The sequence below is a fragment of the Capsicum annuum genome, chromosome 6 (genome assembly GCF_002878395.1).
Source record: "Capsicum annuum cultivar UCD-10X-F1 chromosome 6, UCD10Xv1.1, whole genome shotgun sequence".
NCBI lineage: Eukaryota > Viridiplantae > Streptophyta > Magnoliopsida > Solanales > Solanaceae > Capsicum > Capsicum annuum.
Window position 1 is genome coordinate 100872111 of NC_061116.1, and position 72089 is coordinate 100944199.

The 72089-nt window shown below is 36.8% G+C and overlaps 1 protein-coding gene across 2 annotated transcripts; it reads left to right on the plus strand.

Moving 5' to 3' along the window:
• Positions 1–11727: 11727 nt before the first annotated feature.
• LOC107873236 (protein HESO1) lies at positions 11728–37353 on the plus strand. Of its 2 annotated transcripts, XM_016719993.2 has the most exons (9): positions 11728–11992; positions 14783–14996; positions 15814–15978; positions 17577–17752; positions 17832–17927; positions 18869–18938; positions 35974–36104; positions 36267–36377; positions 36587–37353. In XM_016719993.2, the coding sequence occupies exons 2-9, from the start codon at positions 14858–14860 to the stop codon at positions 37004–37006; spliced, it is 1308 nt and encodes a 435-aa protein (XP_016575479.1). In that variant the 5' UTR covers positions 11728–11992; positions 14783–14857; the 3' UTR covers positions 37007–37353. The 2 variants fall into 2 exon arrangements, with proteins under 2 accessions (XP_016575479.1, XP_047270782.1); XM_047414826.1 differs by lacking the exon at positions 15814–15978 and having other exon boundaries at positions 11740–11992.
• The last annotated feature ends 34736 nt before the right edge of the window (positions 37354–72089 follow it).

Consider the following 72089-nt stretch of genomic DNA (forward strand, 5'->3'; position numbering starts at 1 on the left):
AATATAATATAGGTAAATGGTAATTAAATAAAAAACAGATGTAAATAACGTGCAAAGAAGAAAACGAGAATTAAAGAGTAATAGTGAACCATACCTTAGTATCAAAAGAGGATCAAAACAATAAAATAAATTTAGGGCTGAAGGAGAGATGAGATAATTCTAATTTCTAGATGTACTACCCTCAATATTAAATGACTAAACAAAGTGTATTTATTCAAATTTATATTTTCAAAGCATAATTAATAAGGCTAATTTGGTAAAATAAACCCCTAATTAATATTTTTTAATGGGTGTGCCAAGTCAGTATAGGCCAACTAATATAAAACGGCGAAAGTATTAGGGATTTCAATATTTATTAATAATTTGAGGGGCACGAGGAAGAAAATAGGTGACATTAAAAAGATAAGACAAGACTACTCAATGAGATTTTTGAGTTATCCAAAAAATATTTTTTACCACCTTTAGTAGTACTATTTTATCTACTTGGATAGAAGCTTGCTTTAGAATTAAAAGAAAAAAAGATTTTCAAATAGATATATCGTCTGTTGTAACAGATATAAATATCTGTTTGAAAAATCCCAACAACTCAGTTATCTGTGACAACAAATGCAAATATTCATTTGATAACTAAATCATATATGTCATCTGTTACAAGATATATCAATATTTGTTTAAAAATTTCCAACAGCTCAGTCATCTGTCATAACAGATGTAAATGTCTATTTGATAATTAAATTAGGCATGTCATCAGTTGCAATACATATGATTATCTGTTTGAAAATATCCAATAGCTCAGTCGTTTATTGCAATAGATTTCATTGCAATTGATTTAGGTGGAACTAGAGATGAATGAATGAGCTCATAGGGTTAACAATAACTTCAATTGAGTCATTGAATTTGCATGGTATAGGTATTATGTTTATCCCGACCCAAGTCATCGATCGATCACTCAGAGTTAAAATGAGGTCTCATTAACTTAATGTTAAGATTAATAGTACCTAAATTGATTTAGGTGGAACTAGGGATGAATGAATAAGCTCACAGGATCAACAACAACTTTAATTGAGTCGGTGCATTTGCATGGTATTCATATTGTGTTCATCTGGATCCGAGTTGTCGATCGATCACTATGAGTTAAAGTGAGTTCTCATTAACTTAATGTTAAGATTCATAGTACCTAAATTGATTTAGGTAGAACTAGGGATGAATGAATAAGCTTACAGGGTTAACAACAACTTCAATTGAGTCGTTGCACTTGGATGGTGTTGGTATTGCATTCATCCCGACTCGAGTCGTCGATCAATTACTTGGAGTTAAAATGAGTTCTAATTAACTTAATGTTAAGATTAATACTACCTAAATTGATTTAGGTGGAATTAGAGATGAATGAATGAGCTCACAGGGTCAACAACAACTTTAATTGAGTCATTACATTTGCATGGTGTTGGTATTGAATTCATCTCGACCCGAGTCGTCGATCGATCACTCTGAGTTGAAATGAGTTCTCATTAACTTAATATTTTAAAAACTATATATTTTGAAATTTTAAAAATTAATTAAGATCAATTTGGACCAAATTAACAATTTCAAAACCTGTCATTCTTTTCCAAAATTACAAATCAACCCATACAAATCATCCATTTGCGGGAAAAACTTTTCCTCATTTTAAATCTCAAGTTCTCACTCCTCTCTCTCTCAATAATACAGATAGCAACTGCTCAACATATTGTTCAACCCTTCAAAATAGATCGATTTTCTTCTCATTTTCGACCACATAGTTGTTATTTTTGACTTCATTCTCACTTGTATCAATTGTTTTCTCCGTTTTCGCAGGTAATAAAGTTTGAGAAAAGTTCTACATTTGTTCTTTATTCTAAAAATTAGCTTTTTTAGTTAATGATGAAAAAAGACTTTTAGTTGTATTATCTTCGAGAATGGGTTAGCAATTTTATGTTTTGATGCTAAAAAAATAGGAAGCATCCGAGAAAACCCTAGTTTTTGTCTCAGTATTTCGTTGACTGTCGTGGTATTGTTGGATGGTGTTTGCGGTATTGGTGGTGGTTGTTGGTGGTGGTGTCGGTATTTGTGTTTTTGGTGGTGGTGTCGATGGTTTTGGTGTTGGTATTGGTGAAATAAGTGGTGGTCTTGGTGGCATTGGTGGTGGAATTGATTATGGTGGTGATGGTCCATCTGTTGCAATGGGTGGAAGATCTGTTGGGAGATATTAAATAGGCCTTCAAACAGATTCCCCATCTGTTCCAATTGATGGGTTCTCCGTTGGAGTATTTTTTTTGTAATGTGGCGTAGAATAATTTATTGAAATTTATCTTATCTTTTTTAAAAAAATTATGCAGACATCAAATGCAATGTATTTTTTTCTATTGTTTGTAGTTAAAAGATGTCTCACAAAAGAAGAAAAATTAAAAATGGAGAAAGTGGATCAACTTCTGATCACCAAACAAAAAAGGCTAGAGTACAGATAGATTCGGAGGAACTTCCAGAACAATCTCAGTCAGGGCAAAATCAAGCTGAGGAAAGTGATAACTCCTTTTCACCAATGGGGCATGAAATAATATCAAAATCCCAGCATGATTCTATCAAAATCATTGGTATTGACAAGTTTCGGGTTGCAATGCCGATGAATAGCCCTAATGCAGTATTTGGTAATCTTGTACTTAAATGTCAGTTGGGGAAACCTTTTGACGAACTTAGAAGTATTATGAAGAATGAAAACATAGATAAACTTTTTAAGAAGAGTTGTTTTTCATACTTTCTCGAGCTGTCTGAGGACCGCACTCTCCGTTTCTCAATGAGCATGGTATATGGCCTTCTCAAGCGCATGATCAAGTATGCGGGGGATAATAAAGATTCGAAGGAGGGCAGAAAAAAGATGGATAAAGTCTGGATCAACTACTGTGGCATGCCGGTTTGTTTTGGATTGAAAGAGTTTCCCATAGTGACAGGCTTGAGATGCGATCTTCCAGAAGAACCTCTCATCAAAGAAACACCCCACAAAGTCCAACAAACACAAGGTAAAAAAAGGGGGTTGTTGGGCATTGTTGGACCTAGCTACAGAGGGGAGGATTTGATGGCGGATCTCGAGAATAAAAATATACCAAAGCACTACAGGGAGAAATTATGCTTAGTTAGGTTTGTCCATTCCGTTCTATTGGCAAAAGATGTCAGAAAAGTCATAGAACATGATTTATTGGTGCTTGCTGATGATTTTGAAAAATTCAATGATTATCTCTGGGGATATGACAACTACTACTTGACTGTTGAATATTTACTGACAAAGCTATCCCCAAAGACGGTCATATTATACGGCTTTTCCTAGGCTTTCATGGTAAAATTGATCACTATTTTTATTTCATGGTAAAATTGATCACTATTTTTACTCATCCATTAATTTATATTGAATATAGTTATTATGACTTTTTTGTCTTGCTTCCGGTTTACATTTTGTAAGCTTGGGCATGTGAAGTCATTCCTCTCCTCCGAAAGCAGTTCAAGGATTACCTAGATGAGGTTTATTATCCAAGGATCCTTAGGTGGTTGGCTGCATGAAAGAGCAACAAAAAATATATTAAGGAGGCTGATCTCTTTAACCCTCTGGATGATGCAATACGTCTTTTTTCAACTAAAATAATTTGCCTCAAAGAAAAATATTGAAACAGATGTTCTATCTGTTACGGCAGATGGATCGTCTGTTGCAACAGATAACTCATCAACTGCAACTGGTGCAACAGATAGGTAATCTGTTATGATAGACGATCCATATTTCCCAATAGATAGAACATCTATTGCTCTAGTTCTCTGAACCCGACTCAACAGATTACCCATCTAATAAATTATGCAACAGATGTGTAATCTGATGCAATATATTATCAATCTGTTGCGACTTACAGATTATCTATTACGGCAGCTAGATCGTCTGTTGCATAAGTTGGCTGTGTTAATATCTATGTAACCCAACTGACTGTAAATTATTATTATATAATTTAAATGTCTCTTGTCTTTTTTATAGGTTGTGCATCCTTGGATTGTGCCTAAAGTTGATGAGCTGGGGTAACTTTTTTTCTTTCTGTGGATCTTGTTGATACAAAAAAAGACCCAATAGTGGAGTTAATAAAGAAGAAATTTTCTGGAGCAATGTCCATAAGAAGAGCAGTTAGGCAAGGTCAGCCTAATGTTAAAGCTCTTAACGACCGACCTCAAACTGCAACAGATCCGGGTGCTTCTTCTGGAGGTGTTGCTGGTGGAGTTGTTTATGATGGTGGCAGCCACCCTGATGCTTCTGCTGTTGCCAGTCATAAGTATGAGAATGTTGGTGCTCAGTAAAAAATAAATACTTTTGAAAACACCCCTTGTATAGGTCCCTCTCACCCCTACATCGGTCCCTCCCACCCTTATAGTGGTCCCTCTCACCCCTCTTCACCCGCATGTTTTCATTGCAAAGGTAAAGTATGCAAGGACAGAGAGGATAAACTTCTTAAAAAGGTAGAAGTTATTGCTGAAGTTGCTGAGGAGTTAAAATCCAGGAGGGGTGTCATACCATTCAACGAGGTGAGGGAGCCACGCACTCTTACAGTGACGGTTAGGAGGAAGAAAAGAAAAATTAGACAAATTCTCTCTATTCTGAAAATAGCAAAAATTGCAACTCCTTACGCTCCAAGAGTTGTTAAATTTTAGGGGCCGCTGAAGAAGGGGGACATATTCGCGGCACTTGGCAAGGAGAAAAAAAGGATCTGTAAGAAATCATGAATGGCTAGACGAAGGTTAAAAAAGAATACACTATGCATTCATTTGCCGCCAAAGACTTCACGAATATGACAAATATGCGTGAGTGGTACGAAGATAATGTAAGTTTACTTTTAATAACCTAGCCTTACAATCTAATCCATGAAGAAAAATCTATGCAGTCGATGTGTAATCTGTTGCAATAGTTTGGTATTCTGTTGCAACATAATACACATCTGTTGTATAAGTTGCGTTGGTTGGGTAATCTGTGAACTGATTCAGAGAACTCTGTGCATTAGATTCTTTCCACTGTGTTTTTATTCTTTACAATTACTAGCCTATTTAAAAATTATCTTCTTATACCACAGTATGTTGATGAAATTCTTTGCCTCATAAGGGGCAGACAATTAGCGTACCCGAATAGTTATGATGCTATCAATAGAATAATGAACCTCAACTTCTATAATAATTTTAAGGATAGGTACGCTGTTCTTCATAAGCTAGCTGATTACGGTGGCCCAAAATTTGATAAGTTAGTTTCTACGTTCCAGTGGGGTTAAAAATGATTAAATATGTTAGAGGGAAGAAACCATATCCATACGGCAAGAGCTGGACCAAGGCAAAGAGAATCCTTGCAGTCATGAACGTGGAAGTCAAATATTTTCTCACTGTTGAGATACTACTCTACGAGGTAATGATTAAGGTTTATGACTGCAACTTACCTGTCTTCAGCGAGGACATATTTTTAGCCCACATACAGCCACTCTTAAAGTTGTTGCCTAAGTTATTGACGCAGAGTAAGCTGATGGATCATTTATCGGCTAAAGTCTTGACGAAGGAATCATGAGATTTTGAAGGTCGAAATAAGGACATCCAGCTTCTAAAAAATAAAACCGGTGCAGCGTGTGGGTCGTACTCGCTTGCATACATAGAGTGTTTGCTGACCGGCACAGAAATGATCGGTATGTGCGACACCATTGTGGGAAAGATGCAATGGGTCTGGGCTTATGGGTACTAACTAAATAGTTGGAGCCCGTGTATAAAGAAGAATACATACAAAGACGGAGACAAACAGGATAACAATTTTTTATTTCAAGTCACTTCAGTTTACATGTAGTGGCAATAATTTTTATACTGGACAAGTTGAATTTATATAATGCAACAGATAGTATATCTGTTGTAACAGATTTAATACCTGTTGTAACAGATATAATACCTGTTGTGACAAATTGATTATATGTTGGAATAAGTTGGTTATCTATTGCATTAATAGATATTTTTGAGTCTGTCTGTCGCAACAGATATCCAATTTGTTGCAACATATAATCTATCTGTTGTAACTGATAGGTAATCTGTTGAAAAAAAATAAAGAAAGTAGGAAGACCTATTATATAATTTCCAGCAGATGACTTACGTGTTGCATCTCATATTGCAACATATGTCTAAATCTATTTAATAAGATATATCATCTGTTATAGCAGATGTATTATCTGTTGCGATATTTGAATCTAGTATTCCATTTCAATTAATATGTTCAAAACTAAGGATTAAATTATATACGTAGACAAAATAAAATAAGTTGAAGCCTTCGAAAATTACATGAAATAACTCAACAAATAAATAAAATGTAAAAAAATCATTATGGGTACAAATGATCTACTCTACAAATAAATAAACAAGTTAAACCAAGGAGGATAGGTTATTACATTGACGGACTCAAGCTATAAAGATCTACTCAATATGGACAAGTTGTTCTTCATCCGGTGTTGCAGAATTCGGCTTTGGTCGTCGTGGATCTTTAATTTTGCTTGCATACGACTTCTGAGCTTTCGCTTCTCCGTATTTCCATAAAAGAGCAGCATATCTTTTGTGGAGTAATCCGGCATCAAGTCCATCATTTGGTACTTATAATCCATCGCTCAAACACTCAGCGTACGTAGTAACAAAAAGATCGTAATCCCTATATTTTAAAAAAACAGATAATCCATATCTTGCCATTCATGCAAGTGTTGTGAAATTTATGAAATAAAACTAAATCATGACACTTAAACTTACAGGCTACCAATGGTTTGTTGAGCAATTCCTTCAACATATTATACATCAACTGGATTACACATTTTATCCCGGTATGCTTCAATCGTCGACCAATCAGTATGAACCTTTTGGTCTAAAAAGCCACTCATATCAAGGTAAGTAGGCAATATTTTGGCCAGTTTTTGTATCTCAGGCAACGGCTCGGAACGTCTCCTTCGCAACATTGAGTCATAAACTTGGATGCGCCTCTCTTTTAGAACGAAGACAGCTAACACCCAATGGAATTCATCACCACAATTGATTGGAATGTACACTTCGTCGATCAAATGCCAAGGTAAGCCAGCCGAAATGCTAAAACCTTTGATGATGTCGATTAAGCATTCCTTATTTTGGGAAACTTCTGGCTGTTGTTGACAATACCTATCGTAAGTATTATTGATGTAAACTTTGACCAAACAATTGTCTATCGTGTATCTATATTGTTCTTGTGTTTGCAACTTGGCCTTCTTTGGGAGGTAGTAAAGAATGACATCGATGTGTTGCACATATTATCAAACATTTCGAATTACGTGACAAAAAATTAATACACAGATGCAATTAAATAAAATATTAATTAATAGTAATATGTATGACATTTAAACCTCATCATTCCAGCAAGTTTGGGGCTGTGACATCAAATAGAACTAATTTTTCATTTCAAAATGTGCAACAACAAAGTCAAACATATCAAAACCAAGACTCAATTCGTTTACTTTGTAGCGTTCGTTATTTTATTTTCTACATGATGATTTATATGTGTTAATGTCACATTCTTACAACAAGAATCGTATAAATCAATATCTTTAAAAATTGATTTATGTACCTGCCAACGTAATGCTTTAACAGCCCATCGGCAATCCATTCTGAATAGTCGTTGATCAACTGTGTTAGTTTTTTTGGAGCCTCGTCCGAGATGTTGAACCCTTTAAACAGGTAGTTCTTCCTTTCTCCCAAACTGATAGGCTGCACTTTTTCTTCTTCTTTGGAAACAGTTGATGGATTATCAACTGTGATATTATGCTCTTCAGCAGTGGCTTCTACTATGACATCCACCTGGAAAGCTAGAAATTGTCAATGCTAATTACAGATATACAATAGATTGTCCATCTGTTGCAATAAATTAGCCTTATGTTGCAACAGATGGATCATCTGTTGGGACGAATTCGAACAGGTAAATCAGAGCAGTACGATAATTTCGAATAAATGACCCATCTATTGCAACATAAATAACGCATCTGATGCAACAGGTTAGACAACAGTTGCTACAGATGTATATATCTATTTGATAATTTATAGCAGATATATCAGCTGTTGAAACAGATATGTGCTTGTTTGTTAGAACATATAATGTATATTCACCCTCTTCAGCTCATAATGCTCTCTTGTGGCTCTTGCACACTGAACAACGGTGCAAGATAAAGATAGAGGCATTGGAATTTTTCTTTTTTCGATGCTTGATGATGCCTTGGAAGTATCTTTCCTTCTCCTCTTAGCCTCCTTGATCTCTAGTAGAGTATATGGATATGAAATTCTTTTTGATGGAATGACACCCCTCTTAGATGCTATTTTATTTACAGAAGCAGTTAGTGCATTAATAACATTAATCACTCCATATTGTTTCGCCTTGCAGTCTTGACATTTGCATACAGAACATTCGCTAGATGTGGCAAAATCTGGAGAAAAATCTATACAACCAGTATGATCATAATCATAATGGCTTTTTATTTCAAAAACTGTAAGAGGGGCATCATTAGCCCCAACAGCAGCACCACTACCACTGTCATCATCAACAACAATAAGCCCACCCTTCAAAATTATTTTTCTTATGATGGCTGTTGCTCCAAACAATTCCATTTTTATTCCATCAACGACTTTAGGATCCGATAAAGTTTGCACAGACCATAAAGTAAGAAAAAATGGCATCCTCAACTCTCGGTTGGTCGGAATAAGCCATAGATGGACAATCTAAAATAAATCAGTACATATATTAGAATGATGATAAAATCATTTAAAATAATCATTAATTAAAATAAAAACTTGATTAGAATTGGACTTATTGCTTCCTTCGGGGGTTGAAAGGATCAAGAAATTTTGCATTTTTATCTATTTTGGCCAACAACCATCTCAGGATTCTTGGATAGAAAACTTCTTCCCGGTAGTTCACTTGTTGTTTCAAATAAGGAATGGCTTCAAATGCCCAAGCCTATAACATAACGCCAATAAATCAAAAGCATTGTTGAATAAAAAATGATGAATCATATCATAATAAAATAAATATTTACCATGAAGGCCCATGGAAAGCCATATAAATTGATTGTCTTTGGCGTTAACGTAGTCAACAAATACTGAACAGTCATTTTGAAGCTTTCATAACCCCAAGGATAGCTGTTAAATGTCTCAAGATCCTCGGAGAAAATTATTAAACCATGACTTATGCTGTTGTTAGTGTCTCTCACCCAAAGAATATTATGTACAAACCAAACCAAGCACAATGATTGCTTATTCTTCTTTGAGTCCTTTACCTTTCAATGCTTCAATCAATTTTTTATTTTCGAAGCTTGGACCAACAATGGACACCAGGTCCTCACGATCACTCGACTGGCCTTTGTCTTTTTTAGGTGTGTGAGGTGATTTTTTTGGGTCAGAATAGATATAACTTGAGAAGGAGAAGGAGGATAACATTTTAGTCTGGTAACTATGACAAATTCCTTCCAACCAAAACAAACAGGCATGCCACAATAATTTATCCACACCTCATCCATCTTGTCTTTGTTTTCATACATAAATCTAAGCTTGAGAAGAACGTATACCATTTTCATTTGGAAACGAGCATTGTTGTCCTCCGGCAAATCAAGATATTGCCCAAAGCAGCTTTTTCTGAAATAAGCATCTAATTTTTATTCTCGAAGTATTTTTCTGAAGGCGTCGAAAGATTTTCCCATGGCTGACTTAACCACGAAATCACTCATTAAATCTATGGAACCATCGCACTACATTCTCACAGGATAACGATCAATGCTGAAGGTTTTGAACAACTCTTCGGTGGAAGGGCTATTAATATTTTGATCATCTCTTTTGAGACATTCCTCCTCCTCGTGTTCATTATCTTCTGCTCCTGATTGAGATAACGCTTATAAAGCAAGCTTATAGAGTGATGGATGTAGCCGAGCTGCTGCACTTTTTCCTTTACTTGGACTTGATTTGGTTTTTTATCTTTTGGGAGCCATATTATCTTAAATTAATAGGAATATAAAATAAATTATAATTGACTAATGCATCATTAAAAAGGACAATAGTAAATACATGCACAATGGTAAAATAATAGTTCCAATAGACCACATATCTGTTGTACCAAGTATGTTATCTATTGCCCATTGCAACGGATGAGTAAACCATTGGAAACAATAAAAACAGATCACTAATCTGTAGCACCAAGTATTTTATCTGGTGCAATATATAACCGACCCATTGCAATGGATGAGTAAACCATTGGAAACCATAAAAATAGATCACTAATCTGTTGCACCAGGTAGTTTATCTGTTGCAACATATAATCAATCTGTTGCAAGGATGAGTAATCCATTGAAAATAGTAAAAATAGATCATTAATCTGTTGCACCAGGTAGTTTATCTGTTTCAACATATAACCAACTTGTTGCAAGGATGAGTAATCTATTGGAAATCATAAAAACAGATCACTAATCTATTGCACCAGGTAGTTTATCTGTTGCAATATATAACCAACTTGTTGCAACAGATGAGTAATCTGTTGAAAATCATAAAATAGATCAGTAATTTGTTGCACCAAGTAGTTTATCTGTTGCAACATATAACCATCCTGTTGCAATGAATGAGTAATCCTTTGGAAACCATAAAAACAGATCACTAATTTGTTGCACCAGGTAGTTTATCTGTTGTAATATATAACCAACCTGTTGCAACAGATGAGTAATCCGTTGGAAACCATAAAAATAGATCACTAATCAGTTGCACCTGGTATGTTATCCATTGCAACATATAACTGACCTGTTACAACGGATGAGTAAACCGTTAGAGACAATAAAAACAGATCACTGAACTGTTGAAATATATCACTCATCTGTTGCAAAATGAGTTATCTGTTGAATCAATATTATTTAGATTTTTTCTAAACAGAAGAGTCGTCTGTCGTAACAGATGAGTGATCTGTCAGATTGTTCATCTGTTGCATAAGATTTTAATCTGTTGCATTAGATGTTTTCTTTTGTTGCATCAGATGTCTTCATCTGTCGCATCGGATGTTAAATATGTTGCAACACCATTTTTACCAAGACAAACAATAAATCAACTCAGCAACACCAACACATCACACACACACATACACTAAGAACATCAACTGTGAACAAAAATCACCAACAAATTTGAATTAATAGTACGACAACAACAAGAAGAAATGCCAGTAATTAGGGTTTTATTTAGTCTACATTTCAATACTAGAAGAATAGTTGGCTCAAGTTCCTCTGTTTCTTCATAATTTTTTACCTGTGAAAAAGAAAATGGACGACGAAGAACTCGAAGTTGTTATCGCCGGAGAAGTCTTCACATCGATTGACAATTGAAAATCGAAATGAAACTCGCCCGATTATTTTTCGCTGGAGGTTAAAGTCGCCGGGATTAAAGGGAGAATTTTACAGTACTGTTGATTAGGAGAGAGTTGAGAGAAGTTATCGAGAGAGGAGAGAGACTGATTGATTTGGATTGAAGAGGAGTGTGAGTTGATTTATATTTTTAAAAAGATTAAAATGTTTTAAAAATATTAATCACATTCATAATCAACTTAATTAAATTTCTTAATAATATTTGACCAAATTGATTAATATCACCAATCCTTCCTCCGACACTTAAAACCATCTTTTCTTCAATTTTATCCGACACTTAAAACCATCTTTTCTTCAATTTTCTCGTTCAAAGTCGTCGGTCGTCAATTAAATTCCACTATCTGTGCCCCGAATGGAATAAACAACAGACACGCCTTCGCCCACCCCTCCCCCAATTAGGCATACTAAAATCTTGTCTGCAGGAGACAGATGTTACCAAATCCTGGAGAAAACCCTTGCCTATAAGCAATAAGCAAAGCGCCCTCCTCAGTCATAGTCGCCATATCTTGAATGATGTTAATGTCCCCTTCAATGGTATTTAGGTCAGTGCTAAAATTATTATCTTTTTCAACTTTAATAGCTCTTCGTTGACCCATCTTCTCTTTGTTTTCTAAGATATTGTTGATTAGGGTCAAGTTTCAGTGTGAACTTTTGGGTGCTACTTACTTATTACCGTTGATGATTCTGAGGAATGTTGTTGTTATCCGATTGAGCTTGTATATTGGCTACATATGTCTGTAATTGGTTGCCATTGGGCCTTGGCGTGAGATCTTTACTGTTGATTCGTCATCTTTTCCTTTTGCTAAAAGATTATGTCGTATCACCATTTTCTATGTCATACTCCTAGCCTGATAATTCTTCAATAATCATAAATACTCTTCTTAAATATCAAAGAAAGGTTAACATTTCACACCAAGTTTGTAGGATGAAAAGATTTTAGGGCTTCTTAGTTACTCATGACCCTTCGGTATAATTTTGGTGCATGGGGAGTGTTCTATAGCTTAATGCTTTGTCAGCTCAAACTTTTTTCTGAAAGATTTGGATTCAAAATGCTAAAAGGTTAATGCCGAACTAGCTTGTTGAAAAATTCATTCTTTGTAAACCCATTTGGTCCAGGATATCGGTTCAGGCTAGCGTTTTGACTGAGTGGTTTTATTTTTTCCCCAAGCAGGTTTAGGGTAGCTGTATATAAGGTACACCTAGTAGTTTCTTGATGATGTAAAATTAAGTGTTGAAGCTTTCCAAACATACTAATTCAGGTACTTGATTTGTTTATTTGATGTGGTCTCCATAAGGCATCACATATGGTCTCTATGGGATTGGGAATCTCATGATGGGAGTCAAGGTTGAATCTTGGATATAGATCTTGACAATGTGGTTTATGAATAAAGATTGTCCCTCGCCCCCTTCATGAGTTAGTGGTTCAAATTTAAGCAGGTAAAACAAACAAAAACTTGGTGTTTGTGTCGGCATGACTGCAAACATCCTGGAAGAAACAAGTCAATTGAATGGTCAAAATATCGATTGCTTCTAGCCTTCTACTGTAGCCTTCTTTAGCCGCCTCGACACCTTCATATCAAGAACCCCTGTTCCAAAAGTAGGTGGAGACTTGGAGGGTCAGAACCCCAACAAGAAACCTTTCACCTTGCTTAACTTTTTTTTCTGTCAATTGTCCAATAAGAAGAAAATATGGGATTTGAATCTAAAAGCATCTGATCCAAACCCTAGGCGTGTGGTAACCTGTGAGAAAGCTTCAGTCTGCAGGCAAACTTATTTGATACCGGTGAAGCAGAATGGGATAATATATTAATTCATCCTATTGCATATTTATGGACGTTGAAATAATTTGTCCAGTTACTTGAATATGAACTTAAGTTATTGTTTAGTTGATTATAGGAGTTGTTTGTACAATCATACACTTCAGTTCTCCTACTGGGGTTTCTGCCTTAAAGACATTATTACTTATTGTTATTCCCTTTTTAATTTTCTTTTTATACCCTCGAATGGCCCTATTCACTCATATTGGTGATCAAGACTGAATGCAAAAGCCTAGTTCCAACAAAGTATTATTACTTTTAAAGGATTTATAAAAAATGTGAGTGCTTTTTTTAATTGTGGTAGTGGGTTCTCTTGTCATGTTAGTTCTTTAGTAAGACATATAGAATTGGATTGGGTGGTATAGAGATCTAGAATGAAGTTATAGAGAAATGTGATAAACATTTGGCAAGGTGGAATTCTCTATACCTATCTTTAGGTGGTAGAGTGACCGTCATCAGCTCTGTTCTGGATGCCCTTTCCTCTTATATGATGTATGTCTTTCATAGATTGAGAAGAGATTTTCTCTGGCAAGGAAATGAGGAGAATAGAAGCATTAATGATTCATAGATTGAGAATATGTTTTCTCCAGCGAGGGAATAAGGAGAATAGAAGCATTGATCTAATTAAGAGCCTATTTGGATTGGCTTTTGACTTTTGACTTATAAACCAAAAGCCATAAGTTAGAAATTCTATCTTATGGCTTTTGGCTTATTTTTATCAGTTTGACTTACACTAAGTATACATCAGTGGTCTGTGACTTGGCTCTTGAATTACTCTTCTTTTTTGTTGATATGTTTCTTAATGTACTCTTTGGCAGTCCAGTTGATTTATATTAACATTTATTTTACTTTAGAACTCTGTAATTTGGGGATGCTAGTATTTCTGTGATCATTTTATCCTTTGGTTGATGATGCAATATATATGTGGTGGCTGCTGGTAAGAGTTCCTTCTTGTTGTCAATCTTTGTTGCTTTGATATATTTAGATCCAATGAACATAGCAGGTAACATGTCACTGGGCCAAATATAACTTTTTCCCCTTGCTGGGATTCAAGAATTTGTGTATCTGACTTGTCTTTATGGTTAAGCAGCTTCAATTTTATTTTGTGGTGCTGTTGTTGTAAAGATAATTCAAATCTTAGTATGAAAGGAACCCACAAGGGTGGCCGAGTTGGTTGAGCAGGTGATCTCCCAAATAGGGGTCTCAGGTTCGAAACCTCCCACATGCTTTTTCAGTTTAGCTCATCGCCCATGGGGCTTGCCTAGTGTGGTTTACCTCTCGTGTGTGTTGTTTGCGGGCTATTATACTGGAGCGGGGGTTTCCTTGTGCGAACCAAAAGGGTAGCGGCTGTGGGTTATCTTGTCAACCAAAAGAAAAACTAACTTTAGTTGGAAAGGAATCTGAACTTCTCTCGACTCACCTATTAGCATACTCACAAAGATTCAATTTTGTCATCTTTTCTTGAGTAGTTGCATTAATTGTTTTAAACCTTGTTCATATCCATTTTTTCTGCAGGTAGTCAATTCTTTTCATAGAGAGTTTGATATATCTTTTTCTATAAGCTAGAATCAGTGGTATCTGGTGCTCAAAATGAATGGCTACAGCTTGTTTGAGCATACTCTTCAGAATATACTTCGCTCTGTCAATCCCTTGGAGGAGGATTGGTCTATGCGATTTCAACTCATTCACGAACTTCGAGCTGTGGTTGAAAGCATAGAAATCCTGAGAGGTAATTTATAGTTTTGATGCTTCTTTATACTTCCCGATTCAGTGGAACTTGGTGTTTAGGGTACTTATTTGTCACTTGTTGAGATGGGCTTCTTGATTTTCCAATCAATTAAATATGGTGTACAATATGTGGGTTGGCATGTAGAGGTGTTTCTATGTACTGAAACTCAATAGACGGTGAGCTTATTGATTTTCCAATCAACTAAAATATGGTGTACAATATTGTGGGTAGACATGTAGAGGTGTTTCTATGTACTGAAACTCAATGGACGGTATTTTCCTTGTAATAATCGCTCATCCCCACACTTTTTTTGATTTTGGAATAGAAATAGTTCTTCCTGGACTGTATTTCGACCTTTTATGACTACTGTTCATTTTGAGCGTACAACGGTTTATTCCTATCCTTATGAATCGGACTTACTATCACAATGATTGTATTAGGACTCTTTACTTTGTTGGATCGATAAGAATTCCTTACAACCAAGAGGGGGTGAATTTGGATATATTATTGTAATGGTTTGCTTGATCTATAAATCTTTTGAATCATAACTCGAATGGTTTGATGGATTGGAATGAACTTTAAAGAATGCAGTTCAAGTTAATGATAATTTCAATAGGATGAACAACTCTATTTAGTATTTTGAATTTCTGCTTACCTGTAAATTAGATGCTAATTTAGTGAAGCTCTGAGTTCCTTTTGTAGAATTACCTTTCTTTGGATCATCCTGATATGCTAAAGGTATTAAGGTAAAGACTTGGATACTGTTTCGGTTAACGAGTGCAAAGCTTACTATTTTCAGCTTCCACTCTTTAACCAGGGGCAACTGTAGAGCCATTTGGATCTTTTGTATCAAATCTTTTTACAAGATGGGGAGATCTTGATATTTCTATAGAGTTGCCCAATGGGTCATATATCTCATCTGCTGGGAAGAAGTACAAACTAAGTCTACTAGGGGATGTACTAAAAGCTCTGAGAGCTAAAGGTATGATCTCATGATTAATGCCCTTTGATTTGCTTAAGCATATTATTTCTTTATTGCTAACATCTTTACTGTGAAAATTCTCCATTTGTAACAAGGATGTATAGTCAAACAGCTTGGAATTTTTTTGCTGAAAATTAAATATGATCATATCATTTAGTGGCCTGGAAATATTTAAGGGTTGCTGAAATAGAAGATAAATAATAGGAAGTTCTGTTTTTTGTAGGAGAAAGTGCTTAGAACTGTTAAATAAAGGAAAGCTGCGGCAGTGTCATTGAAAGTGAGCTGAAAGAATGATAACTAATGATTCTGAGGTCTTCTATTCAGATATCAATTTTAGTCATTTAGCAGCTCCTGAAGGAAAATTCGAAAACTGGACATCAATTTGTGGCCCTCTTTTCTCAAAATGAGTACCGACTGAAAATCAAATAGCTTTGTTAGATGTTTTAAATATCTTTTCCAGGCCAGGTGTTACTCTGTAAATAGAATTATTTTCGTTGGGGTTGAGGAGGGTATAGATGTTCTTACGTTGTCATAGTAGGACCAACCTTGTTAACAACAAGAGAAACACTAAGTTACTATGCAGGATTGAAGATCAGTAGGTATCATCCATTTTCCTTCATATGATTGTCAGAGATTCATTATGGTGCTTGAGATAAAATCTTTGCTCTGTTTTCCTTTTTAGATCATGGTGTCTTATGTTCTCAAATTAAGTTTTAGATCTATTTCGAAGTACCTCACTATTTTTCTAGTTTAAGATGAGATATCATTATGTCATGGATTGCGTTCTGTTAAAAGTCCCACATTGGAAAAGGGTGGGTAGTTGTTCTTCTTATATGGACTCGGGCAATCCTCCCCTCACAAGCTATTTTTTGGGGTTGAGTTAGTCCCAAGATCCATTTTTTACATGATGTCAGGGTCAGGCGTATCTCAATTCTTTGTTCACCGATGTTGGGCCCCATATTATATTGTCCACGCTCCAGTTAACTAGGTCTAGGTGTGCCAGGGCCCGGGGGTGGGGTGTGTGTTTAGAGTCCCACATCATAAAAGGGATGGTTTGTTGGTCTCCTTATATGGACTTGGGCCATCCTCCCCTCACAAGCTAGCTTGGGTTGAGTTAGGCCCAAGATCCATTCTTTACACGTTCGAATATTCATCAATTCAACATTATTTCCAGTTTAACATGAGTTATCATTATGTCATGGAATGCGTTTGAATATTCATCAATTCAGCATTAACAGCCTTAGTAGTAGGGTTCTGAAAAAGATGTAGCGTTTTGTGCCAAAAGTTACCTTATATAAAAAAGGGATTATATTGGAGATGCACTCATCAAAACAAAGAAGCAGCAGCAACACCATAAACATAAGGGATTGTGGAAAGGATGTTTGCTCAGACTAGAAACACCAAACACGATTTGTTATATCCAACCGCGATGATAATTGTCTCAGCCGAACCTAATTCTTTTTGTCCTTCGTGAATGTCATTTCATTTTATGGCTGCTGCTGCTGGCATTGTTGAAGAAAACCCAAAATCTTCACTCTTGTTTGTTTCTTGATTTCAAGAGTATGTTGGTCTCATTCATTGCTAGCACTACTTCACAGGTGGATGCCGAAAGCTGCAATTTATTACCAATGCAAGAGTTCCAATCTTGAAGTTTCAGGGAAATTACAATATTTCTTGTGATATATCAATCAATAATTTGAGCGGCCAAATGAAGTCCAAAATATTATACTGGATCAACATGATTGATGGACGATTTCGTGATATGGTCTTACTGGTATGTGTTCATAACGGAGACAATTAGGCTACCTTTGAATAATGTGACGCAGTTTGATGATTTTCGCCTCTGTGTGCAGGTGAAAGAATGGGCGAAGGCACATAATGTCAATGATTCGAAGACTGGAACTTTAAACTCGTATTCTCTCAGCTTGTTAGTTGTCTTCCACTTTCAGGTATCTTTCTGTTGCATTAGTTTTAGCAAGGTGGTTTTTAGTCTAGCATCCCCAAAGTATTGAAGAGTATGTATACTAGTGTTATAGGAGTTTTTGTTGTAGGGTAATAAAACTCTGGATTTCACAGTACAAACTTGCATTTCATCTAAGGCAAATACATGATATGTTGATCCATTTTTACCAAGAGAATAGAAGGAAAAAGGTGAAAAAAGAGTAGTTCTTTTAATATAGTTTTATTATTATTAGCTTCATCATTTTTGTAATTAAAAAAATTAAGGAGGCATTTTTTTTTTCGTAACCGTGGTCTCTGGGCCAACTTTTGCGCATCTCGACTTAATCCACGTGATGCCCACCACCTCTCACCAGCAGGCAGCAACAAATATCAGGTAACTCTGTCCACCAAGGCTAGGACAGATGGGAAGAATCACCTAGTGTTCTTTTTTTTGTTCTCAACCCACTTCATTGGCCACTAGACCATTCCCTTGGGTGCTTAAGGAAACATTAGGAAGAAGAGTTTTTTTTGGGCAACTAGGAAGAACAGTTATTACAAAAAGAAGTGGAAGTATCAGGAAAAAGAGAACAGAAAAGAAGTGGACTTCCAATGAGAAGTAGGGACTGAGGAGATACCTGTTGGTGATGGGTGATTTTCAGGGAAAACTGTTAAGAATAGTCGTCAACTCCATCAAATGATCAGCTCAAAAGTACATGAATATTAAATAAAGAAAGATAGGTGTGGAAAAAAGAAAAGAAAGGGTAAATGATGTTTTCTGGATCTCTAGTTTTCAACCATGGTCGAACCAACTTATCTAGAATTGATTCTTTACAATGTTGTTGGTCATGTTCCCTTTTTATAACTCTTGCACTTCTATTAATATTTCTCTCATCTCATTTTAAAATAATGGTTTCCCTTGTGGTTTTAGCTAGCCTACTGATTTTTGCAGACATGTGTACCTGCAATTTTACCACCTCTCAAAGAAATATATCCAGGAAATATGGTTGATGATCTTACAGGTACTTAAATCATTGTTTGCTACTGATGTTTGTATATGCTGTTCCATCTTTTCGTGTCAGATTTACTGTTATGTTGTTGGGGAGTGAGCTCTTCACATCTGATAACTATATAGTGGTTCTCTGTCGTGAAGATCAGAAACTAAAAATGGAAGATATTCCGGAGGTAATTATTAGAAGTTTGGGGTATGGAGATGGGTGAGAAATAATATGGTTCCACTTAGGAGGAGAGTTGGAAGGGTTGTGGTGTTGTTTGAGAGGTAGTTGAAACTCCGACACATGAGAAGGAGGGGAAGTTCCCCAGTGCCTCAGAATTGTTAAAATCATGGAATACAAATTAAATGGGACTTTGTGGAAATTTATGAGCCAGTTGGATTGTGTCAAAAACCACGTTAAGGAAGAGATCTCTTAGCTGATGTTGTTATGGGAGGTACAATTGATGTTAAGAGTGTATTTCAATTCGGTAAGATTATCGGAGGAAGATGTGGGAGGAATTCCCTAATTTTTTTGGCAAGCATGTGAAAGAGGAAACAAAGCAAAAAGTGAAACAGGTCCACAAGGAAGTGCATTAGGCTGCCTAGAAAATCCTGAATGTTGTTAGATCTATTTGTGGACCTTAATTTGAGGTCTCTACAATTGAGCTATCAAAGGTAAGCTAGAAGCAAGTGAAGAATATTTAAACAAAGATCAAAGAAGTAGTTGTGCAAAAAAAAAACAAAGATCAAAGTATTAAAAAAGAGAATGCCTCGTGTACTTGTATCGGTTTTAATAAAGCTGCGATAACTATTACTAATTTGTGTTATGGTACTGGTTATGCTCAATCTAACTCCAATGATGTATCCAGAATGGTATAGGCTCAAGCACACAAGTATGAACACATTATTCAGTTTAGCTTCTCCTTTCCATCTTGATGTATAGAAAGTTCCCATTGAGCAATCCATCTAGATGATAAGATCTGCTATCTGAAGGCCTTGGTAGAAACTGTTAAATGAAAGGAGTGTAGGAATACAAGAGATAAAATAAGTGGAAAAGTATTTCCAGCCATTACAGACTCTTTACTTGTGCAAATATTTCTGCCATGCTCAGGTCCGTATGAGCTCGTCCGCACACCTGTACCTCCTGCCATCCTTATCCCCTTTGTCTTTTCTTCCATATCATCAGTGGTACTAATATCTTTAACAATCCTTTACCGAGAGTTCCTTCCTGAAGAAACCAACTTTTTAATAAGGCTTCTTCATGTATGATCAGTACATTTCTTTTCTACATGTGTCCATTCCTTATTGAGCCATGTGGCCCGTACAAGTTTTCCCCAATATAGATGTCCCTCTGTCTTCTGGGCATCAGTCATGACCGGGAGGTTGAAAGATAAAACAAAATTGCAGTCCGTTCATTGCATCTCCCCCTCTCGATCACAAGAGAAAAAGGTAGTCCCAATTAGGTAACTTCCCTAGCCATGTTTTAGGATCATTTGGGGCGCTCGGAGTTGGAAACCCCTCGATTATAAATATGGATTCTTTCATGCCATTCCAGTTTTCTATTCGCTCTTTTAACTTCCTCCGCTTGACAACTATAACTAAAACGATCCTTCCTTTCTAGCCCAATAATTCATTCCATCTCTGAGATGTCTTCATCATCCTCAAGTCTTGCTGGAGCGTCTTTTTTCATGGGTGGTTCAAAAGGGAAAGCGAAAGTGAGGAGCGCCTCCCTTGAACCTTGTATTGATGCGATCATACCCAAGATGCGTCGTTTTGATGACGATTTCAAACTAATGTCGTGCAACCATTCTGGAACTAGGGGTAGGGCTATTAGATAGGTTTCTTCCATGATAAAGGACATAGATATCCCTACTGTCCGGTCGGATTGCGATTGACATGCTGGCAAATTCTGAGTGTTGGCCCTAGTGGTTCTGAGAGCATTACTTTTCTTAAGCCCAACTACTCCTCTGTTCATACCTATCCATTCAATATTGGTTTCGACAAACCTATTGACGAGGCCATCATCTCCTTTAGCACGACCTTTAAATTGTGTTTTGGCAAAAATTGACTCGGAGTTTGGGAGGTGGTGGCATGTCTTTGAGCTTTAGCCTCGGGTTGTTAGCCCTTCATTTTGACCCATCTTCTACTTTTTTATTCCCCTCAATTTTGTTGGGGGGGGGGGGGGATTTAGTGCCCAGAGAACCACTCCTCAAGAGTATAGATGACGTCTAAACCAATCGACTCATCATTATGGGCAACTAAAACCTTTCCGGTCAGCCTCCCTTGAAATTTTGGAATACGTTCCGTGAGTTTTTGCATTCTTGCTTATTTTCATCTTCTCTAATTTCCGCTTTTAGTCCATTATTCCATCATTGTTTGTGTATTCTTCTGCTCCCCATTCGGCGTCACAACCCGTGTACTCCAGCTCTCGAGTGGATGCAAAATATCTGCGAATGGTCGACAAGATTTTAAGCTTCACCACAGCTTGTGATCAACTGTGGACTCAAATAGCCGGATAACAAGGGTGGAAAGCCAAGAACCATGGTATGTTATTATCCCTTATTTCCTCTTGTTTTTCTGTTTGCAGGTATGGTGGAGGCTCTAATCGTTTTACCTCTCGCGACAGTTGTCGTCTAAGTTGTGCAAACTCTACTTTAGATGTCGCATCCGTGTCGGATTCTCCAAAAAGTATACTACATTTGGAGAACCCGACACACTCATTGATAATTTTGAAGAGTCCAAGCAATATAGGACTTGCCACTACTCTCGCACGATTCACGAAGTCATTGATCACATCTTTCTTGAACAACCTTTTATTATTTGTAATGCCGGCATTGATTCTTCTCCAAGGTTCGAGTATTAGTTTCTTAAGAAAGACTTTCAGACCGTCCTCAAAGGTGTACAAGGTGGTTGCATTGTTTAGAGATTTTGACAGGGGAGACTCGGAAGATGAGCCTCTTGCAGAAAGGTTGAGAAGCTAACGTCCTTGCGTGTATTGCAGGTGAGACTGTTTTTTTTTCAAGTTGGATAACGTCGTTTGGACCAGCTATCGTATTCGAACGCCCTTCGTTCCTGTAGGGCGAGCTCTCATGCCACCATTAAACAACCACGTCCTTCCACTTTCTTTTTTTCCTGGAGTCTTAATTGAAAGTGACAATCCAGCAGCTCTGTAGCTTTATCTGGTAGATTAAAGGTCGGGGCCTCTTTCTCGGTGTAAGTAGACTGCGGTCCTTACAAGGAAAGCTTCCCCTAGAAATGTTCTTTCTCTCTTTGAAGGTTCCATGAGCGTCTTTGCTCATGGCTCCTATGACCTCATGTTTAGAGTCCCTCAACTTTGTTGATTCTTATCCCATGTCTAAGACATGCGCAACCCATTGCGGATGCGGCTTGTGACAATTTCGATTCCCGATGAGGTCAATTTTTTGTCGAGGCCGATAAGGGTGGACAGTTATGTGGAGCATGTGGTTTCATCCAAAGATCACCGTAGGATGAATAAGGTATCTACCACATGCCTTTTGAATGATAGTGCTCATGTTGCTGGCCTTTTGAATGATAGTGCTCATGTTGCTGCTAAGGTATACGTTTGTTCTTTTCTATCTTTGTTCCATCTTAAACTTATTTTTGCTCCTGACTTAGCATCTCGTTCTTTTCTTTCAAAGCTAGTGTACTAGTCGTAGAACGCTTACAATGATCGCTGAGTGAGAAAGAGGCGATGTAGCGGAAATGTTTAATCACCGAGCCAAAACAATCGCCATCCGTCGGGACTTTGGCTTTTCATGCTTTCGAGATCGATGTCTTGAAATCTTAGCTTACTATGACTCTACTGGAAGGGATGATTACGACAAACAGGCTTACTACCTGAGTTTAAAGGTGTCTCTGCTTACAAAAGGAAAATCTTGAGCAAGTCAAGATTATTAAAGACCTTGTGAAAAAGGGAATCTATTCTCAAAGAGAGGATTTGGACTTTGGAGAGGGAACTTTTTGAGAAACCTAAAGTTGTTTCACCCTCAGGGGCCGAGCATCTCATCGAATAAAGGTTCGTCGCCTTAAATCTAAAGGTAATGCTTAGATAAGGCAAATTAAGTTTCGAACTAGTTGGTTTGATCTTGAGCGAATTCAAGATGCTCAATTGATGTGACTTTAAACTTTAGAGGCCGGGAAATATGGGCCTCTCAATGTAAGCAAAGCAGTTACTGCCACCTATTCTCTGATTGATTGGATTGACTCATCATTCTTAGAGCCAGAAGACTATGCTTCCGCTTTTGTCGAAGAGTTCTCTTCGTCCTTGTCCTCGAGCGATGGCTCCAACGGTATCTTCGAGAGTTAACTGTTTGCTCAAACCTTAGCTTCCTTTTTCATGTTCTTGGCAAAAGGCATAAAATGCTTTTGTAATTTTCAATATACTTTTCAGCATATTTCTTTCGAGAACATGCCTATGTAATTTTGAGTGTTCATTACTTTGTTACTTTGTATCAATATGTACGTTTTCTTAAGAACACGCCTTATATGCTCGGAGAGATTTAAAATGATGGAGTTAGGGGTCGTTTGGTAGAATGTATAAAAATAATGCTGAATAAGGTGTATTAATAATGCTTGCATTATTAATGCAAGTGTTGGTAATGCTTGTATTGGTTATGCAGACATTATTTTTATACAATGTTTGGCTTGATGTATTAAAGATAAAATAATAATTTTTATAAAAAAATATTTATTTACCAAAATACCCTTTCTTGTACACTCCTTATCAAGGGTAGAAGGAAATTCAACCAACATTAACAAGTAGCACCAAGAATACCCCGAAGGAGATGCTGCCATTTTTTTCAGGTTTAAATTTTTTTTCTTTTGATCTGGAAATGGACAACTCTTTCTTTGTCTGTCCGGTGTACACTATGTCGTAGAGAAGCAAAGAATGGAGGAATATGATATGGCCATGGGAAAATACATACAACAAGAGAGTTTTTTTAAAATGGTGGAAAGAAATTGCGGACTGAGATAATGGTGGCGATTGTTTAGTGTCAACCAAGGAGATGATTGTGTGATCTTTAAGGATAAAACAAACAATATATTTAGCAATCAGTAAAAGTAAATTCTGGAGATGTGTCTATCTCATCTCTCTTCATCTTCAATGGGCAGTGGTCAATCTGATGCTCCACTTTGATGTAGTCTCGTCTGGCATATATTGCTCTGAAACTGGAAAAGGAAGTGGAAAATATTTTGATGGGTAATAGTGTCATTTAACAAGTTAATACATGTGCTTAGAGTCCTTGTATTATTAATACATAGAAAATGGTGTGTATTACTAACACACACCTCAATACATAGTAGAGTGTATAACTAATGCAAGTATTAGTTATACATAAGCTGAAAAATGTACCAAACAAGGTACTAACAATACACATTAATTTATGCATGCATTAGTTTTTCCAATACACTCTACCAAACAACTCCTTAGTTTTTTTTCTTCTCCCCCCCCCCCCCCCCCAACCCCCCCAATTTTTTTTGGTGGGGAAGAATTGAATGGTCTTGTTCAATTAATGAACAGTTGCGTGGGAGGCCAATGAGCCATCTTAGGTGCCTCGTTTCTCGTGAACCATTATTTCACTTCAACATTAATTTTTTGGCCACGTGGTCTATATTCTCACTATAGGCGCTTTATTCTAGGTGATTATTGTTGCTCGGCCAATAAAAGGTGACTTGTACTTCCATTTTTTTCTTATATGCAACAATCTCTCTGTCACAATTTCTTGCAAAGGATTGAGTCATAGGACGATTAATAGGAAAATCTAAATCAATTGCCTTTGACTTTCCCTTGCTTTTGTTAGCATTCCTAGAACGACCTGTTTTGTATAACGATATTCGATATATAAATTCAGCTCGTTAAAAGGGAGGCTGAAACCTGAGTTCAGTGGTTGAAATTCTGCGCAAGTTTTATTCCATAAATCTCTGTTTAAATAGGAGTCTTTATTACAACAAATAAGAAGTCTAATCCTTATGAAACTAGGAAACACAAAACCCTATTCTAGACTAATAACGACAACTAGAATGAATCCTATTTTAGAATAGTAAACAAAGCTACTAATAATAAAATTAATCTCTTAATTTAACTTTCCTTCCTGCGGGCATATGTCTTGCCCATATACGCATCCACAACATTACCCTTCTCATGTTGAAAGAGCTTGTCCTCAAGCTCGAACGATGGATAAACCTGCCGAAAAAAGTCTACATCGTCTCACGTGGCTTCTTCTGTTGGCACACCGGGCCATTGTATAAGAATCTCCTTCGTACCATGATTGATACGAGCTCTAATGACTGCAACAGGCAGAGGAACTACTCGACCATCCTCCCGCCGTGGTGGCTCTGTAATAGGTGGATGGTGCTCACCTTTGAATGCCTTTAAAAGGGAAACATAAAAACGTTCTGAATTCGATTGTCACATGGCAAATCTAGTATATGCAACTGCCTAATTCAACGTAAGATCGGAAATGGACTATAAAATTTGGGGGACTACTTATTGTAAATACTCAATCGAGTGTAGCGCTGTCTGTAGGGATGTAAACGAAGCCAAACAAGTGTCCCTGGAGCAAATTCCGCATAACGATGACCATTATCATAGTATTCCTTCATTTGTTGTTGGGTTGCTTGTAACTAGTTCCGGATATCACCCAAAACGTTATCACGATCCAACAATGCACTCTCAACAACTACCCGACTTGTCCTTCGTACATATGAAAGCAAACGGGGGGGTCACGACTATAAACAACCCTGAAGGGTATGTTCTGTAATGCCGAATGAAAAGATGTGTTGTAACAAAATTTTGCCAATGGAACCAAGTCAACCACTTTCGAAGATAATCACCAACAAAGCAACGAAGATATATCCCCACAGTAGAGTTAACAACCTCCTTCTGCCATCTGATGTGGATGGTAAGCTAAGGAGAATTGTAATTAAGGACCATTCAAGCAAAAAAGTTCCTTCCAAAAAGTGCTAGTAAAAACATCTCTGTCACAAGTAATAGTTTTTGGTATCCCATGTAAGCGAACAATTTTCTCAAAGAATACCTTAGCCCGTGGAGTCGTGTATGAATGAGCCAATGGCATGAAATGAGCATATTTTGAGAACCGATCCACTACTACAAACAAGACCGACTTTCCCCAAGACTTGGGTAAGCCATCTATAAAATCCATTGAGATGTCTGCCTAAATCTGAGTCTGTAGCCGGAGAAGTTGTAACAATCTTGCGGGACTTAAATGTTCTGATTTATTGTGTTGATACACCGGGCAGGCAGCAACATATGTGGCAATGTCAGTTTTCATACCTTTCCAATAAAAATCCCACGAATTCGATGCAAGGTTTTGTGTATCCCTTCATGTGCACTACCATGATAGGCAGATAGCATAGTAGGTAGCAAAGGGGAATTTTTTAAAAGGTTTGACGCGACCTTTGAACAAAAGTAACCTGATAGAAACTAGGATGCAGAAGAGAACGAAATATTACTGGTTAAAGAAAGTGCAAGAATCTTAAACACTATATTAACCAATAACCAAGTCCGTATGGAGTGGACAAATTTCCAAATATAAAGACAATGATAATATTTTTCTTCTATTCTTAAAACTCTTACCAGATTTTCCTATTTAAACTAAGATAAGCGGTTACTGCTATAGATAACTACTACAGCTAACTATTAACAACTTCTAATTGATAACTACTAACAACTACTAATAGATAACTACTAACAACTACTTATAAATAACTACTAACAAGTATTAATAGATAACTGCTTCTATCCTATTTGAAACAAAGGAACTAAGGCCTCATTTGTTAGCACTTAATCGAGATTTGAATCTGAATGATTCAGACTTCGCTTTTGATTTTCATTAAGATTTTGGCTCTTAATAGGTCTGAATAAGTCTTAATCATTTAGATTTGGAACTAAGTCTTAATCATTAAGAGGTATTCTTGTGTTGGATAATATTTACCACCACTTTATCTATAATCATCAGTCACCACCTCTCTATCCATAATCATCAGTCACCATCACTAACCACCTTTGCCACCACCACCATTGCCAACCACCACCTAGCCACCAACTACCAGTATCACCAACCACCTCTACCATCACAACCACCATTCACAGTCATAATTGCTACTAACCACTATTTTCAGTAGCTATCGTGTCTACCACTTCCATTATTTTAATTATATCCACCGTTATAACCACCACCAATGCCAACACTGACGCCAACACTTCCAACACCAATACCATCATCAATCATTATCGGCCAATCACAACTACTAACCAACTCATCTGTCATAACTAGCGCCACCGCTACCTACCACTAACACATTATCAACATCTATACATTCTTCGGCCACCACCACTGCCATTGTCACCGGTGCCGCCACCTCTCCACCGCTTCAACCACCGTCATCGCTACAGTATATCTCTATTAATAATCATCTCCACCATCACAACTAACATCTCCAACTGCCACCAACATATCGTCAACCATCATGCATTCATTTGTTAAGCTATCACAATCAACACCTCCAACTACCAACATCAACCAACTTCACATCACTACCTCCACCACTACCAATTGCCACCATCATAATAGTCACTACAATACCAAAAATCTCTAACATCACAACTATCACTACCAATATTACTAATCACTAACATCAATCATTACCACCACAACTACCATTACAAATCATCTCCATTATCACTAACAAATTTAAATATTTTTTTCAATCAAATAAAAATTTTATTGTATTAAATCAAATATTTTTCTATTGTATAATTATTTTTAATTTGAATTATATTTTTTATTATATATGTAAATAAATAAATTTTGCATATTCAGATATTGAAAAACAAATAGTCTTAACCATTCAGTTTTCAGATCTGAAGACAACATCTTAATTATTCAGATATGCATTTAGATTCAGACATCTGAATCTTAATAAAAACAAATGCACCCTATGTTACATTATCTTCACATGCTAAAGCAGCAGTCTTATCCGTGCATTTCCCTTGAAAAATCGCCTTGTCCTCAAGGCGAAAAGGAGACTGTGCGTTCTCTTGCATTAACTCCAAAGATACAAACGTTCCAGGTTTGCAGCGATGACCTGGGGCAAACTTGTCTCCATAACGATAGCATAGGCCTCTTCCTCGGCAAATTTGCTGTTCAAAATTTAGAGGATGAATGTTTGGAAGCGATGATTGTGGAAAGGAGCGCACTGGTTGACGGGATGACTGAAAATTAAAGGATTCTTGAACCGTTAGAGGGGAAGTTCTAATTGATGAAGGCTGTGATATAGAAGGCCAATCGGTTACCTTACTGGACCACTTTGGTCCATGTTTTCCTTCATATTCTAAAACCAGACTCATTGCCTTATACACAGATCGAGGCTTGTGAATCCTAATGTCCATGCGATCTTTGAGCCCACCAAGGTTAACTCCAATCAAACAGTGTTCTGGCCAGTTTTGCACACGGGCTGCCCATTTTGCAAATTTTTGCCTATACTCAAAACACTGATCTAGTCTATTGGATTCTACACAGGTGTGCATCTGAATTTTGAAACTCAGCGGGTCTGTAATTTTCTTGCATAACTTTAATCAACTCATCTCAGCAATAGATGGTTCTCTCACTGTTGATCCAAGCAAAAAGATCTAGTGCATTTCTTTCCAAAGACATTGAAGCCACATCAACCTTACAATCATCAGGTGTTTGATAATTTTGAAAATATTTCTTTGCTTTCCAAATCCAACCTCTAGGATCTCCCCCATCATACTTTGGAAATTCCATCTTTGTGTGAGGACGCCGATAAGTTTCTTGATGCTTCCAAGTGCTATTAACCTCAGCTTCTTCCAGTAAAACTTTAGATTTTCCTTGTTGATTCTGACTGTTTTGTGCTTTTAATGCAGCCACATCAGCAGCCAAAGCATCCATGGCTTCCAATTTTGTTGCTATGGTAGTCAGTTGTTGGCTGATCTGATCAGGAGTCGACATGATAGGTTCGCTATGGGAAGCATTAACTCGTGTGTTAACCATGACAGATCTTACTTCTCTGATACCAATGATAGAAACTAGGATGCAGAAGAGAAGGAAATATTGCTGGTTAAAGAAAGTGCAAAAATCTTAAACACTATATTAACCAATAACCAAGTCCGTATGGCGTGGACAAATCTCCAAATATAAATACAATGATAATATTTTTCTTCTATTCTTAAAACTATACCAGATTTTCCTATTTAAACTAAGATAAGCAGTTATTGCTGTAGATAACTGATAACTATTAACAACTACTAATAGATAACTACTAACAACTACTAATAGATAACTGCTTCTATCCTACTGCTTCTACCCTATCTGAAACTAAGGAACTAAGTTACATTATCTTCACATACTAAAGCAGCAGTATTATCATAACCCATCCTGGACTTTTCAGTCCGAACTCAATCTTCCAGTAATGTGCCACAAGGGTAGCTAATAACATTCAAAGAAAGGTCTTCAGATGTAGTTCTAGATAAAGCATCCACAACTTTATTGAGATAACCAGCCCGGTAGACCACTGTGAAGTCGTAACCCATGAGTTTGCCACTAATTTTGTTGAGGGGGCGCAGTAAGCCGTTGTTTTAGCAAGTATTTCAGGCTGTACATGTTCTGTTTGGATAAGAAAGGGGTGCCCCTACAAGTATGGCCGTCAATGCTGGACTGCTTTTGCACGGCCAATCAACTCCCTTTCATATGCAACTAATTTTTGGTGACGAGCTGCCAATTGTCGGCTGAAAAATGCTATTAGCTGACCGCCCTGTTACAACTCCTACACCACCTCCTGAAGCATCACATTCTACAATGAAATTCATACTAAAGTCGGGCAACCTTAGTACTAGAGCAGAGGATAGTGCTTGCTGAAGCTTCTAGAATGCAGCCAGGTCCAGTCGTCCACTAGAAGGAGTTTTTCTTGAGTAGACTAGTCAAGGGTGTTGCCAATTGTCCATAAATTTGCGGTGGTAACCTACCAATCCCAAGAATCCACGAAGAGAGTTAATTGATCGAGGTTGAGATTAGTCTAAAATTGCATGTACTTTGCTCCTATCTACCTCCACACCTGTAGCTGAAATAATATGCCCCAAATAAGCTACTTGAGTTGTACCAATGCAACATTTAGATCGTTTCAAATAGCCTATGCGCACGCAATAACAGAATCACCTTTCTCATGTGAACCAAATATTCCTCCCAATCATTACTATAAATTAAGATATCATCGAAGAAAACCAACACAAATTAGTGCATGTATTCATGAAAGATCTCATTCATTAAAGCATGAAAAGTGGATGGGGCATTAGTGAGCCCAAACAGCATGACAAGGAACTCAAAGTATGATTAGTCTGAAAGGCTGTCTTTTCCATATCTGTAGGAGATATGTGGACTTAATAGTGTCCAAACTTCAAATCCAATTTAGTAAAGTACTTGGCCCCGTGTAACTCGTCCACAACTATAAATTAAGATATCATCGAAGAAAACCAACACAAATTAGTGCATGTATTCATGAAAGATCTCATTCATTAAAGCATGAAAAGTGGATGGGGCATTAGTGAGCCCAAACAGCATGACAAGGAACTCAAAGTATGATTAGTCTGAAAGGCTGTCTTTTCCATATCTGTAGGAGATATGTGGACTTAATAGTGTCCAAACTTCAAATCCAATTTAGTAAAGTACTTGGCCCCGTGTAACTCGTCCACAACTGGAATTGGGAACTTGTCTTTTACTGTTTTAGCATTCAATTCACGATAATCAATACAAAGGCGCCAAAATCCATCTTGCTTGAATACCAATAACATATGTGAAGAAAAATGGTACTTGCTTGGTCGTATAAATCCTTGCTGCAACACTTGGTTACATTGCTTCTCAATCTCATTTTTTTGTTGATAAAGGGTATCGATAAGGACGAACAACTACACGTGTTGTCCTGGGTAGCAAATTGAGGCGGTGGTCACATTGTTGCAATGGTGGTAAACTCGCATATGTTCTTGGAACAAGTCATCAAACTCGGTCGAAAGGTATTCCAATCATTGCTCATCTGTAGTTGCCTTTCCTAACAGATGCAAAACCTTATCACAATGTTGTTGTTCCCCGTGAAGCAAAATTGATTTACCTTTCAGTGAAAAACTTATAGTAAGTTCTACAAAATCCCAAAATATAGGACAGAAGTTCTCCAATCACTTTACTCCCAAAACAATATCAAACTCGTCCAATGTGATAACATAAAAATCTGCAATAAAGCAATGGTCACCAATGAAAATTAATCCCTTGGTGCAGACCCCAGACCCCAAGCAGGCTTTCTCGCCATTAGCAATGGAGATTTTGATATGCAAGGGAGAAAACATGAAGGAGTAATTGACTAGCAGCAGTAGAACTTATAAAGTTATGAGTAGTTCCAGAATCAATAAGGCTGAGCACATGTTGTCCGTTAATGATTGCAAGCAATTGCATAGTCTGTGCATGCCTTTGACCTGTAATAGCATGTAAAGAAATTTCCGGGCAGTCCTCCAGAACATTTGGTATCGTGTCATCAATTGAATCATCCAATTCCAGCCAGAAAAATCCAGAAAAGTCATTTGCACTTGTGAGTGTCTGAATATTGTTCGTCACAATTATAGCATAATCCCTTAACTTTTCTCTCCACCATTTCTGTCTGAGTGAATCGCTTGACAAAAGGGGTTTGGTTGCTTGTATGGGTACTAGTCGAGGTAGATGAACCAACTAAACTAGTAGCAGACTTTGCTGAGTTTACCACGCTACGGTGCTGCCAAAACTTGTTCGGGACTGCTGCCATGCCACTTTGCAAATATTACTTTCTGCAATTGTTGTTTCTATTATAATGCTTGGGCTAAACTCATAGCTGCTGATAAGTTAGGTTTTTTGAGAAGTTGCACGTTCATTCTGGTTGAATCATCCAACCATGCCATAAATATTCCATGTGCAAGTGTTCTGGAATAAGCTCATTAGCTTTAGCCAACTTTTCTTGAAATTGATGTTGATAAGCTTCAACTGTACTAGTTTGCCGAAGTGTGGCTAATTCGCCCACCGGATTGCTACTTTCAAGAGGTCCAAATCGGTGGAAACAATGTTTTTGAAATTCTTCGCAAGTCATTAGGCCCTTCGCTTGTTTAAGTTGATAATACCATAATTATGCTTCTCCCAACATGTAAAACCCAACCACTCCAACCTTTTCTGCTTCAAATGTGTTGATTTTCAAAACATTGTTCTCATCGATGTGCCCAAATTAATGGGTCATCGTTACCGTCATAAGTAAGGAAATCCATCCTTTTATACTTTGGTATTGTTAAATGGGAATTACCACTTGTTTAATGATTTTGGTCGCCCATGCTTGGAATAGGCAGACTATTGTCTTTAGTAGCATAATTTGTTGACTTCCCCGCCATCGGGACGCTACTCGACTCAGTTCCATGAGTTGATGGTTTTGTGGATCCAATTCCCATGCTTGAAAATTGTTCTTGGATGACTTAGAATAATTCTTTCACCGAGATGTTGTTCCATAGCTGCAATTTTTGAGTCCATTAGTGTTTCTGTAATCTCATGTTCTTCTTGGAATTTGAAATTGATCTCATCGTCCATTTTGGAAGCTCTAGTATCAAATTGTTACGATTTTTTGCAAAAGATCGAGTCACAGGACGATTAACAGAAAAATCTAAATCAATGCTTTTGACTTTCCCTTGCTTTTGTTAGAATTCCTAGAACAAACTATTTTGTATATAACAATATTCGACATATAAATTTAGCTCGTTAAAAAGGAGACTGAGACCTTAGTGTTCAGTGAGAGAACTCCAATATCTTGATTCTGGTTGAAATTCTGCGTAAGTTTTATTCCATAAATCTCTCTTTAGATAGGAGTCTTTATTAAAACAAATAGGAAGCCTAATCCTTATGAAACTAGGAAACACAAAACTCTATTCTAGACTAATAATGACAGCTAGCATGAATCCTATTTTAGAATAATAAATAAAACTACTAATAGTAAAATTAATCTCTTAATTTAACTGTCCTTCATGTGGGCATATATCTTGCCCACAAACGCATTCTCAACACTCTCCCTTCTTTTATTTCTTTATTGCCTTGTACCGTGCTTCTTAGAGTGAAGAGAGAAAGCATTCTTTTTCATTGCAGACCTTTTTTCCTAAAGCGATGTCTAAAACTTGTGCTTTTTTTCTGTTCCAACTTCTGCCTCATCATCGTCTCGTTGGCTGTTCAATCTTTTGACTAGTTGTCAACCTCCACGCCATCTTTCGTTGTCAGCGCTCTCGTCTCGCTTCACACGAAGGTGGGGGTATGGGGCGTGGGGTCTGTGCGGTTCCTCTTCTGTGTGTTCACGTCCGGCAGTCCACGTTGGTGGGTTATTCTTCCTTGTTTCGTAGGGCTTGGTTTCAGGGCAATGTTCTTGCTACTTCCTAGTTGTATTGTGACCGTCCGTCCTTTCTATGACTTGTTCATCGTCGTTTGCCATTTTTTGTGACGTGCGAAGCAAAAATATTCAAGTTAATAAGAGAAGAGAGTTAAACCAACACAGTTGCTCTGGCCCCTGCTGGGCGCCAGATTGTTTACACAAAAAATGCTAAAAGGGCAGCTCGGTGCACTGAAGCTGCTGCTATGCGTAGGGTCCGGGGACCATAAGGGTGTATTGTACGCAACCTTATCTTGCATTTCTGCCAGAGGCTGTTTCCAAGGCTTGAACCCGTGACCTCATGGTCGCATGGCAACAACTTTACCCGTTACTCCAAGGCTCCCCTTCACACAAAAAAAAATGCTATAGTTAAATTTATATGAGTTAATAGTACACGTCTTTTTAGATACGTTTACCAGCGTTTGAGTATTTATTACTTGTTAAAATGATGCGAATATAATGAAAGAAAGCTAATAAACATGTAAAAGGATAAAAATCGAAGTGCTGAGTATGTTTGCAAGCGCATCTGGTAGCTCTGGTATTGGCTCTCTGACGGTATCCTCTTGTAAGTAAGTATAAGACAAACGCTTAGATTAGAGCAAAGGAACTTGGAGACCAAGAAAATAGTATATTGTTGTAATATTATTGATGAGACTCAAAGTCCGCGCACTTGTACCTGCTGACATCTTTGTCCCCTTTGTCTTTTCTTTCATGTCATCAGTGGTATGAATATCTTCAACAATCTTTTACCTAGAGTGCCTCCCCGAGGGGACAAATCTTTCTAATGGGGCTTCTTCGAGTACGATCAGTACATTCGATTGTAAATTTTATATGTGTCTGTTCCTTGTTGCGCCATGTAGTCCCTACAAGTTTTCCCCAATACAAGTGGGTTAGAGTCACACATAAGTGGGTTAGTCTCACAGTGGTTGGGGAATGGCTGGGGAATGATTGATGGTTTGCTTTTATTAACTCGGACAATCCTCACCTCATGAGCTACCTTTGGGGCTGAGTTAGACCCAAGTGTTATACTGCTGTTTTATTTTGTGTCTTAGTTTGACTACGCACTAAGGTTAAGAAAGTATGGAAATACTTTTGAATCTTGTAGTCTTAGTCTAAAAATGTGTGTTGTGTAAGAACATGTCCTTTCAATCTTGTGATCTTAAACATGCCATGTGGGATGTTGGAATCAAGGAGTTACTAATATTAAAAGTAATATTCATTTATAAATAGACTAAAAAAGAAAAATATGACATATAAATTGAAACAAAAGGGGCAATATATAAGGGAAAGTAACATTTTAAATTGTTTCCTATCAAATACCTTGTTATAAAATGAAAGCAGAGGGAGTATGATAAGAATCGGGTTGCGTTAATAAACAAGAAAATAATGCGGAAGCGAAAATACTAAGATTAAAGGCAAGAAATTAAAGATAGGCAAAATTGGAGTATAAAATCCTCAATTTCGAGGTTAAGTATTAAAAACTCTAATTGATCTTAGTATTCAAAATTAGCGGATTGAGACTAATTAGGATACTAATAGAGCCAATTCAAGAACTTAGATCAAAAGTGATCTAGACCCCTATTTCAAAGAAACTAAAGACAATAATTAGTATTAGACTAATCACCTTCTTTAATTAACTTTAATAGAAACCAAAGATATCAAATTAAGAATTAATCTTACCTCCTAAAGTATCGTTCTTATAGGGTTGCAAGATAAATCCCAAGTAGCCACACACAAAGGTGTAAATAAGAGAAACTCTCAATTAATAATAATATTGTCCCCCTTTAAAAAAACAAAATCCATCCCTATATATATATAGGGAAAAAACCTATCCCAAATAGCATGAGATTCGAATTCTACTTTTATGGAAATAAATAAATCTAGAAAACTTTAAACTAGGAAACTTTAAAACTAGGAAACTTTAAACTAGGAAAATAATATCAAAAATAAATCCCTAACAAAATAAGGGAAAGTTCACAAATTCAATCAAAACTCATATGGCCCAAAACTCGGGCTCGTTCTTAGTTTTTTTCTTCAATCATAAGTTCTTCTTGATTCACATTGAAGCCCGTCAATTTTAATGCAAGTGGGCTAGACTGGATGCTATTAGAGTAGCTCTTTGAGGTACTCGAGTTGCTTGTTTCTTGCTTTGATGATTTTGTGCTCCATAGATTTATTTAAGCAGATTTTTTGTGGGTTTCAAGCACTGGGAGCTGTAGGACTCACCTCAAAAGTTGACCCAAACTATGATTGCGTAAGGTTACATGCCGTGTCTTTTCAATCTTGCGGTGTTAAACATAATGAAGGGGAGTCTTGGAGTCACCGGTAAAGTTGGTGCTGTGTGACCAGAAGGTCATGAGTTCAAGCCTTGAAAATAGTCTGAGGGGAAACTGTTCTCGCCCTAAATTCATTTGTGAATACAAGTACCAGACTAAACTGGACAAGTAGGAAGTCCAAACACAAATTATTTGGTTTATACAGAAGGACTGCTATGACCGACTCATCCGTCTTACTACATACACTACCTTTACCTGTTTTAGACTCGTATAACTCTGCCTAATTCTCAACCGTTCTATCTGATATTGCTTTTTCAGGTGTTAGGGCTAGTGCAGAGAAATTCATTGAAGAAACATGTGCTATGAATATAAATCGACTTATGTCAAATAAATCTCGAGCAATTAATAAGAGTTCTCTGTCTGAGCTTTTCATCTCGTTCATCGTAAAGGTAGTAATTGGGTTCTAGGCCTCTTTTGTCTGTTGTGTTTGTCATATGATATTGAACCTATAGTGTGTTTTGATCTTTTCTTTCTATGAATATTTATCACAATCTTGAAAATGATTTATTTCTATAACATTGTTACGAGAAAATTTTCATTCTTTTGTGTAGTTCTGCGACATCAGTTCAAGAGCTTCTGCTCAGGCAATTAGCCCATTTACTGGCCAGTGGGAAGATATTGCGAGCAACCTGAGATGGCTGCCTAAAACATATACAATATTTGTAAAACCTCTCTCTCTCTCTCTCTCTCTCTCTCTCTCTCTCTAAAGCGCTCACACATCCCAAGCACCCGCACCCTTATCCCCATCATGTACCCACCTTAAGAAGCAAACGAAAAGGATAAACCAATAGAGGCATTAAAAAGGCTGTGCAGGTCTACACCTTTTTATTATTATTATTTTTGATTTTGACATTCAAGTTACTATGTCCAGGTTGAGGATCCCTTTGAGCAGCCAATTAATTCAGCAAGGGGTGTAAGCAGTAAACAACTAACAAGAATAGAAGATGCATTCAGGAGGACCCACTTTGTGCTTATTTCGTCAAATCAAAACGAGAATGAAGTTATTTCTACTCTTGTTAGGCCGTATGTCTCCAAGTTTGTGACAAGAACCCCTGGAAACCAAAATAACTACAGTAGAAATGGCCTTCGGCCACAATTGCAGACGCAGCGAGCTATGAAGCCACCATTGCAAGCACAACATCAGCTTCAGGTACAGAGAGCCATATATTCTCATCAGCTTCAGGACAAAAAGATGAACAGGAATCAGAATTCGACGGCGCAGGGACCCGCACAAGCTATTCGTGTTCAAACACAGGCAGTATGGAGGCCAAAATCTGACAGAGGGGTGTGAATTTGGACTCGTGCTTCTGAAACTAGGCATCCATTCAAGTACTTTTACTTCTTTTTTTGTTTTTGGTCATGGGGGAGGGTAATGAAAACTTGTGTCCAGAGAGACGAGTCTATTTGCCATTTTCAGAAAAAAGATAGTTGTCCCTCAAGGACATCTGATAAAATTCGAACGATACAGAAAAGAAAACACTTGATGGATGCCGATGCAATGCATCATTTCCGATAGTTTCACTTAGAAGCACCTTCCCCCTGGCATGCTTGATATTATTATGGTGGTAGTCTGTTATACAATGATAAAATAGTTAAATGTTTCATCAAATAAGATCAAAGCCACCATGGATTATAGCAGGGCATTGCTTCGCAACTAGATTTAATTTGTTTCGACTTAAGCCTTGGGTTGAATGTCGACGCAGAAGGGCTCAAAGTTATGACGTGTGGTTTGTGAAGTATACCACTAAAAATTCTACTCGCTTATGATAAAAACTTACACGCGCAACGTCTTCTCTTGATGTTCTATATAACTAGTTTAATTGCACGTGCCTTGCATTTGTAACCCTTGATTATTTAAAATTAGATGATTTTGTTTGTTACGAAGATTTTTAATGAAACACAAACTAATCACTTCTCAAAGATTCTTTACACTAATATATAATAATTTAAGCATAACATATATTTCATTGTAAGCACATATATTTTATCACCAGAAGTTTCAAGCGGTTAATGAATTTCCTTGCTTTAAAGGTCAAGAGAAACGAGAAAATTGAAGGAAAGGTGTCATTTAAGTCTTGAATGAAGCATTAGTAGCATTGACCAACTTAAAGGGTTAAAACATAATTAAAAAACTTGATTAATTTCATCGTGGACTTGATTAATATTTTTAAAACTTTTTAATCTTTTAAAAAATACAAATCAATCCACACCCCTCTCCTCTCCAAATCATCACCCGTCTCTCTCCTTTCTCTCTCTCTCCTAACCAACAATTCTGTAAATTTTTTTCCCAATCCCGCCGACTTCAACCTCTGGCGAAAAATAGTTGGGCGAGTTTCTTTTCGACTTTCAACCGTCAATCGACATGACAACAGTGTTCTCCGGCGACAACAACTTCAAGTTCTTCGTCGTCCCATTTCTTCTTTCACAGGTAAAAAATTATGTCTTTTTAGTTATGAAGAAAAAGAGGAACTTGAGCCAATTTCTCTTCTTGTATTGGTTAACAATTTCAATATTTTTTGCTTAAATTTGAAATGTGGACTGAAGAAAATCCTTATTTATGGCATTTCTTCTAAACTCTTTTCAGTGTGAAATATAATTTTTTGTTGTTATTGTAGTTTTTGTTGTCGAACTGTTGACTCGATTTGTTGGTGTCTGTTGAGTTTTTTGAAGTTTAATTTTCGTTGTTTGTGTTTGTACAAATGCAAAACAACAATGATGGTGATTTTTGGTCACCTTTGATATTCTTACTGTGTGTGTTGTGTTGGTGTTGCTGGGTTGATTTGTTGGTAAAAATGGTGTATTTGATATTAAATGGTGATAATGCTATTTTTTTCCTGCAACAAATGAATTATCTGATGCAACAGATAAACTATTTGATGCAACAGATGAACAATCTAACAAATCATTCATCTGTTGCAACAGACGACTCTTCTGTTTGGAAGAAACCTAAATAATATTGACAGTTGATAATAGTTCCAACAGATAACTCATTTGGCAACAGATGAGTGATCTATTTTTACTATTTTCAACGGATTACTCATCCGTTGCAACAGGTTAGTTATATGTTGCAACAGATAACCTACCTGGTGCAACAGAGGAGTGATCTGTTTCAACAGATGAATGGTTTTTTTAATTGTTTCCAACGGATTACTCATCCATTACAACAGGTAAAATACCTGGTGCAACAGACCAGTCATCTGTTTCATCAGATGAGTGATCTGTTTTTATTGTTGCAACAAATTACTCATCCATTGTAACAGGTTAGTTATATGTTGCACCAGGTAACAGATAACCTACCTGGTGCAATAGATGTGTGATCTATTATAACTGTTATTTTACTGTTGTACATGTGAGATATACTATTATCCTTTTTAATGATGCATTAATTAATTATAATATATTTTATGTTCCTGTTATTTTTAGATTATATGACTCCCAAAAGAAAAGAAATCGAATCAAGTCCAAGTAAAGGAACAAGTGAAACAACTAGGCAATATCCACCACTCTATGAGCTTGCTTTACAAGAGTTATCTTAATCAGAAGCAGAAGGTAATGAACATGGGGAGGAGGAATGTTTCAAAGGAGATTATCCAAATGCTAATAGCCCTCCCACCGAAGAGTTGGTCAAAACCTTCAGCATTGATTGTTATCCTGTGAGACTACAGTGCGATGGTGCCATAGATTTAACGGGTGATTTCGTGGTTAAGTCATCTATGAGAAATCTTTTGACACCTTCAGAAAAATACTTCGAGAACAAAATTTGGAAGCTTATTTCAGGGACAACTACTTTGGGCAATATCTTGATTTACCGGAAAACAATAATGCTCGTTTCCTAATGAAAATGATATATGATCTTCTCAAGCGTAGGTTTATGTATGAAAATAAAGATAAGATGGATGAGGTGTGGATAAATTACTATGATATGCCTGTTTGTTTTGGTTAGAGGGAGTTTGCCATAGTTACTGAATAATGTTATCCTCCTTCTCCTTCTCAAGTTATATCTATTCTAACCCAAAAAGCTCCCCGCACACCCAAAAAAGGCAAAGGCAAGTCGAGTGATCGTGATGACCCGGTGTCCTTTGTTGGTCCAAGCTTTAAAAATATAAATTTGATAGAAGCGTTGAAAGGTAAAAGACTTTCAAAGAAGCACAAACAATCATTGTGCTTGATTTGGTTTGTACATAATATTCTTTGGGCGAGAGACATTAACAACAACATACCACTTGGTTTCATAAAGCTCTCTGAGGATCTTGAGGCATTAAACAACTATCGTTGGGGTTATGAAAGCTTCAAAATGACTGTCAAATATTTGTTGACTCCGTTAACGCCAAAAACAGTCAACTTATATGACTTTCCATGGGCTTTCATGGTAAAGATTTCTTTTATTATGACATAATTTATTTTTTTATTCAATAATGCTTTTAATTTATTGGCATTATTTTATAGGTTTGGGCATTTGAAACCATTCCTTATTTGAGACAACAAGTGAACTACCAGGAAGAAGTTTCCTGTCCAAGAATCCTGAGATGGTTGTAGGCCAAAACTGATAAAAATATAAAATTTCTTGATCTCTTCTACCCCCGAAGGAAGCAGTAAGTCTAATTCTAATTAAGTTTTTATTTTAATTAATGATTTTTTAAAATGATTTCTTCATCATTCTAATATATGTGCTGATTTATTTTAGATTGTCCATCTGTGGTTTGTTCCGACAATCGAGAGTTAAAGATGCCATTTTTTCTTACTTTACGGTCTGTTCAAACTTTATCGAATCCTAAGGTCATTGATAGAATAAAGAATGAATTGTTTGGAGCAACTACCATCATAAGAAAAATAATTTTGGAGGGTGGGCTTGTTGTTGATGATGGTAGTAGTAATGGTGCTGTTGTTGGGACTAATGATGCTTCTCTTAAAGTTTTTGAAACAACAAACCATTATAATTATGATCATAATGATTATACAGATTTTCCACTTCTAGCGAATGTTCGGCATGCAAATGTCAAGACTGCAAGGCAAAACACAATGGAGCGATTAATGCTATTAATGCATTAACTGCTTCTGTAAAAGAAATAACATCTAAGAGGGGTGCTATTCCATCAAAGAGAATTTCATATTCATACACTCCACTAGAGATCAAAGTGGCTAAGAGGAGAAAGAGAAATTTCCAAGGCACCATTATACATCGAAAAAGCAAAATAAAATCATGGAGGTTTAACACATATAAATCATGTAAAAAATAAAATGATGAACACTACAAAGTGAACAAATCGAGTCTTGGTTTTGATATGTTCGACTTTGTTGTTGCACATCTTGGAATGGAGGATTGTTTCTATTTGATGTCACAACCCCAAACTTACTGGAATGATGAGGTTTAAATGCCATGCATATTAATATTAATTAATAATTTATTTAATTGCATCTGTGTATTAATTTTATTGTCACGTAATCTGAAATATTTGATAATATGTGCAACACATTGATGCCATTTTTTACTACCTTCGAAAGAAGGTCAAGTTGCAAACACAACAATAATACAGATACACGACAGACATTGTTTGTATAAATTTTACATCAATAATGCCTATGAAAGTTTTTGTCAACAATAGCCGGAAGTTTCCCGAAATGAGAAATACTTAATCAATACCATCAAAGGTTTTAGCATTCCAACTGGCTTACCTTGGCATTTGATCGACGAAGTGTACATCCCAATCAATTTTGGTGATGAATTCCATTGGGTGTTGGCTTTCATCGTTCTAAAAGAGAGGCACATCCGAGTTTATGACTTGATGTTGCGAAGGAGACGTTCTCGGCCATCGTCTGATATATAAAAGCTGGCCAAAATATTGCCTATTTACCTTGACATAAGTGGATTTTTGGACTGAAAGGTTCGTACTGATTGGTCGACGATTGAAGTAGACCGGGATAAAATAGGTAATCCATTTGATGTAGAATATATTGAAGGAATTTCTCAACAACCCATTGGTAGCCCGTAAGTATCATGATTTAGTTTAATTTCATAAATTTTACAATGCTTACATGAATTGCAAGAAATGGATTACCCGTTTTTTTAAAATGTAGGGATTGCGGTCTTTTTGTTGCCGCTTATGCCGAGTATTTGAGCGATGGATTAGAAGTACCAAATGATGGACTTGATGCAGGATTGCTCCACAAGAGATATGCTGCTCTTTTATGAAAATACGGAGAAGCGAAAGTGTAGAAAATCGTATGCAAGTGACATTAAAGATCTACGACGATCAAAGTGAATTCCATAGCACCGGATGAAGAACAACTTGTCCATGTTGAGTAGATATTTATAGATTGATTCTGTCATAGTAATTACCTCTCTTTGGGAATTGTTGGCACCAAAGGTTAAATTATTGATTTGTTTGTAGAGTAGATCATTTGTACCCATAATAATTTTTTTTACATTTCATTTATTTATTGAGTTATTTCATGTAATTTTTAAAGTCTGTGATTTATTTTATGTGTTCTATGAATATAATTTATTCCTTAGTTTTGAACTTATTAATTGAAATGAAATACTAGATTCAAATATCGCAATAGATAATTCATCTGTTGCAACAAATGACATATCTATTGGAAATTATCAAGCAGATTTAGACATATATTACAACATAGAGGTCATCTGTTGGAAATTATCAAACAGGTCTTCCTACTGTTTTGATTTGTTCCAATAGATTACCTATCAGTTGCAACAGATAGACTATATATTACAATAGATTGTATATCTGTTACGACAGATAGACTAAGAAACATCTGCATAATGTAAAAAATGACCAACTCATTGCAATAGATAATTAATCTGTCACAACAGATATACTATCTGTTAATACAGATAGATAATCTGTTGTACTATAAAAATTCAACTTTCGTCAAACTTAAAAAATTGCTACTACATGTAAAGTGAAGTGATTTGAAATAAAAATTTGTTATGGTGTTTGTCTTTGTACATCTTCTTTATACATAGGTCCAAGCATCTAGTTAGTACTCCATAAGCCTAGACGTCTTGCATCTTTTCCACAACAACGTCGTACAGACCAACCATTTCTCTGTCGGTCAGTAAACATTCGATGTATGCAAGTGCGTACTGCCCTCACACGACACCGATTTTATTTTTTTGAAGGTCCATGTCCTTGTTTCGACCTTCAAAATCCCATGCTTTCTTCTTTAACACTTTTGCTAGCAAATGATCCATCAATTTACTCTGCCTCAACAAGATGGGGAGTAACTCTAACAATGGCTACATAGAGGTAAAAAAAACTGTAGTCGTCGAAGATATGGAAGTTGCAGTCATAAACCTTAATCTTACCCTTCTCGAGAAGTATCTCAACAGTGAGAAAATATTTGACTTCCACGTTCATGACTGTGAGAATTTACTTTGCCTTGGTCCATCTCTTGCCATGTGGGTATGGCCTCTTCCCTCTAACATAGTTAATCATATCTTTATCTCATTAGAACCTAGAAACTAATGAATCAAATCCCGGGCCATCGGGAGTTGATGCTAGCTTACTGAGGTCATTGTACCTATTCTTGAAATTATTGTAGAAGTTGAGGTCCATTATCCTATAGGTAACATCATAAGCATCCGCGTACGCTAATTGCCTGCCTCTCATGAGGCAGAAAATTCCACCAATATACTGTGATATAAGAAGAAATTTTTTTAATAGGTTAGTAGTTGTAAAGAAGAAAAATATAATGGAAAGATGCAAAGGATGGACCATCTATTGTAGAGGTTTCTCTGAATCTGTTCACAGGTTACCCAGCTAACACAACTTATGCAATAAATATTTAATCTATTGTAACAAAATCACCACCACTTGCACTAGAATACCCAGCTGTTGCAACAAATTATACATCTATTGCGTAGCTTCTTCTTCATGGAGTAGATTAGAAGGATAGGTTAGGAAATGTAAACTTACCTTGTCCACGTACCACTTACGCATATTTTTCATACTCTTGAACTCTTGGGCGTCAAACATATGCATGGTGTATTCTTGTTCAGGTTTCTTCTTCTTGGCATACGTGGTCTTTCGCAGTTCCTTCCTCTCTTCGTCGCCAAGTGCTGCATATATATCCACCTTTTTCAGTGGCACCTGAACTTCAACAACTTTTAGAGAGGGAGGAGTTGCAATTTTTTTTGTTTTCAAATTGGAGAGTATTTGGATAATTTTTCTTTTCTTCCTCTTAAGCGCCACTATAGGAGTGTATGGCTTCCTCACCTTCTTGGATGGTATGAAATCCCTTTTGGATTTTATTTCCTCGGCAGCTTTAGCGATAACCTTTAGTTTTTCAAGGAGTTTATCCTATCTGTCCTTGCAGACTTTTATTTGCAATAAGAACATGAGGGTAAAGAGCGGTGAGAGAGACCACTGTAAGGGTGGGAGGGACCGGTGTAAGGGTGAGAGGGACCTGTGTAAGGGGTGATTTCAAATATATTTATATTTTCTTAACCCCCAAAAGAAGCACCCAAATTTTTTGCAGTAGGTTGGTCATGAAGAGCTTCAACATTAGGCTGACCTTGCCTAACTGCTCTTCTTATGGCTGTTGCTCCAGCCAATTCCTTCTTTATTAACTCCATTACTGGGTCTGCTATTGTATCAACAAGACCTAGAGTAATTAAAGAAGTCATCCCCAACTCCTGCTCAGTAGGCACAATCCAAGGATGCACAACCTATAAAAAAGATAAATATATTTAAATCATATAATAATAATTTGTAGTTAGTTAGGTTACATGTTAACATAGTTAACCTATGCAACAGATGATCTATCTGTTGCAACAGCTGATCTGTATGTCATAACAGATTACCATCTATTGCATAATTTATAGTAGATGGGTAATCTATTAGTCAGGTTCAGAGAACCAGAGCAAAAGATGGTTAATCTATTATGAAATATGGATCATCTGTCGCAATAGATTTTCCATCTATTGCACCAGTTATATTAGATGGTAATATGTTGCAACAGATGACCTAGCTGTCTCAACAAATAACACATTTGTTTCAATATTTTTTTTGAGTCAAATTATTTTACTTGAAAGAAGACATACTGCATCATCCGGAGGGTTAAAGAGACCAGCCTCCTTAATTTTTATGCTGTTCTTTGCGGCCAACCACCTAAGGATCCTTAGATGGAAAACCTCATCCAAGTAATCCTTGACCTGCTTTTGAAGGGAAGAAATGACTTCAAATGCCCAAGCCTAAAATATGTAAATAGGAAGCAAGCAAAAAAAATTAATAATGATTATTCAATATAAAATAATAGATGAGTAAACAAATAGTGATTAAATTTACCATGAAAGCCCAAGAAAAGCCGTTTAATGTGATCGTCTTTGGGGATAGCTTTGTCAGTAAATATTTGACAGTCAAGTTGTAGCTGTCATATCCCCAAGGATAATCCTTGAATTTCTCAAAATCTTCAATAAACACCAATAAATCATCTTTTATGACTTTCTTGACGTCTCTTGCTAATATAACGGAATAGGAAAACCAAACTAAGCACAATTTCTCCCTATACTGCTTTGGTATGGTTTTATCCTTGAGATTTTCTATCATATCTATTGCTTTGTAGCTATGTCCAGTAATGTCTAACAACCATCTATTTTTTCCTTGTGTTTGTTGGTTTTGGTGGGTGGTTGCTTGGACAATGCCTTCCCTATATTTGATGGTGGTGGTTTGGCTGTCCTGCTTGCCTTGGACCTATCGCGGGGTGTTCCCTTGATAAGAGGTTCTTTTGGACGATTGCATCTCAAGTCTGTCACTATGACAAACTCTTTCAAGCCAAAATAAACTGATATGCCACAGTAGTTGATCCAGATTTCATCCATCTTCTTTCCCCCTCCTTTGAATCTTTATTATCTCTCACGTACTTGATCCTGCGCCTGAGAAGACCATATACCATACTCATTTGGAAACGGGCAGTGTGGTCCTCAGATAGCTTAAGAAAGCGTACAAAGCAGCTCTTCTTAAAAAGTTTGTGTATTTTTTCATTTTTCATAATATTTCTAAAGTCATCAAAAGGTTTCCCAAGTTGACATTTAAGTACAAAATCACTAGTTAGTTCGGCAGGGTTATCTATTGGTATCGCAACTTGAAACCTGTCAATATTAATAGTTTTGATAGCCTCATGCTGGGATTTCGATCTTAATTCATGCCCCATTTGTGATGCATTATCATCATGTTGATCATCATCCTCTTTCTCACTTTCTACTTCTTCCTCTTCTTGTTTTTCATCATGTTGATCAGTATCCTATTTCGCACTTTATACTTCTTCCTCTTCTTGTTTATCTTCTTTCTCCTTCCCATTTTTATTTTCCTCACCAACCTCTATATACCCTTCTCCACCTCCCTTTTCATAACTTTCCCTAGCTTCATTTTTCCCTGAGTGAGATTGTTCAGGAAGTTGCTTCGAATCTATTTGTATTCTAGCCTTTTTTGTTGGGTGGTCAGAAGTTGATCCACTTTCAGTTTCTTTTCTTTTGGAAGACATCATTTAACTACAAAAATAGAAAAATAAAAAATACATTACATTTGATGTTTGCGTAATTTTTTAAAAAAGGTAAGAGAAAATTCAATAAATTATTATACTCCACATTACAAAAAAATACTCCAACGGATAACCCATTAGTTGGAACAAATGGGGAATCTATTTGAAGGCCTATTTAATATCTCCCAATAGATGTAAAACCTGTTGCAATAGATGGACCACCAAGACCACCACCAATGCCACCAAGACCACCAATACCACCACCAAGACCACCAACACCACCAACACCACCACTAATGCTAACAATACCTGCAACAAGGCTACCAAGACCACCAACACCACCACTAATGCCACCAATACTAACACTAAGACCACCAAGACCACCAATACCGACACCACTAACAACAACCACCAACACCACTACAAAACCCATCCAATAATACCACGACAGTCAATAAAATACTGCGACATGAACTAGGATTTTCTTGGGTTCTTCCTACATTTTTAGCATCAAAACTCAAAATTGTTAGCCCATTCTCTAAGATAATCAACTAAAAGTCTTCTTTTACTTCATTAACTAAAAAACCCTAATTTTTATAATAAAGAACAAATATAGAACTCTTGTCAAACTCTGTTGCCCGTGAAGACAGAAAAAATGATGGATACAAGCGAGAGTAAAGTAGAAAATTACAACTATATGGTCGAAAATGGGAAGAAAATTGATCTATTTTGAAGAGTTGAGCAATATGTTAAGTAGTTGTTGTCTGTATTGTTGAGGGAGAAACAAAAGAGCGAGAACTTGAGATTTAAAATGATGAAATAGTTTTTCATAAATGGATAATTTGTATGGGTTGATTTATATTTTTGAAAAAGAATGACAAGTTTTGAAATTGTTAATTTGGTCTGAATTGATTATAATTATTTTTTTAAATTTTAAAAGATATGAATTGTTTCAACTCAAAGTGATCGATCGACAACTCGGGTTAAGAGAAACGTAAACCAATATCATGCAATTGCAAAGACTCAATTGTAGTTGTAGTTGACCCTATGTACTCATCCCTAATTTGAGCTAAATCAATTTAAGTATTAGCTTAACATTAAGTTAATATGAATCATTTCAACTCAGAGTGATCGATCGATGACTCGAGTTGGAAGGAATACAATACCAACAACATGCAATTGTAAAGACCAAATTAAAGTTGTCACTGACCCTATTGTAATGCCCCATACTTTCCTAAGCTAGAAAGCAAACCGTTGTTCGTACATGTGAAACCCCCAATTCTGTAAGCTATATTTGGGCACATGAATTACTAATAGTACTTTATTTATAAGAGAGCTTATGATGTGTTAAGTGTGGTTATATGAGTCACTTAAGGTAGTACAAGCTAAGAGTTTCAAAATCCATCAAGTTTTAGTATTTGAATTCACAAGGGTCATCTTTGAATGAGAATAACTTGATAAATATATGGTATTTATGCATGTTTATACCCACCAACTTATAGAGAATCAAATTAGCTTTCCAAAGATACCAATTTCATCAAAATCCGACACCAGAGAAAGGAGTTATGGCTTTGCGAAGTAGAGTATGTCGCCTAACCAATTGCACATGGCTAATGGAATAGGTGTGCAATAAGCAATGCAGCGCATACTTAAATCTGTGCAATAAGCAATACGGTGCATACTTAAATATATGCGATAAGCAATACAGTGCATATGTAAATGTATGCGATAAGCAATGCGACGCACACTTGGTGTTTCAGGTAGTAAAAACACTCTGTTTTGAGTTATTTTGAGGGCAATTAAGTCTTTTGGCACTCCTTACACACCCCTAAACTTAACCTTATGAATTTAATAGAATCTAAACACATCATAATCCTATTATCAATCTAAGTTCATCATCCAAGAGCACTAAAGGAGAAAAATAACTAGGGTTGCACAATCAACATTGAGGGCCCAATCTTTCAACAAATCCGTTACCATAAAGGTATGTGGGATTTTCAACAAGAACATCCTTTCGTTCTTGTGCCCAAAAATTTATATTATTTTACGAAGATACGTGATTTTACTTGTTTAATTATGAATTTGAGATGGAAACTATTATCCTATATTCTTGTTCAAGAAACTATGATATTTTTGTAATGTCTTAAAGATAAATTCCTTGAGTTTTGATGTTAATATCATGTTTCAAGTTGAATTTCTAGATTTTCATATGAGTTATACTTGTTTGCTGTACAAAGTATGAATCTTAAAATATTTTGCTCAAGTGTTGATATATGAGATTTAAACCCTCTTGAGATTATGATCTTTGGTAAAGTAATGTGTTATACACACCTTGATATTTGAATGATTTGACCTTTTGGTCTTGAAAGAGTTATTTTTGAACTTAAATGAGAAAAGAAATCCACATTTTGTATGAAAATGGGGTAGCATGATAGCTCCCGATATGAATTATTGAATTGCATTGTTATGGATTTTCTTTTGAAATGATCTGAGCTAAGTCCGAGAGTAGTCTTTAGAACCGAGTGGGAGGTATAGCTGTGATTAGTACTTCCCTAGAACTATGTGCCCCCATAGGATGTGAGCCTAAGACTGATTGATATAGTGATCACTAGTGAACAAAAGATTAAGGCCTTACTCCGATGTCAAGGATAGGACAACTTTCCCTAATGTGGATTGGACGTTTGACTCCATATAGATCACATGGTTTATGTCAGTTGTAAGAGACTCCCAGTGTGTGTGTGTATTCTTCTGATTGAGATGAAAAATGTAATAGTTTGAAAGTGTGAGTTGAGAAAGTTATCGTTTCTAAAGAATTTGATGGATATTTCTATATCTTAAAGAGAATTGTTATGAAAGTTACTCATTTTGATGACTTGAAAATGATTATGAAGGTGATTGGGATTTACTATGCTGACTCACATGTTTTCACCCTATATGTTTTACTCTATAGTGATTATAATGATTTTATTTCAAGCTATGCGAGTCTCTTATTACAGCATGCATATTTTCCTATGAATATTTGTGATATAGGACTTTTATGAAAACTTACATACACCCCCATATACTCGGTTCATATTCCACGGTACTGACCCATGTATTCATACGTGGGCTATATTTTCCTTATAATGTAGGTTCAGGTGCTCATTCCCAGGCTTGACGTGATTCTCCGAGCACTTTGGTCTACATTTTCTGTATGGTTATTTTAAATTCAATTCATTTATTTTGGGTTATTATTTTATTCCCTGCTGTTAGGGTCAGTTGGGGTCTGTACCAATGGCTTAGTGTTATACAGTTTAGTAGAGGCTTGTCAGACTAGATGGTTAGATTGATCAGTCTTGTGGAGAGGTCATATTTTGTTACTTTTCGCATCTCTTTCATTTTGAATTATGATATTATGGAGAATATCTTGATGTTTGATTATAGTGATCCTGTCGATGAGTGTTGAATGGTATGAAAATGACTCAAAGGGTTAGCTTGGGGCTACTGTAGGCTTAAGCACCGTGTAATACTTTGGGACCCATTTTTGGGGCGTTACAAACTTGGTATCAGAGCCTAAGGTTATTGGAGTCTTAGGGATTCTGGAAAGCTGGGTTAAGTAGAGTCTTGATCATCGGTGTGTAGCACATCACATCTATGAGCAAGAGGCTACAAGACATTTTAGAAAAATATGTTATTTCTTTTTTTTAGAAGTCCATCGTGCTTACAGTTGTTTCCTTTCAGCTATTAATTCGTGCTCTCCTATTTCAGAATATGCCATTTCTCCGAGCTAGAAGAAATAACGATGGTCAGCAACCCCAGCCTGCTGACCCACTGAATGAAAATATGTCCCATGTCGAATTTCGGGCAGCCCTTCAGGCGTTGGCCCAAGATGTCACTGCGAATGTTTAGGCCAATTCAGCCCTGGCTCCACAGCAACAAGGAGGTAAATCAGCTGCTGCGAGGATCCATGACTTTATGCGGATGAATCCACTGGAATTTTATGGGTCCAAGCCAGATGAGGATCCACAATTGTACTTGGAGGAGGTGCGAAAGATTACTCAGGTGATGCATGTCCCTGAGGATCATATTGTGGAGCTGGCAGGATATTGGTTTAAAGACCTTGTTTATGATTGGGTAGTTACTTGGAGGAAGGGTAGAGGTAAGGGTGCCGCCCCTACATCTTGGCAGGAGTTCCAGGATGCATTCCTGGATAAGTTTTTCCCTTTAAAGATAAGAGAGGTGAAGGTAGAGGAGTTTATGAACTTGCGATAGGGCTCTATGACTGTTAAAGAGTACTTTCTGAAGTTCAATCAGTTGGCCAAATATTCTCCTAACTTAGTAGCTGATAATCGGGCCAGTATGAGTAAATTTATAACAGAAGTGTCTAGCTATATTGTTAAGGAGTGCATGTATGCTATGTTAAATAGTGAGATGAATCTTTCCAGGATGATGACTCATGCCCAATAGATTGAAGCAGACAAAATCAAGGAGAGGGATAAAATGAGAGGGAATAAGAGAGCTAGGTCCGAGAAGCACGGACAGGGTCAGACTAGATCACAGGGAGGGAATCGCCCTCAGTTTCAAAACTATTTATCTACACCAACACCATCGTCAGCTAGTGCTCCCATACCTAGGGGTGGGCAGGAGCAAGGTAGCAGGTTATATGTAACCAGGTCCTAGTACAGTGTTGGTAGTAAGCCAAATTATCCTCCGTGTCCTAAGTGTGGTAGGACCTACCCGAGTGAGTGTTGGGGTAAGAAGAAAGGTTGTTTCGGGTTTGGTGACTTGGGTCACAAACTTAAGGAGTGCCCACATGCCAGGTAAGGGCATCGTGATAATCGCCCTTAGACTCAGACTCAGACTGCTAGTGCTCCAGTTCAGGTGACTTGCTCAGCCCCAGCTTAGGGTGCCTTTTCTAGCACTGCTGGCGGTCAGTGACAGAATAAGTTCTATGATTTTCCATCTCTCCAGGAGCAGGAGGACTCTCCCGATGTTGTTACTGGCATGCTCCGTATACTTCAGTTTGATGTCTATGCTTTGTTGGACCCTGGGTCCAGTTTTTCATATGTTACACCTCTGGTTGCTGTGAATTTTGAAATGAGTCTTGAAAATATTCTTGAGCCTATCTTAGTTTCTACCCCAGTGGGTGATTCGATTGTTGCCCAGAAAGTGTATAGAAAGTGTCCTGTTATAGTCCTTCATAGAGCCATCTTGGCTAATCTGATTGAGTTAGACATAGTGGATTTTGATGTTATTCTAGGTATGGATTGGCTTCATTCTTATTATGCCTTTATAGATTGTCGTACCCGAGTGGTCAAGTTTTAATTTCCTGATGAACCTGTGTTTTAGTGGTCTGGGAGTTCTGTATATCCCAAGAGTCATTTTATCTCATATATTAAAGCTAGAAAACTTATTTCCAAGGGGTACATTTATCATTTGGTTAGAGTCAAGGACACTAAGTCTGAGACTCCAACTCTCCAGTCAGTTAGCATAGTCAATGAGTTTTTTGATGTCTTTTCGAAAGATCTCCCAGGGATACTTCCTGATAGAGAGATAGAGTTTGAGATCGATCTTCTTCCCGATGCTCAGCTCATTTTTATTCCTCCTTACCGTATGGCACCTGCAGAACTTAAGGATTTGAAAGAGCAACTCAAAGATCTATTAGATAAGGGTTTTATAAGGCCCAGTGTTTCTCCTTGGGGTGCTCCTGTGTTATTTGTGAGAAAGAAAGATGGTTCCCTGCGTATGTGTATTGACTATCGCCAGTTGAATAAAGTCACTGTCAAAAATAAGTATCTTCTTCCTAGAATAGATGATTTGTTTGACCAATTGTAAGGTGTAAGTTACTTCTCAAAGATAGACCTTCGATCCGGCTATCATCAACTCAAAGTTAGGGAGTGTGACATCCCGAAAACAGCTTTCTGAACTCGCTATGGTCATTTTGAGTTTCTTTTTATGTCCTTCGGGTTAACTAATGCCCCGGAAGCTTTCATGGACCTCATGAATCGAGTGTTCAGACCATATCTTGACATATTTGTTATCGTATTTATAGACAATATTCTGGTGTACTCCCGTAGTGAGAATGAACATGCAGATCATCTCTGAATTGTCTTGGAAACTCTTAGAAACCATCAATTGTTTGCCAAATTCAGCAAGTGTGAGTTTTGATTGAGGTCAGTTGCTTTTCTGAGTCATATCATTTCTTCCAAGGGTATTAAAGTTGATCCCCAAAAGACAAGCTGTTAGGAACTGGCCTAGACCTATCTCTCCGATTGATATCCAAAGTTTCTTGGGTCTAGCTGGCTATTACCGCTATTTTGTTGAAGGTTTCTCCTCTCTAGCATCTCCTATAACCCGGTTGACCCAAAAGAAAGTGAAGTTCTTATGGTCCGATTCTTATGAGAAGAGTTTTCAGGAGTTGAAGAGTCGACTCACTTTAGCCCTTGTTTTGACTTTGCCTGATGGTGTTAAGATTTTTGTAGTATATTATGAAGCTTCTAGAGTTGGTTTAGGTTGTGTATTGATGCAGAAGGGTAAGGTGATAGCTTATGCTTCTAGACAGTTGAAACCCTATGAGAAGAATTACCCCACCCATGATCTTGAGTTAACTGCTGTTGTGTTTGCTTTAAAAATCTGGAGACACTACTTGTATGGTGTTCACGTTGATGTTTTCACTAATCATAAGAGTTTGAAATATGTATTTACCAAGAGGGATTTGAACCTTAGGCAGAGAAGGTAGTTAGAGCTATTAAAAGATTATGATATGAGTATATTGTACCATTCGGGTAAGGCCAATGTAGTGGCAGATGCCCTAAGCAGGGTGTCTATGGGTAGTGTTTCGCTTATTGAAGAAGGTAAGAAAGAGTTGGCTCGTGATATGCACCGTTTGGATAGACTGGGGGTTAGGTTATTTGACTCTGCTGAAGGTAGTACAGGGGTGCAGAGTAGTTCCGAATCCTTCTTAATTTTGGAAGTAAAAGAGAAGCAAAACTTAGATGCTAGTTTGGTCAGACTGAAAGAATCAGTCAAGGACCAAAAGGTGGAGGTTTTCTCCCAAGGGGGAGATGGTGTGTTGAGATTGTAGGATAGATTATGTGTTTCGAATATTGATGATCTGAGATAGAGAATTATGGCTGAAGCTCACAGCGCGTGATATTCTATTCATCCTGGTGCCACCAAGATGTACCGCAACTTGCAAAAAATCTATTGTTGGAGTGGCATGAAGAAGGATATAACATCATTTGTGGCTAAGTGTGCGATGTGTCAACAAGTTAAGGTAGAACACCAAAGACCTAGTGTTATGATGCAGGAGTTCGGTATTCCCACTTGGAAGTTGGAAGAGATAAACATGGATTTTATGACTGGTTTACCTCCTTCCCGACGTAATCATGATTCCATTTGGGTTGTTGTGGATAGATTGACTAAGTCTGCGTACTACTTGCCTGTGCATACTTCTTATACTGCTGAGGATTACACTAGATTGTACATCCAAGAATTAGTCAGATTTTATGGAGTTCCCTTGTCCATCATTTCAGATAGGGGTACTCAGTCCACTTCAAAGTTTTAGAGAGCTTTTCAAAAAGGTCTTGGTACCCAAATGCATTTGAGTTCTGCTTTCCATCCACAGATAGATGGTCAGGCTGAGAGAACCATCCAGACCTTAGAGGATATGTTGAGAGCGTGTGCTCTTGACTTTAAGGGGAGTTGGGATGAGCATTTACCGTTGATAGAGTTTGCTTACAATAACAGTTTTTAGTTTAGCATTGGTATGGATCCATTTGAGGCTTTGTATGAGAGGAAATATAGGTCACCCATAGGTTGGTTTGAAGTGGGTGAAGCTGCCGTGAGTGGTCCTGATTTAGTCTTTGAGGCTATGGAAAAAGTCAAAGTGATTAGAGAAAGATTAAAAACCGCACAGAGTTGTCAGAAATCGTATGCTGATGTGAGGAGAAGAGACCTTGAATTTGAAGTTGGTGACTTGGTGTATTTGAAGATTTCACCCGTGAAGGGAGTGAAGAGATTCGAGAAGAAGGGGAAACTTAGTCCCCGTTATGTTGGCCCCTACAGAGTTCTTAGCCGTGTTGGTAAGGTAGTGTATGAGGTTGAGTTGCCTTCAAAGTTATCTTCCGTTCACTCTGTCTTCCATGTCTCCATGCTTAGGAAACACGTTGGTGATTGTGTTGTTGTAGATCCTTTAGAAACCCTTGATGTGCAAGATAGTATTTGTTTTGAGAAAGTTCCTGTTGATATTTTAGATCACCAAGTCCGAAGACTAAGGAACAAAAAAGTTCCCTTGGTCAAGGTGTTGTGGCGAAACCAATCTGTTGAAGGTGCAACTTGGGAAACTGATATAGATATACGATCCAAGTATCCGCACCTATTTTCAACAAGCCCCAATCAAGCCGAAGGTACCATTGTTCTCTAAATCATTCTTTTTCTATGCAGAATTGCAGTAGTTCAGCAGTTATTTTATACTATTCAGCTGTGAATTTATGAGCCATGCACTCCTTGTTGTGTCCGAAATGTAGAATAAAGTAGAGGCAAGATTAGCAAGTTGCTTCACATATGTACCCTTCGTTTTCTCTTTACTCTTAGTATACCCAGTGTCATTCGAGGACGAATGTTCCCAAGGGGGAGATATTGTAATGGCCCGCACTTTTCTAAGCTAGAAAGTAAATCGTTGTTCGTATATGTGAAACCTCCAATTTTGTAAGCCATATTTGGGCACATTAATTACCAAGAGTACCCTAGTTATAAGAGAGCTTATGATGTGTTAAGTGTGGTTATATGAGTCACTTAAGGTAGTACAAGCTAAGAGTTTCGAAATCCATCAAGTTTTAGTGTTTGAATTTGCAAGGGTCATCTTTGAATGAGAATAACTTGATAAATATTTGGTATTTCTGCATATTTCTACCCACCAACTTATAGATAATCAAATTAGCTTTACAACGATACTAATTTCATCAAAATCCGACACCCGAGCAAGGAGTAATGGCTTTGCAAAGTAGAGTGCGTCGCCTAACCAATCACACATGGCTACTAGAATAGATGTGCGATAAGCAATACGGTGCATACTTAAATGTGTGCGATAAGCAATGCGGCGCATACGTAAATGTATGCGATAAGCAATGGGGCGCACACTTGGTGTTTCAAGTAGTAAAAACACTCCATTTTGAGTTATTTTGAGGGCAATTAAGTCTTTTTGGCACCGCTTACACCCCCCTAAACTTAACCTTACAAATTTAATAGAATCTAAACACATCATAATCCTATTATCAATCTAAGTTCATCATCCAAGAGCACTAAAGGAGAAAAATAACTAGGGTTGCACAATCAACATTGAGGGTCCAATCTTTCAACAAATCCGTTACCATAAAAGTATGTGGGGTTTTCAACAAGAATATCCTTTCGTTCTTGTGCCCCAAAATTTGTATTATTTTACGAAGATACATAATTTTGCTTGTTTAATTATGAATTTGAGATGAAAACTATTACCTATATTCTTGTTCAAGAAACTATGATATTTTTGTGATGTCTTAAAGATAAATTCCTTGAGTTTTGATGTTAATATCATGTTTCAAGTTGAATTTCCAGATTTTCATACGAGTTATACTTGTTTGCTGTACAAAGTATGAATCTTGAAATATTTTTCTCAAGTGTTGATATATAAGATTTAAAACCATTTTGAGATTATGATCTTTGGTGAAGTAATGTGTTATACACACCTTGATATTTGAATGATTTGACCTTTTGGTCTTGAAAGAGTTATTTTTGAACTCGAATGAGAAAAGAAATCCACATGTTGATTTATTATGAAAGTGGGGTAGCATGATGGCTCCCGACATGAATTTTGAATTCTGTTGTTATGGATTTTCTTTTGAAATGATCTGAGCTAAGTCTGAGAGTAGTCTTTAGCACCGAGTGGGAGGTATAGCTGTGATTGGTACTTACCTAGGACTACGTGCCCCCATAGGATGTGAGCCTAAGGCTGATTGATATAGTGATCACTAGTGAACAAAAGATTAAGGTCCTACTACGACGGCAAGGATAGGACAGCTCTCCCCAATGTGGGTTAGACGTTGGACTCCATGTAGCTTACATGGTTTATGTCGGTTGTAAGAGACTCCCAGTATGTATGTGTATTCTTCTAATTGAGATGAAAAATGTAATAGTTTGAAAGTGTGAGTTGAGAAAGTTATCGTTTCTGAAGAATTTGATGGATATTTCTATATCTTAAAGAGAATTATTATGAAAGCTACTCGTTTTGATGACTTGAAAATGATTATGAAAGTGATTGGGATTTACTATGATGATTCACATGTTTTTACCCGATGTGTTTTACTCTATGGTGATTATGATGATTTTATTTCGAGCTATGTGAGTCTCTTATTACAACATGCATATTTTCCTATGAATATTTGTGCTATAGGACTTTTATGAAAACTTGCATACACCCCCATATACTCGGTCCATATTCTATGGTACTGACCCATGTATTCGTACGCGGGCTACATTTTTCCTATAAAGGTTCAGGTGCTCATTCCCAAACTTGACGTGATTCTCCGAGCACATTGGTCTATACTTTCTGCAGTGGTGAGTCCACATGGTTTGAGGACTGGTTATTTCACATTTCACTCTTTTATTTTGGGTTATCATTTTATTCCCTGATGTTAGGGTCAGTTGGGGTCTGTCCCAATGGCTCAGTGTTATACAGTTTAGTAGAGGCTTGTCAGACTAGATGGTTAGATTGATCAGTCTTGTGGAGAGGTCGTATTTTGTTACTTTCCTCATCTCTTTCGTTTTGAATTATGATATTATGGAGAATATCTTGATGTTTGATTATAGTAATCCTGTCGATGAGTGTTGAATGGTATGAAAATGGCTCAAAGGGTTAGCTTAGGGCTACTTGTAGCCTTAAACATCGTGTAACACTTTGGGACCTATTTTTGGGGCGTTACAGCTATGTACTTGTAATACCCCGTATTTCCCTAACATAATCTAAGTCCCAATACATGAGTATTCATATATAAACTTTTTGAAACACTTATTATTTTCTAGTTTAGAGCCTGCCATTACGTAGAAAATTGAATTAGCTTTCCAACGATATAAAATTCACCTTAATTCGATAACCGAGTAAGAAGTTATGGCGATTTTAAGTTTCAATTGTTAAATACCTTCATTTTACCCTTATCGCATCGCGGTGCCATCATAAACAACGATTATCAATTTTCAGTGAAGCTTTGCAAAACCTCCGTATCGCACCGTCATCCAAAATCGCAATTATCCTTTTTCAGTGTCCTATCGCATCGCGCCAAGGGTGAATTTCAGAATCAAAAGGGGACCGTGATTCCTCCGCATCACGCCAAGCCCTCATTTCCCAGTTGTCCGATTCCAGTAACACGCCGCGATAGCACCGCGTCGCACCAGCTCATAAAATTAAGAATTTTCCAGTAATTTCGAGTTTTAAATCTGAGGGCATTACAGCCTTTTCCCCTCACCGCAGTCAACCTTTCATACGAAATTCACCCTAATTAACTCATTATTTCATTATTTTAATAATTTTTCTCCCAAATCAAAGAAGATTCTCTCCCAGTCAAGAACCCTAACTCTCAAATTCAAGGTCAATCCTTAAGAATTCACCAAGAACTTCAAGGAATCCATTAATTAAGGTATGTTAGATGTTTATCCATGGATCTCTTTCATCCATGAAGTCCAAGCAACCCTTCTAAATTATAAAATTATGATCTTTTCACGTTATTATGTTTTAAATTGTGATTTCACCCATGAATCTCCATGAACTATGATTCTATACCATGTTACCATGAAATTATTATTATTATTTAATCCTCCATATTTTAATGTTGTTATTTATTGAACAAGACCATGATTTAACTCTATTATGTCGGATTCATGCTATTTCTAGATGTTTTAGGACATTTCTATGATTGTTTTAAACCATGAACTATAAGTGTTTGATAAAGTTCCTACAAGAGTGATTGATTTAATAAAAGCCTGCATGTTTTAATCTCCAAGTTTTAGCATCATTTCACTATTATTATTTTTGAGTACTGGGGGCATTGAATACCTAAAAATCATAGCTGTTTATTTAGTCTAGTCTTAGTACATTACAGAATAGTCTTTAGATTATATTATGAGCATTATCAGAATAGTCAGATATCAGTCATTCGACTCAGAACAGTCTAGTATCTCAGTGTCTTTCAGTTGGGAGTAGGATTTAGCACTGATCGAGTGCAGGGATGGCGGATTCCTCGTCAGATAGGCAGATTCGTTAGTAGCAGTCCCTATACTCCAGAACTACATAGCCAGCATAGGATATGTGTAGTCACCCGTCAGATTAGGCTTGACTATATCGCAGGGGTCACTGTCAGTTCAGGCTTGACACCCTTAGTCCTTTGGAAATTATATCAGTTTAGTAGATCCACACAACCATCGTTAGTACTCACGACACGGTATTAATATCCTTTCAACTGGGGTAACATGTTGGACCCCGATTAGCTCAAATTGGGGAATGTCGGTTAGATGATACCTCCCACAGTCTTAGATATAGTCTTAGTTACAGTCTCAGTTCAGTTATGTAGTCTTAGAGTTGCTTGACCAACGCATACAAATATCAGTATTTTTTAGTATTTCAGTTTACAGATTTTACTCAGTCCATGTTATATGCTTGGTCATGCATTCCCAGTATCCACAGATTTTCACGTATCTTCAGTATTTACAGACTGTCATACATACTCGATATTTACATATTTCTTCATATGTTTAGTACCTACAAATTTCATATTCTATACTCAGTACTCTATGTTTTACATGTATAATCAGTTAGTTATTATTATTATTATTATTATTATTTTTATTCCTATTCACAAAACCATGCATATCAGCTTACCTCATTTAGCATACCAGTACTTTCAAAGTACTGATTGCATACCTTTCTTTTGCGCTAAGATGTGTCATATCATAGGTGCTGACGCTTAGTTCTCGAATCGCATTTAGTCCCTCAGATCATCAGCAGTACAATGTGGTGAGTTCTCATCATCCAAGGACATATTATATTACTTCATGTCTTTATCTCAGTAGTTAGTAGAGTTAGTTGAGGCCTGTTCCATCAACTCACAGTATTCAATTTAAAGGCTTTTCAGACACTACAGTTAACTATTTAAATTTTTTATATTTTAGTATTATGGCAGATTCATAATTCAGTAGTCGTTTCATTATTAAAACCTTATGGCATTTCAGTTATTCTTCCGTATTTATGATTATATTATTCAGTTCTCACAGCAGGTACCAGCTCATGGGTTAGTTTGTGATCCCTCGGGACCTTAGGCACTATGTAACGACTAGGGGATAGTCTTGGGTCGTTACAAACTTGGTATCAAAGCCTAAGGTTTTAAAGTGTCCTAGGATGTCTAAAAGACGCGTCGAGTAGAGTCTTGTGCATGGGTGTGTAGTGCGCCAGACTTATGGATGAGAGGCTACATGACATTTAGGAAGAAGTTTCCCTTCTTTTAGTATTCATGTCATGTGAGTGAGCATGAGCTCTAGTTAAACTCTCTATCTAATCCACTTCTTCCATCCGTTTATAGAACATGCCTCCCAAAAAGAATGAAAGAAGAATAGGAACTCAACCAACCCCTCAGCCATCTAGGCAGATCCTCTGGACAAGCATGTCTCTCACGCAGAATTTAGAGCTGCTTCACTACTCTAGCTAATTCAGTAGCAGCATGTAACGACCCAATTTTCTAGAACCAGAATATCATACGGTGCTTATGATCCCAAAGGGCCACAAGCTAAACCTCTACTGATATCTATACCTGAGTACTACATAATATCTATAATAAATGCGGAAAACTGGTAAAAACTGGCCATAAGGTTCAAAACATCTAGAATACTCAAAACTAAAAACTAAATATTGATACATCTGTCCAAAAAGCCTCTAAAATAACATAACTATGGAGTTGATGAGACATGTCTCCAACTAACTCCATTTACTAAAAATAAACTAAATCTGATACGATAATAAAATAAGGATCCTCCTCGAATAAAGAGGACTCACGGTTACGTCTACTGCTGCTGACTGGGACAAGCTGCTAAGGGTACTCTAGGTCTCGTGCCTCTGAACCTATGGTGTCAAATAAAAAACCATAGCATAAATACATCAGTACGGGAATGTATTGAGTATGAAGATGAGGGAAGACTAAATGCAAGGGCTTATGCATGAACAATTACTTAACTGAATAATTATGAGAATACTGAATCAGGACATATGCATGAATGCACAAACCATAACTGAAAACATCGCAACTCAAAATACTGAAACTCAGATACTGATTTACTAATATCTAAACTCACTACTAATACCGAGATATTGAACAACTGAATCTCCTAATATAGAAAACTGAGTACTAAAATCGAGATCAGACCCATCTAATGAGTGATCTCGAAAACTGATGATACTGAAGCTGATTAATTGAATCTACTCATATCAATGACTGAAAGCTGAGCTTACTACTCTCGACTTTCTGAATCTGAGATCAAATCTCTCTAACGGATAATCCCTGAGTCTACTATCAATGATAAGAAAAGATTATGTCTGAGATCAAACCTATCTAACGGAAGATCTGTGAATTTAAAAATAAGAATACTCAATTGAATCTAAGACTAATATCAAGCCTATCTAACGGGTGATCTCTGGATCTGATAATGAGATTACTCAACTGAATCTGAGACTAAGATCAAGCCTATCTAATGGGTGATCTCTAGATCTGATAATGAGATTATTCAACTAAATCTGTGTCTGAGATCAATCCTATCTAACGAGTGATCTCTGGATCTGATAATGAGATTACTCAACTGAATTTATGACTGAGATCAAGCCTATCTAACGGGTGATCTATGGATCTAATAATAAGATTACTCAACTGAATCTGAGACTGAGATCAAGCCTATCTAATGGGTGCTCTCTGGATCTGATAATACTGATACTAAATAACTTTACGTAAGAAATCAGTTACGAGTTCTATATCTGTATGATTTCTTATGTTCTGTATCTGTATGAGAGTACAGAGTTATATTTAAGATTTCTTATGTTCTGTATCTGTATGAGAGTACAGAGTTCTATAACTCACTGAGTTCTGAGAATCATGGCTTGACTGAAATTATCATGAAAATTGACACTGGCTCTAGACTGCAGTTAAATTGTTCGGTATAAATACCCTTGAGACTCGATAACATAAAAGTAAAACATAACCATTTTTGAATAATCAAGACCATAGACATTCATTCACCATCACAATCACTAAAACATCTTCTCAAGTATTTAGGAATCATAAACATGTAATAACATAGGGAGACATGCTATTGGCTCATACTCCTTTCAATAAGGTCTTGCATCAAACACTTAGCATTCATTAAAGAACACATCATAGGGAATTTCATACTATCAAGTCACAATTCATTCACTAAGGCTTTTCAACAAACACTTTGTATGCATGGGCTTGCACACAATTGGGGGTTTTTAGTCAACATGCTATAATAGCTCTAATTCTTTCACATAAGCATTTTATCAAATATATGGGGAGCATGCTTTACTTATTCAGTAATTTCTACACTTAATTGACATGAACACATCACTTAACAAACAACTTGAAGAGGTTTTATTATGAACATCACATACTAGGGTCAAAGCTTGAAACCTTATAAACAAACAAGAATTAAAAATGGAATAATAGCATGAACTTCAATTTCAATTCACATGAATCATGAAAACTCATAAACATAAGATCTTTGAAATTTAGAAAAGGGTTCTTGAGCTTCTTGGATGAAACAGACCCACGAATCAACATCTACATACATTAGTTTCTTGATTATTGAAAAGTTAATGGAGGAATCTTGATGATTGGAGTCTTGATTTAGTAACCCTAGCTCTTGTTCTAGAACTATTTTGAGAGAAAACTAGTATTTTTGGGTTAAATGAGGCCAAATCCCGTGTCAAGGAGTACATATAGGGGTAGCAAAATGATCGTTTTTTCCCTTGGAATTAAACTAAAAATTTTTGATTTTACATGTTGGCGCGACGCGCCATAATTGCCCTAGCTTACTGGAAATTAGAAAATTGGGAAACTGCTTGATGGCATGATGCGGTGGAAATCGCGTTGCCACCTTGGTTGTGAGCTGGAAAGGCAACATGACACGGTGGAATCATGTTGGTGCACTAGAAATTGACAACTCTAAAATTAAGCCTTGGCGCGACGCACCATAATTGCGGAGGCTCACTGAATTTTGATGATTTCCATTTCGGCTGGCTCTGCGACGTGCTAAAGTACCAGGTGGTACACTGTCTCACAAAAATGGCTCTAACTCTTCACCCGAGTGCCGGATTTGACAAATTTGGTATCGATGAAAAGCTTATTCAATGCTCTACATGAAAAAAATTGATATTATATAAATTTTACATGATTTAAAATACTTCTCACTTGGTAAGACACTTCTCAATCTTTTAGGGCCGGATTAATACTTTACTAACGCTCTAACGCTCAGACTAAGAGAGAATTTTGCAGGGTCTTACACAACACAAAATGAATGGTCAGCTGCTGTTCCGAGCAACCTAGGGGCCAATACTGCTACAACCATAATTCAAGATTTTACCCGGATGAATCCTCCTTCTTTCATGAGATCCAAGTCTGAAGAGGATCCAAAAGAATTTTAGATATAGTTCAGAAGGTAATGGATGCTATGGGGGTGATGCCTAGTCAGAGTACCGAGTTGGCTGTATATCAATTGTAGGATGTTTCCCATACTTGGTTTAAGTAGTGGAAGGTTGATAGGGGTGTAGATGCAGGGCCTAACTTTCTTAGACAAATTCTTCTTATTGGAGTTGAGAGAGGCCAAAATGTTAGAGTTCATTAATTTAAGGCAAGAAAGCATGAGTGTGAGGGAGTATTCCCTCAAGTTTACTCAATTAGCTTGGTATGCTCCTCATATGGTAGATGATAACAGGACCAAGATGAGTAAGTTTGTATCTGGCATATCTGATAGTATGGTCAAGGAGTGTAGGAACTCCATGCTGACTAGTGAGATGGACTTGTGTAGGTTGATGGTCCATGCTCAATAAATAGAGAAGAAAAATATTAAGGAGAGGGAGAGAGGAAATAGAAGAGCTAGGATGGGTAATTTTAATTTTAATCAGCCAAAGTCAGAAGGTGTTATCCATCCTCAATTTCATCAGCGGTCTTCAGGCCCAGCACCCTCTTTAGCTAGTGCTCCAGTACCTAAATCCAGAAATAACAATAGGGATAGGGCACCAGGCTCTAAGTCCCAGGTTAGTGTTACTAATGCTCGTACCTATCCTTTATGTTAGAAGTATGGCAGACACCATTAGGGTGAGTGTAGAGTGGGTAGTTATGTGTGCTTCGAGTGTGGCAAGCTAGGCCATCATATTTGGAAGTGTCGGGTAGTTTCTCAGAAGGGTAGAGATGTGTGACAATAGGGCAAGTCCCATCAACCGTTAGTTCCATCCAGTTGCCTGATTTAGTAGGGTACCACTTCCAGTGCTACCAGTGGTCAGCATCCAAACATATTATATGCTCTTCAATCTTGTCAATATCAGGAAAATTCTCCTGACTTAGTTACTAGTACGTTGCAGGTCTTTCACTTACATGTTTATGCTTTACTAGACACTGGATCTTCTCTTTCTTTTGTAACTTCGTATATAGTCATTAACTTTGGAATTAGTCCCAAAACTCTAGCAGAGCCCTTTTCAGTATCTACCCTAGTAGGTGTTCCCATTGTAGCCAGACAGGGATACAGGATCTGTCCTGTCACAATATCTTAGAAAGTTACCTCAGTTGATCTCGTGGAGTTAGAGATGATGGATTTTGACGTCATTCTTGGCATGGATTAGATTCACTCATGCTATGCCTCAGTTGACTGTAGAAATAGAAAAGTTCATTTTTAGTTCCCAAATGAATGAGTCCTTGAATAGAGGGGTGGTACTACAGATCTTAGGGGTCGGTTGATATCGTACCTTAGATCCAGAAAGATAATATCGAAGGGGTGTATTTACCATCTTATTCGAGTCAAAGACTCTAACTCAGAAACTTCAACTCTTGAATCAGTTCCAGTAGTAAATGAATTCTCAGATGTATTTCCTGAAGATCTTCCTGGAGTTTCTCTCGAAAGGGAAATCGAGTTCGAAATAGACCTTCTCCCAAATACTCAACCTATATCTATTTACCCATACAAAATGGCTCCAGTTAAACTCAAAGAACTAAAAAAACAGTTGAAGGATCTCTTAGGTAAAGTATTCATTAGACCCAGTATCTCTCTGTAGGGCATACCTATTCTATCCATGCATAAAAGAGACGATTCTCTTAGGATTTGTATTGACTACCATCAGTTGAATGAGGTCACAGTCAAGAATAAATATCCACATTCTAGAATCGATGATTTGTTTGACCAACTTCAGGGTGCTAGCTACTTTTCCAAGATAGACCTCAAATCAGGCTATCATCAGCTTAGGATTAGGGAATGTGACATTCTGAAAATAATTTTTTGAATTTGGTATGGTCACTTTGAATTTCTAGTCATGTCCTTTGGTCTTACAAATGCCCCAGCAGCCTTCATGGACTTGATGAATCAAGTGTTCAAGAAGTACTTGGACATGTTCATCATAGTCTTCATTGATGACATTCTTGTCTACTCCTGTAGGGAAAATAAGCATGCAGACCACCTCAGAGTAGTGCTTCAGACTCTTAGAGCTCATCAGTTATTTGCTAAATTCAGTAAGTGTGAATTCTGGCTAGCCATATTATTTCTGGTGATGGCTTTAGAGTTGATCCTCAAAAGACCGAGGTGGTGAGAAACTGATTTAGCTGGCTATTACCATTAGTTTGTTAAAGGGTTTTCTTCTATTGTATCCCCCATGTACAGATTAACTCAGAAAAAAGTTAAGTTTCAGTGGTCAGATTCCTACGAGAAGATTTTTTAGGAGTTTAAGACTCGACTCACCTCAGCCCCAGTCTTAACTCTACCAGATGGTTTAGATGGTTTTATTGTGTACTGTTATGTATCCAGAGTAGGTTTGGGTTATGTCCTCAGATAGCTTAAACCCCATGAGAAGAACTACCCTACTCATGATCTTGAGTTAGCAGCTGTAGTGTTTGCCTTACAGATTTAGAGGAATTACTTGTATGAGGTGCATGTAAATGTGTTCACAGATCATAAAAGCCATCAGTATGTATTTTCTCAGAAAGATTTAAATCTATGTCAGAGAAGGTGGTTAGAGTTATTAAAGGATAGTGACATGAGTGTTCTGTATTATCTGGGCAAGGCCAATACAGTGGCTGATGCTCTCAGTAGATTATTTATGGGTAGTGTTTGCTCATGTTGAGAATGGTAAGAAGAAGTTAGCTCAGGAAGTTCATCAGCTTGCCCGACTAGGTATCCGCTTAATCGACTCAGCAGAGGGTAGTGTGTAGGTGCAGAGTAGCACCAAATCATCTCTAGTTTCTGAGGTGAAGGAAAAATAGGATAGAGATTCCAGTTTTTTTAAGTTAAAAGAATCAGTCAGAGATTAGAAGGTGGAGGTTTTCTCCCAAGGGGGACATGGTGTTTTGCATTGTCATGGTAGATTATGTGTGCCTGGTGTAGATGATTTGAGGCAACAAATTCTTATAGAAGCGCATGGTATGTGTTACTCTATTCATCCAGGGGCCACTAAGATGTACTGCAAATTACGGGAGATCTATTGGTGGAGTAGGATGAAGAAAAATATTGCAGAGTTTGTAGCTAAGTCCTCTACATGCCAGCAAGTTAAGATTGAGCACCAGAAGCCTAGTGGGTCCATGCAAGAGTTCAATATTTCCATGTGGAAATGGTAGAAAGTGAATATGGACTTTGTGACAGGTTTGCCTCGTATCCTTCATCAGCATGATTCTATTTGGGTTATCATAGACAGGATAACCAAATCATCTTATTTCTTGCCAGTCCATACCTCTTATTTAGCCGAGGACTATGCCAAACTCTATCTCAAAGAGTTGGTTAGGTTATACGGTGTTCTCTTATCTATTATCTCAGACAGAGGTACCCAGTTACCTATCATTTTTAGAAAGCATTCCAAAAGGGTCTTGGTACCCAAGTCCATCTCAGTACCACCTTCCACCTTCAGACAGATGGTCAAGCAGAAAGGACCATTCAAACTCCAGAAGATATGCTGAGAGCATGCGCAGTTGATTTTAAAGGTATTTGGGATGACCACTTGCCTTTGATTGAGTTTGTATACACTAACAACTATCATTCCAGTATCCGTATGGCTCCTTTTGAGGCTCTTTATAGTAGGAGATATAGATATCCAATTGGTTGGTTTAAAGTGGGTGAGGCCGTAGTAGTAGGGCTTGACTTGGTATTTGATGTGTTAGAGAAGGTTCAGTTGATCAGAGAAAGGCTTAGGGCTTCTTAGAGAAAGCCTTGAATTTGAGTTCGATGATTTTGTGTACTTGAAAATCTCCCATAAAAAGAGTGAAGAGATTTGCCAAGAAAAAAAATTTAGTCCTCGATATGTAGGTCCCTTCAGAATTCTTAGTTATTTCGGAAAGGTAGCTTATGAGCTTGAGTTACCTTCAGAGCTAGCCTCAGTACACCCAGTGTTCTATGTCTCATTGTTGAAAAAATGTATTGGTGATCTAGCTATAGTTGTTCCCTTAGAAAGTGTAGATATTCAGAATAGTCTTTCCTTTGAGGAAGTTCCAGGAAAAATTCTTGATCATCAAGTTTGTAGACTAAGGAACAAAGAAGTTCCACTAGTCAAAGTTCTTTAGCAAAATCAGTTCGTTGAGGGAGCCACTTGGGAAACAGAGGCAGATAAGCAGACCAAGTACCCTCATCTTTTCTTCACAAATCCAGATTCAGTATAAGGTACTAATCTTCTTAAGATTTCTCTCTATCATGCTCAGTTTTAGTTGCACATCATGTTCATGTTAGTCATGCATTCATGAGTCAATTCAGTCATTCATTCCATGTTTCAGATATGAATGTTCAGTGTGTAAGCTCATTCCATCAATTTTACCTCAGTTTAACCAGTCTCATTCGAGGACGAATGATCCCAAGCGGGAGATATTGTAATACTTCATATTTCCCTGACATAATCTAAGTCCCAATACATGAGTATTCATATATAAATTTTTTGAAACACTCATTATTTTCTCGTTTAGAGCCTGCCATTGCATAAGAAATTGAATTAGCTTTCCAATGATATAAAATTTGACTAACTTCGATAACCAGGTAAGAAGTTATGACGATTTTAAGTCTCAGTTGTTAAACACCATTATTTTAACCCTTAGCGCATCGCAGAGCTAGCATAAATGATGATTGTCAATTTACAATGAAGCTCCGTGAAACCTCCGCATTGCGCCGTCAACCAAAATCCCAATTGTCCTTTTCACGTGTCCTATCGCGAGAATGGTGCGTCACGCTAAGGGTGAATTTTAGAATAAAAGGGCAGCACGATTTCTCCGTGCCACGCCAAGCCCTCAATTCCAGTTATCCGATTCTAGTGACACGATGCGATAGTGCTACATTGCGCCAGCTCACAAAATCGAGAATTTTTAAGTAATTTCGAGATTTAAATCTGAGGGCATTACAGTCTTTTTCCCCTCACCCCAGTCAGCCTTTAACACAAAATTCACCCTAATTAACTCATTATTTCATTATTTTAATAACTTTTCCCCCAAATCAAAGAAGATTCTCTCTCAATCAAGAACCCTAGCTCTCAAATTCAAGGTCAATCCTTAAGAATTCACCAAGAACTTCAAGAAATCCATCAATTAAGGTATGTTAGATGTTCATCCATGGATCTCTTTCATCCATGGAGTCCAAGCAACCCTTCTAAATTATAAAATTATGATCTTTTCAAGTTATTATATTTTAAATTGTGATTTCACCCATGAATCTTCATGAACTATGATTCTATACCATATTACCATGAAATTATTGTTATTATTTAATCCTCCATGTTTTAATGTTGTTATTTATTGAACGAGACCACGATTTAACTCTATTATATCAGATTTATGCTGTTTATTGATGCTTTAGGACATTTCTATGATTGTTTAAAATCATGAACTACAAGTGTTTGATAAAATGCCTACAAGAGTGATTGATTTAATTAAAGCCTTCATGTTTTAATCTCCAAGTTTTAGCGTCATTTCACTATTATTGTTTTTGAGTCTTGGGGTATTGAATACCCAAAAACCACAACTGTTTATTTAGTCAAGTCTCATTATATTACAAAATAGTCTTCAAATTATACTATGAGCATTATCAGAATAGTCAGATATCCGTCACTCGACTCAGACCAGTCTAGTATGTCAGTGTCTTTTAGTTGGGAGTAGGATTTAGCACCGAGCGAGTGCAGGGATGGCGGATTCCCTTTCATATAGGCAGAGTCATTAGTATCTGTCCCTATATTTCAAAACTATGTAGCCAGCTTAGGATATGATTAGTCATCCTTCAGATTAGGCTTGACTATCTCGCAGGGGTCACCCGTCAGTTCAGTCTTAACACCCTTAGCCCTTTAGATATTATATATTAGTTTAGTGGATCCACACAGCCATCGTTAGTACCCGTGGCACAGTATTAACACCCTTCCAACTGGGGTTACAGGTTGGACCTCGATTAGCTTAAATTGAGGAATTTCGGTTAGATCATAGCTCCCACAGTCTCAGATATAGTCTTAGTTACAGTCTCAGTTCAGTTATGCAGTCTTAGAGTTGCTTGACCAAATCATACAGTTATCACTATATTTTAGTATTCCAGTTTACAGATTTTACTCAGTCCATGTTATATGCTTGGTCATGCATCCCCAGTGTCCATAAATTTTCACGTATCTTCAGTATTTATAGACTGTCATGCATACTCGGTATTTACAGATTTCTCCATATTTTCAGTACCTACAGATTTCATGTTCTTTACTCAGTAATCTATGTTCTACATGTATAATCAATTAGTTATTATTATTATTATTCCTATTCAAGAAACCATGCATATCAGCTTACCTCATTTAGCATACCAGTACATTCAAAGTAATGATTGTATACCTTTATTTTGCGCTATAATGTATCATATCATAGGTGCTGACGCTCAGTTCCCGGATCGTACTTAGTCCCTCAGATCATCAACAGTACAGTAGCAGTGGTGAGTCCTCATCATCCGAGGATAAATTATATTGCTTCATGTCTTTATCTCAGTAGTTAGTCATTTAATTATTAAAACCTTATGGCATTTCAATTATTCTTTCGCATTCGTGATTATATTATTCAGTGCTCACAACAGGTACCATCTCATGAGTTAGCTTGTGGTCCCTAGAGATCGTAAGCATCGTATAACGACTAGGGGGTAGTATCGGGTCGTTACAGTACCATCCCTAATTCTATCTAAACCAATTTAGGTATTAGCTTAACATTAAGTTAATATGAATCATTTCAACTCAAAGTGATTAATTGATGACTGAGGTCAGGAGGAATGCAATACCAACAACATGAAATTACAAAGACTTAATTGAAGTTGTAGTTGACCCTATGTACTCATCCCTAGTTATAGCTAAATAAATTTAGATATTATCTTAATAATAAGTTAATATGAATTATTTTAACTTAGAGTGATCGATCGATGACTCAGGTCGAGAGTAACGCAATACCAACATCATGTAATTGCAAAGAATTAATTGAAGTTGTAGTTGACCCTTTGTACTCATCCCTAAAGATAGCAAAATAAATTTAGGTATTATCTTAACATTAATTTAATACAAATCATTTCAACTCAGAGTGATCGATCGATGACTCGGGTCGGGAGGAACACAATACCAATATCATGCAATTGTAAAGACTCAATTGAAGTTGTAGCTGATGCTATGTAATCATACCCAATTATAGCTAATTCAATTTAGGTATTATCTTAAAATTAAGTTAATATGAATCATTTCAACTCAGAGTGATCGATTGATGACTCGGGTAGGGAGGAACACAATACGAATATCATGCAATTACAAAGACTCCATAGAAGTTGTAGTTGAACCTATGTACTCATCCATATTTCTAGATAAATCAATTTAGGTATTAGCTTAAAATTAAGTTAATACGAATCATTTCAACTCAGAGTGATCGATTGATGACTCGGGTTGGGAGAAATATAATACCAACATCGTGCAATTGCAAACCTCAATTGAAGTTGTAGTTGACCCTATGTACTCACCCATAATTCTATCTAAATCAATTTAGGTATTATCTTAAGATTAAGTTAATATGAATCATTTTAATTCAGCGTGATCGATGACTTGGGTTGGGAGAAATACAATACCAACATCATGCAACTGCAAAGATTCAATTAAAGTTGTAGTTTTTCCTATGTACTTATCCCTAGTTATAGCTAAATCAATTTTGGTATTATCTTAATATTAAGTTAATATGAATTGTTTCAACTCAGAGTGATTGATTGACGACCCGGGTCGAAAGTAATATAATACCAACATCATACAATTACAAAGACTCAATTGAAGTTATAGTTGACTCTATGTACTCATCCCTAATTATAGCTAAATCAATTTAGGAATTATCTTAACATTAAGTTAATATAAATCTTTTTAACTCAGAGTGATCAATCGATGACTCGGGTTGGGAGGAACGCAACACCAGCATTATGCAATTGCAAAGACTCAATTGAAGTTGTAGTTGACCCTATGTACTCATCCCTAGTTATAGCTAAATCAATTTAGGTATTAGCTTAACATTAAGTTAATATGAATCATTTCAACTCAGAGTGATCGATCGATGACTCGGGTCGGGAGGAACGTAATACAAACATCATGCAATTGTAAAGACTCAAAGAAAGTTGTAGTTGACCCTATATACTCATCCCTAATTCTAGCTAAATTAATTGCAAAGAAATCTATTGTAACGGACGACTGAGCTGTTGAAAATTTTCAAATAGATATTGAGATTTGTTGCAACCGGTTACCTATCTGATTTAATTATCAAATAAATATTTGCATTTGTTGCGACAGATGACTGAGCTGTTGGAAAATTTCAAACAGATATTAGTATCTGTTGCAACAGATGACATATTTGTTTGAATTTTTTTTTAAATTTTAAAGCAATCTTCTGTCTGAAAAAAGAAAGATAAAATACTACTAAGGCGGTAAATAATATTTCTTGGATAACTCAAAAATCTCCTCCTTGAGTAGTCTTATCTTGTCTTTTCAATGTCACCCGTCTTTCTTGTGCTCCTCAAGTTATTACTGAATATTAATGAATATTTAAAGCCATCTCTAGAATTATCTCTCTTTCAGTCCTAAATTTATTCATCTCTTTTTTTTTTCTTTCTCTCTTCTTTGGGGTTATCACAGCTGTCTCCTTTTTTCTCTCTTTTCTCTCATCTATCTCATAAGGATCCTTTTGGATCTCTATCGATCTATATCTTTTCTCGACTGAAATTGCAGTTTTGATTCCCTTGCTTTTGACATTGCAGTTATGGTTCAATATTGCTCTTTCATTCTCGTCTTCTTCTTTTCAAGTTATTTAAATTAGTTATTTACATTTATTTTTTAATTTAATTACCCTTTACCCATATTATATTTATTTAAAAAATTTGAAGGAAAGGTTACTATTATGTCTTAAATGAACGAATCATTATTTTTATTAAAATATGAGAAAAAAGTCATTTGTTGGGAAAAGTTTAATAGCCTTATTGGCAGTATCATTTTTTTATGTATTTTATTCGTCTCTTTGTTGTTGATGTTGTTATTGATATTGTTGGTGGGGTAAGTGTTGTTGGAACTTGTGGTGTGGTGTTGTTGATGGTGTTGGAAAAAATAATATTTTTTCTTT

Excerpts from the sequence above, each read along its gene's own strand:
- LOC107873236 (XM_016719993.2), top strand. The coding sequence starts at position 14,858 with ATGAATGGCTACAGCTTGTTTGAGCATACTCTTCAGAATATACTTCGC. Across the intron at positions 17,753-17,831 it reads TTCGTGATATGGTCTTACTG|GTGAAAGAATGGGCGAAGGC; the intron begins GTATGTGTTCAT and ends CTCTGTGTGCAG. Across the intron at positions 36,105-36,266 it reads TCATCTCGTTCATCGTAAAG|TTCTGCGACATCAGTTCAAG; the intron begins GTAGTAATTGGG and ends TCTTTTGTGTAG.